Here is a 72089-nt window from a genome sequence, read left to right as displayed (position 1 = left end):
TCAATAAGACTTTTGAGCTTGAATGTGATGCTAGTGGAATTGGATTAGGAGGTGTGTTATTACAAGATGGAAAACCTGTTGCATACTTTTCTGAAAAATTGAGTGGGCCTAGTCTGAACTATTCTACTTATGATAAAGAATTATATGCTCTTGTTCGGACCTTAGAAACATGGCAACATTATTTATGGCCCAAGGAATTTGTTATACATTCTGATCATGAATCTTTGAAACACATTAAAAGTCAAGCAAAACTGAACCGTCGACATGCTAAATGGGTTGAATTCATTGAGACTTTCCCTTATGTGATTAAACACAAGAAGGGTAAAGAAAATGTTATTGCTGATGCCTTGTCTCGTCGTTATACTATGCTTTCACAACTTGACTTTAAAATATTTGGTTTGGAGACCATCAAGGATCAATATATTAATGATGCTGAATTTAAAGATGTATTGCAGAATTGTAAGGAAGGGAGAACTTGGAACAAGTTCGTTCTTAACGATGGATTTGTGTTTCGTGCTAACAAGCTATGCATTCCAGCTAGCTCCGTTCGTCTTTTGTTGTTGCAGGAGGCGCATGGAGGAGGATTAATGGGACACTTTGGCGTCAAGAAGACGGAGGATATACTTGCTACACATTTCTTTTGGCCAAAGATGAGACGGGATGTTGAGCGTTTTGTTGCTCGCTGCACTACATGTCAAAGAGCTAAGTCACGACTCAATCCTCATGGTTTATACATGCCTTTGCCTGTACCTAGTGTTCCTTGGGAGGATATATCTATGGACTTTGTTTTAGGTTTACCTAGAACAAAGAAGGGGAGGGATAGCATATTTGTTGTCGTGGATAGGTTCTCGAAAATGGCACACTTTATACCATGTCATAAAAGCGATGATGCTGTTAATGTTGCTGATTTGTTCTTTCGTGAAATTATTCGCTTACATGGTGTGCCAAATACTATTGTTTCAGATCGTGATACTAAATTTCTTAGCCACTTTTGGAGATGTTTATGGGCTAAGTTGGGGACTAAGCTGCTTTTTAGTACTACTTGTCACCCCCAAACTGATGGACAAACTGAAGTAGTCAATAGAACATTGTCTACTATGCTTAGGGCTGTTTTGAAGAATAACAAGAAAATGTGGGAAGAATGCTTGCCTCATATTGAATTTGCTTATAATCGTTCATTGCATTCTACTACTAAGATGTGCCCTTTTGAAATTGTGTATGGTTTCCTACCTCGTGCACCTATTGATTTGTTGCCTCTTCCATCTTCGGAGAAGGTTAATTTTGATGCTAAAGAACATTCTGAATTGATTTTAAAAATGCATGAGTTAACTAAGGAAAACATTGAGCGTATGAATGCTAAATATAAACTTGCTGGAGATAAGGGTAGAAAACATGTTGTGTTTGCACCTGGAGATCTTGTTTGGTTACATTTGCGTAAAGATAGATTTCCTAATCTGCGCAAATCAAAGCTAATGCCACGTGCTGATGGTCCTTTTAAGGTTTTAGAGAAAATAAATGATAATGCATATAAACTTGAGCTACCTGCAGATTTTGGGGTTAGTCCCACTGTTAATATTGCAGATTTGAAGCCTTATTTGGGTGAGGAAGATGAGCTTCCGTCGAGGACGACTTCATTTCAAGAAGGGGAGGATGATGAGGACATCAATACCATTGTTACACCCACAGCCCCTACTGTTACATATACTGGACCAATTACTAGAGCTCGCGCACGCCAATTAAATTACCAGGTACTTTCGTTTCTTGGTAATGATTCTAATGTTCATGAGATTATGATGCTGCCTAAGTTGGATACATTTGTTTTGCTTTCAAATGAAGGGCCTAGCTTGGAGAAGGGTGAACATTGGAGCAAGAACACGCATGAAGTTGATGGCATGCGCAAGGGGATCAAGAACGGAGTTACAAGTGATGATTTCAGGACTTTGAAGCCGCCATAAGGAGTGCATGAAGCCATGGACGAAATATACAAGATGCCACTTCATAATATTCGTCCATAGGCTATTCTAGGTGCTGCGTCACCTTATTAATGGGCCAAGCCCATGTAATTTCGAAATACTTAAGTATAGGCTATTTTTAGAGTCCGTATGTGTGGGGAAATAAGAGTTAGGGTTGGTTTCGGACCCCACCCTCAAGGGCCACGAAATTCCCCTCTCTTCCTCCATATATACAGCCCTTAGGGCGTCGTTTAGACTTTGGGTTTTGTTTAGATTAAAAGTTCGCCATAGCTGCAACTTCGCGTACTTCGTTTGTGTCCAACGACCAGACCAAGACGTCTCAGAACCCCACCTTGATCAATAAAGCTTTCATCTTATATTCGCAATATCCAGATTGCAATCTCAGTTTCTTGCTTGTTCTTCGTTTGCTCGCAGGAAACAGGCCCTCGTGGTCAGGTTGATCGTTCTCCGGCGTGGTCAATAACCCCTCGGAAGTTGGTTTAGCGATTGCTAAGGCGCGACGTCTCGCACGTTCGTAGTCGGATCGTCAAGGTCGACTCCCACAGAAAACGATAGCCACCATCTCATCGAAACATCGGGACACCTTTGCCTCTATCAAAATTTGTACTTGTTTTCTTTGATGACATCCTCATTTTTAGTAAAACTGTGGAAGAGCATATTGAACATTTGAAACAAGTTTTTGAGACCTGAGGAAGAACCTGTTGTATGCTAACTATAAGAAGTGCATCTTTGGCCAGTCTCAAGTTGAGTACCTTGGTCACATCATCAGTAAGGAGGGTGTTGCTACTGACCCAACAAAAATCACTTCTGTGGTTAATTGGCCAGTCCCTTCTTCAGTCACTGAACTAAGAAGCTTTTTGGGCCTCACTAGCTACTATCGAAGATTTGTTCAAGACTATGGTTACATTTGCAAGCCCTTGTTTCAAGCACTTAAGAAAGATGGCTTTGTGTGGGGAGAGGAGCAACAATCTGATTTCAACGATTTGAAACAGAAAATGACAACAGCTCATGTGCTTGCCCTCCTTGACTTTTCCCAGCCCTTTGTTTTAGAAGAAGATGCTTGCAACTATGGAATTGGAGATGTACTAATGCAAAAGGGGAGGCCTCTTTCATATTTCAGCAAAACTTTGGGACCTAGAGCTAAGACATTGTCTACTTACGACAAAGAAGCCGTTGCTATTTTGGAAGCTCTCAAGAAGTGGAAGCATTATTTTGTTGCCTCCTCATTGATCATCAGAACGGATCAAGAAAGTTTGAAGTACATTCAAGAGCAAAAATTAACTGAAGGAGTCCAACACAAATTGTTAATCCGACTCTTGGGCTACAACTTCTCTATAGAGTACAAAAAAGGAAAAACCAACAAAGTTGCTGATGCCTTATCCAGAGTGAAGTACCAACTTAATGCTATTACTGGAACTGTTGTTCACCCAGTATGGGCTACTAAAGTGATTGAGAGCTATAAAGATGACCCTAAATGCAAAGAGTTGTTAACCCAACTAGCTCTTTCTTCTGACAATTCCTCCAAATACGAACTCCAGCAAGGCCTTCTCAGATATAAAAGCAGAATTGTTGTGGGCAACTCCCCAGCACTCAAAACAAATTTGCTCACAGCTTTCCATAGCAGTGAATTGGGTGGTCATTCTGGACAGAGAGCTACATATCAAAGGTTGAAACTGCTGTTTTATTGTCCTGGTATGAAATCTGTTGTTAAACACTTTATTCAAGAGTGCCCTGTTTGCCAGATCAACAAACCAGAACATTGTAGGTATCCTGGATTGCTACAACCACTCCCTACACCATTATTTGCTTGGACACACATTTCCATGGATTTTGTGGAAGGCCTACCCCTGTCTAATGGCAAAGATCTGATCTTAGTAGTTGTTGACAGATTTACTAAGTACAGCCATTTCATTCCCTTAAAACACCCTATTACAGTCAAGTATGTGGCCACTGCATTCATTGATAACATCTTCAAGTTGCATGGTCTTCCCTGTGTCATTGTCATAGATAGAGACAAGATTTTTACCAGCCACTTATGGCAAGATCTCTTTAAAAGACTGGGAGTCAAACTTCACATGAGCACTTCATATCATCCTCAGACGGATGGGCAGACAGAGAGGGTGAACCAGTGCCTAGAAAATTATCTACGGTGCATGGTCTTCCATCAACCGAAGAAGTGGTGCTATTGGCTCTCACTAGCCGAGTGGTGGTATAACACTTCATTTCATACTGCACATAAGATGACTCCTTTCCAAGCTGTCTATGGCAGAAAGCCCACAATGGTTGCTAAAGTTGCCCTCTTTCCTGATATAGACTCTCCTGACAACCCCTTCTTTGTCTCACCAGAAGTTACTGCAGCTATCATCAAGGAACAATTGCTCAAAGCAAAGGAGAGAATGAAGTTCTTTGCTGATAAAAACAGATCTAATAGGTCCTTCCAACCTGGTGACATGGTTTACTTGAAAATCCAACCATACAGACACACTTCACTCAGCATTCATAGACATTTGAAGCTTCATTCCAAGTATTATGGGCCTTTCCGAGTTATGCAGAAGATTGCTCATGCTTCTTACAAGCTCCTTTTGCCAGAGGGATGTCAGCTTCATGATACATTTCATGTCAGCCATCTCAAACAACACCTGGGTCCTAAAGCAGTGCCAAATCCAAATTTACCACTGTTGAATTCCGATGGTTCAGTCCTCCTGGAACCAGAACAGTTACTGGAACGAAAATTGGTCCCTCACAAGCAAGGAGATATTGAAATTCCCATTGTTCGCTGGCTAATTAAGTGGAAGAATTTGCCGGTTGAAGAGGCAACCTGGGAAGACTCGGGATTCATTCAAAAAGTCTTTCCAGCCTTTCATCCGTGAGGACGTCTGATCTCAACCCGGGGGAATTGTCAGGCCCCTGACTGAAGTTCAGACAGTAAGATCAATTCTTCGTCGTCGGATCGTCATCCTACAGCCAGCCGCTCGCGTACCGTTTCGCGCCTGGAGGAGCTCATCCCCGTCGTCGATCGTGGATCCAACGGCTGTCGGCCTTCGTCTAGTCACTGTTACTTTTCCGACACCTTTGCCTGTCGCTTATCCCTTTCTGTTTTTACCTTCAGTAAATTGTAATGGCTTTAAGCCCAGGACTAGCCCGAGTTGGGGCAGAAAAGTTGTAGAGGGTTGAACCCTAGGCCGTCGTGTTTCGACTGGCTCGCTATCGTCCGCTGTGGCGGCGCAAACCCTAGCAATTGGCCCCTGCGATTTCCCTCTGAATTTCCTCTGTTCCACTCTGAATTCGACTAGTGACCTCGCACTGCAATTCGGGTCTAACACCACCGCAACAGTAATCGATGAGGTTCGCTGGTCACCGGTGCCCCTGCTTCCCCATCCTTGGCTTCCTCATGCGAACCAAACACAGAGCGAGCAAAGCCATCACAAAGGGCTGACAGAGGGACTCCGGAGGTGTATCAAGGACGTACATACCGCAAACTGCTTCCGATCCAGTTCCTCAGAGCATCTCCTACGGGCACCGAACGCACGCCGCGCAAAAAACTGGTTTGCCGCGCGCCCATCGTCTGGTTTGGCGCGGCGCGCAGCGCTGGCTCCAGCAGCCGCGCTAAAATGCAGCGCGCGCGACTCTCACACAAATAACATATGCATTCCAAAACAGAAGCAAAAAAGATCAAACACAAACAAAAATAAATCAAAATAAATAGTTCAATTTCATTATTACAACTCAAACAAACAGTTTATCGTTCAATACAACAAATAGTGCAATAAACACAACAAATAGTTCAACAATACAATAGGACCAGCGCGCGCGAGGGGCGGCGGGACTAGAGGGGGGGTGAAGAAGCCGCCGCGGGGCGGGAATAGGCCGGAGAAGCACCGGAACGGTCGCCGGCTGGCGCGGTCGGCAGCGGCGGCGCGGCTGGATGGGGGGTGGGAGGTGCGAGCGAGCGCGCGAGAGTACAGCGCGCGGGAGCAGGTGCAGCAAATAAGCGGCGCGCGATTGAGTTTCGGCCCGCACGCTAAACTACATATGCCGCGCGGGCTGTTTTCGCGTGCCCGCTGGAGCAACTATTTCGGTTGCGCGCGCGCTAAAACGGGGAATTTTGCGGCGCGGCGCTAGTTTGGCGCGGCTGTTGGAGATGCTCTCATGGACGGTCACTCATGTGAGGACGCCGTCTCCGTCGCCCACTTTCTTGGCCCGACAGCAAGAGCCTAGTGGCAAGTCAAAGGGTATACGAATAGGGAGGCCTTCGTGTAGTGGCATAGCGGGAAAGCCGGCGTCGGGCGACACGCCGCGGGAGGGGTTGTGGCGGCGAAGGCGGAGGGAGAGGGATAAGTTTTGTTTTTGAGGGATAAAGAGAGGGATAAGTGGGGAGGAAACGAGAGAGAGAGGTCGCGTGAGTGGGCTTCAATCCCCAAGCCCGCCAATCCGAGCGACAGTAAAAGCATCAATTGTAGTGACGCATCGATGGTAACTGCACACTCACCAATTGTAGTGACATACACTCAAAAAGAACAATCGTAGCAACAGTAAATGTGTCCCGACGTAGCACGCGCGAGCGACCGCCCTTAGCGCGACGGTTAACTGATAGAGGCTAAGGTGTCCCGATATTTCGATGAGATGGTGGCTATCGTTTTCTGTGGGAGTCGACCTTGACGATCCGACTACGAACGTGCGAGACGTCGCGCCTTAGCAATCGCTAAACCAACTTCCGAGGGTTATTGACCACGCTAGAGCACGATCAACCTGACCACGAGGGTCTGTTTCCTGCGAGCAAACGAAGAACAAGCAAGAAACTGAGATTGCAATCGGGATATTGCGAATATAAGATGAAAGCTTTATTGATCAAGGTGGGGTTCTGTGACGTCTTGGTCTGGTCGTTGGACACAAACGAAGTACGCGAAGTTGCAACTATGGCGAACTTTTAATCTAAACAAAACCCAAAGTCTAAACGACGCCCTAAGGGCTGTATATATGGAGGAAGAGGGGGGAATTTCGTGGCCCTTGAGGGTGGGGTCCGAAACCAACCCTAACTCTTGTTTCCCCACACATACGGACTCTAAAACTAGCCTATACTTAAGTATTTCGAAATTACATGGGCCTGGCCCATTAATAAGGTGACGCAACACCTAGAATAGCCTATGGACGAATATTCTGAAGTGGCATCTTGTATATTTCGTCCATGGCTTCATGCACTCCTTATGGCGGCTTCAAAGTCCTGAAATCATCACTTGTAACTCCGTTCTTGATCCCCTTGCGCATGCCATCAACTCCATGCGTGTTCTTGCTCCAATGTCCATCCCTCTCCAAGCTAGGCCCTTCATTTGTAAGCAAAACAAATGTATCCAATTTAGGCAGCATCATAATCTCATGAACATTAGAATCATTACCAAGAAACGAAAGTACATGATAATTTAATTGGCGTGCGCGAGCTCTAGTAATTGGTCCAGTATATGTAACAGTAGGGGCTGTGGGTGTAACAATGGTATTGATGTCCTCATCATCCTCCCCTTCTTGAAATGAAGTCGTCCTCGACGGAAGCGCATCTTCCTCACCCAAATAAGGCTTCAAATCTGCAATGTTAAAAGTGGGACTAACCCCAAAATCTACAGGTAGCTCAAGTTTATATGCATTATCATTTATTTTCTCTAACACCTAAAAAGGACCATCAGCACGTGGCATTAGCTTTGATTTGCGCAGATTAGGAAATCTATCTTTACGCAAATGTAACCAAACAAGATCTCCAGGCGCAAACACAACATGTTTTCTACCCTTATCTCCAGCAAGTTTATATTTAGCATTCATACGCTCAATGTTTTCCTTAGTTAACTCATGCATTTTTAAAATCAATTCAGAACGTTCTTTAGCATCAAAATTAACCTTCTTTGAAGATGGAAGAGGCAACAAATCAATAGGTGCACGAGGTAGGAAACCATACACAATTTCAAAAGGGCACATCTTAGTAGTAGAATGCAATGAGCGATTATAAGCAAATTCAATATGAGGCAAGCATTCTTCCCACATTTTCTTGTTATTCTTCAAAACAGCCCTAAGCATAGTAGACAATGTTCTATTGACTACTTCAGTTTGTCCATCAGTTTGGGGGTGACAAGTAGTACTAAAAAGCAGCTTAGTCCCCAACTTAGCCCATAAACATCTCCAAAAGTGGCTAAGAAATTTAGTATCACGATCTGAAACAATAGTATTTGGCACACCATGTAAGCGAATAATTTCACGAAAGAACAAATCAGCAACATTAACAGCATCATCGCTTTTATGACATGGTATAAAGTGTGCCATTTTTGAGAACCTATCCACGACAACAAATATGCTATCCCTCCCCTTCTTTGTTCGAGGTAAACCTAAAACAAAGTCCATAGATATATCCTCCCAAGGAACACTAGGTACTGGCAAAGGCATATATAAACCATGAGGATTGAGTCGTGACTTAGCTCTTTGACATGTAGTGCAGCGAGCAACAAAACGCTCAACATCCCGTCTCATCTTTGGCCAAAAGAAATGTGTAGCAAGTATATCCTCCGTCTTCTTGACGCCAAAGTGTCCCATTAATCCTCCTCCATGCACCTCCTGCAACAACAAAAGACAAACGGAGCTAGTTGGAATGCATAGCTTGTTAGCACGAAACACAAATCCATCGTTAAGAACGAACTCGTTCCAAGTTCTCCCTTCCTTACAATTCTGCAATACATCTTTAAATTCAGCATCATGAACATATTGATCTTTGATGGTCTCCAAACCAAATATTTTAAAGTCAAGTTGTGAAAGCATAGTATAACGACGAGACAAGGCATCAGCAATAACATTTTCTTTACCCTTCTTGTGTTTAATGACATAAGGGAAAGTCTCAATGAATTCAACCCATTTAGCATGTCTACGGTTCAGTTTTGCTTGACTTTTAATGTGTTTCAAAGATTCATGATCAGAATGTATAACAAATTCCTTCGGCCATAAATAATGTTGCCATGTTTCTAAGGTCCGAACAAGAGCATATAATTCTTTATCATAAGTAGAATAGTTCAGACTAGGCCCACTCAATTTTTCAGAAAAGTATGCAACAGGTTTTCCATCTTGTAATAACACACCTCCTAATCCAATTCCACTAGCATCACATTCAAGCTCAAAAGTCTTATTGAAATTAGGAAGTTGGAGTAAAGGAGCATGTGTCAACTTATCTTTCAATACCGTGAAGGCTTCTTCCTGTGCGGTACCCCAAACAAAAGGCACATCCTTCTTTGTAAGCTCGTTGAGAGGTGCAGCAATGGTGCTGAAATCTCTCACAAAACGCCTATAGAAACCAGCGAGGCCAAGGAAACTCCTCACTTGTGTGACCGTTTTGGGCTGCGGCCAACTCTCAATAGCTTCAATCTTGGCTTTATCAACTTCAATTCCCTGTGGAGTAACAACATAGCCAAGAAAAGATACTCGGTCGGTGCAAAAGGTGCACTTTCTAAGGTTTCCAAACAAACGTGCATCACGTAGAGCAATAAAAACAGCACGTAAATGATAGAGGCTAAGGTGTCCCGATGTTTCGATGAGATGGTGGCTATCGTTTTCTATGGGAGTCGACCTTGACGATCCGACTACGAACGTGCGAGACGTCGCGCCTTAGCAATCGCTAAACCAACTTCCGAGGGTTATTGACCACGCCGGAGCACGATCAACCTGACCACGAGGGTCTGTTTCCTGCGAGCAAACGAAGAACAAGCAAGAAACTGAGATTGCAATCGGGATATTGCGAATATAAGATGAAAGCTTTATTGATCAAGGTGGGGTTCTGTGACGTCTTGGTCTGGTCGTTGGACACAAACGAAGTACGCGAAGTTGCAGCTATGGCGAACTTTTAATCTAAACAAAACCCAAAGTCTAAACGACGCCCTAAGGGGTGTATATATGGAGGAAGAGGGGGGAATTTCGTGGCCCTTGAGGGTGGGGTCCGAAACCAACCCTAACTCTTGTTTCCCCACACATACGGACTCTAAAAATAGCCTATACTTAAGTATTTCGAAATTACATGGGCCTAGCCCATTAATAAGGTGACGCAGCACCTAGAATAGCCTATGGACAAATATTATGAAGTGGCATCTTGTATATTTCGTCCAAGGCTTCATGCACTCCTTATGGCGGCTTCAAAGTCCTGAAATCATCACTTGTAACTCCGTTCTTGATCCCCTTGCGCATGCCAGCAACTCCATGCGTGTTCTTGCTCCAATGTTCATCCTTCTCCAAGCTAGGCCCTTCATTTGTAAGCAAAACAAATGTATCCAATTTAGGCAGCATCATAATCTCATGAACATTAGAATCATTACCAAGAAACGAAAGTACCTGATAATTTAATTGGCGTGCGTGAGCTCTAGTAATTGGTCCAGTATATGTAACAGTAGGGGTTGTGGGTGTAACAATGGTATTGATGTCCTCATCATCCTCCCCTTCTTGAAATGAAGTCGTCCTCGACGGAAGCGCATCTTCCTGACCCAAATAAGGCTTCAAATCTGCAATGTTAAAAGTGGGACTAACCCCAAAATCTACAGGTAGCTCAAGTTTATATGCATTATCATTTATTTTCTCTAACACCTTAAAAGGACCATCAGCACGTGGCATTAGCTTTGATTTGCGCAGATTAGGAAATCTATCTTTACGCAAATGTAACCAAACAAGATCTCCAGGCGCAAACACAACATGTTTTCTACCCTTATCTCCAGCAAGTTTATATTTAGCATTCATACGCTCAATGTTTTCCTTAGTTAACTCATGCCATTTTAAAATCAATTCAGAACGTTCTTTAGCATCAAAATTAACCTTCTCTGAAGATGGAAGAGGCAACAAATCAATAGGTGCACGAGATAGGAAACCATACACAATTTCAAAAGGGCACATCTTAGTAGTAGAATGCAATGAGCGATTATAAGCAAATTCAATATGAGGCAAGCTTTCTTCCCACATTTTCTTGTTATTCTTCAAAACAGCCCTAAGCATAGTAGACAATGTTCTATTGACTACTTCAGTTTGTCCATCAGTTTGGGGGTGACAAGTAGTACTAAAAAGCAGCTTAGTCCCCAACTTAGCCCATAAACATCTTCAAAAGTGGCTAAGAAATTTAGTATCACGATCTGAAACAATAGTATTTGGCACACCATGTAAGCGAATAATTTCACGAAAGAACAAATCAGCAACATTAACGGCATCATCGCTTTTATGACATGGTATAAAGTGTGCCATTTTCGAGAACCTATCCACGACAACAAATATGCTATCCCTCCCCTTCTTTGCTCGAGGTAAACCTAAAACAAAGTCCATAGATATATCCTCCCAAGGAACACTAGGTACTGGCAAAGGCATATATAAACCATGAGGATTGAGTCGTGACTTAGCTCTTTGACATGTAGTGCAGCGAGCAACAAAACGCTCAACATCCCGTCTCATCTTTGGCCAAAAGAAATGTGTAGCAAGTATATCCTCCGTCTTCTTGACGCCAAAGTGTCCCATTAATCCTCCTCCATGCGCCTCCTGCAACAACAAAAGACGAACGGAGCTAGCTGGAATGCATAGCTTGTTAGTACGAAACATAAATCCATCGTTAAGAACGAACTTGTTCCAAGTTCTCCCTTCCTTACAATTATGCAATACATCTTTAAATTCAGCATCATGAACATATTGATCTTTGATGGTCTCCAAACCAAATATTTTAAAGTCAAGTTGTGAAAGCATAGTATAACGACGAGACAAGGCATCAGCAATAACATTTTCTTTACCCTTCTTGTGTTTAATGACATAAGGGAAAGTCTCAATGAATTCAACCCATTTAGCATGTCTACGGTTCAGTTTTGCTTGACTTTTAATGTGTTTCAAAGATTCATGATCAGAATGTATAACAAATTCCTTGGGCCATAAATAATGTTGCCATGTTTCTAAGGTCCGAACAAGAGCATATAATTCTTTATCATAAGTAGAATAGTTCAGACTAGGCCCACTCAATTTTTCAGAAAAGTATGCAACAGGTTTTCCATCTTGTAATGATAGAGGCGAGGGTGTCCCGATCTTTCAATGAGATGATAACTATCGATTTTGTGAAGCACGATCAGCCTGACCACGAAGGTCTATTCCTGCACGCAATCGAAGAATAAGCAAGAATATGATAATGCAATCTGAATATTGCAAATATAGATGAAGTATTGATAAAGGTGGGGATCCGGAAGCGGTCTTGGTCTGGTCGTTGGACACAAACGAAGTACACGAAGTTGCAATGGCTAACTTTTAACTAAACAAATCCCAAGGAAAAAGCTACTAGATGGATCTACTTATATAGGAGCAAGGGGTGGTGGCCAAGGAGGTGGGAGGACGTACCAAGGCAGCCTAAAACTAACCCTAGGTCGTACAAGGCTCATGGGCCCAAGTGGAGGTGATGCAACACCTTTGGGCTTGTAGTTTCACTCGGATTCTGCTGCAACGTCAGATTGTTTCGTCCGTAACTCAACGCTTCGGACGAATTTGAAGGTGAATCCAATTGGGTTGGAAAGAGCACGAAATCTAGTTTCCAAAAAAAAAAGAATCACCCAATTCCGAGTCCGTATGAAAAAGTTGTTGGCATTTTGAGTCAGGTATGTCTGTGCAGTCCGAATCTGAATCCAGAACGTGAAAGACTTGGACTCTATCTTCTCTTGGCCCAAAAGTGACGTGAGAGGACTTTTTGAACACAACATAAACTTCTCCTTTTCCCTTATCTTCATATGTGGATTGTACAAATGTCCCATACACCTGCAATTAGACAAAACACAAAAGTGTGTGAAGTATTTTTGTTCTGGATAACATAAATAGATTATTGAATAGTTTGCACTAGAAATCACCTGACAAATATGCATGTATGCAATATTTTTGGTCGTATCCAAGGTAGTCATGTCCTCATCATCCTCCCCTTTTGAAAACAAAGCCATCCTCGGCGTTGCTTAATCTGAAATGTGGCTAACAAAAGAGACAAGGTGTACATGTTGTATATGTATATGTCATCCAGTTTAACTTCCTTTGATTTTTGCACGTATGACACATGTATACATGAGTAACTTTCATAGTTCATAAAAACTAAAGCCAAAAAATTATCACAAGAAGTAGAAGGCATGAAAATATTACAACTCAGTTTGCACATATAAGTGAAGCTCTTATTCATTTCAAAAGATTCGCAATGTTCATCATTAAACCATCCCAACTTTGGTGAATAAACCTCACTTGCATCAAATTTACATGCTACAACATGCTTAAATAAGCAAACATGCAATAAGTCATTGGACACAGAATCATCACCAAGATTGGAGGCCATATCAAAATGATTAAACATTAGTTCTTTTGCATCAACAGTTAATTCAATGGGTGCACTCAAAATTGTTGATATTTCAGTTGTTTGATCACATGACGCATTCATGACAGTAACAAGATTCTCTAAAATAGGTGGTGTGCTCAAATCAACAGGTAACTCAGTACATGACGCATTCAAGTTAACTAGGCATGCATCATTCTCATGTGAAGTTATATCATCAATACCTTTACTGTTACCTTGTGGCAAAGATGTAGCTGATGTAGGTACGGACGTTGACAATGTACCATACCCTTGAGATGATGCTGCGCTCATAATCCGAGGTGCAATGATGGAGGAACCCACTGGCGGTGGTGAGCATGAACTGGAATAGTAGTTGTCGTAGTCACCTAATGCATCCTCCTGTATCTGTCTCTCAAAGGTACAGGCACGGACATACATACCAGTAATGCAACGAGGAATATACTGAAATCTTGCCTGAATATTATGGTTCAAACCACCAAAAAATCTATTCATTGTATCATTCTCAGATTCTTCTATGTCACAATGATGCATATAAGATTTGAACTCTTGGTAGTAAGCATGAACAGTGTTGTTGCCTTGTTTTAATTGCTCCAATTTGCAACGCAAATCACGACGATAGTAAGGAGGAAAAAATTGTTGTCTCATTACAGCTTTCAAAACTTTCCAAGTTGTGGGTTGGTTATCAATGTTTTTCTTACAATGTACACTCCACCAAACAGAAGCAAAACCAGTAAATGCTCTAATGGTAGCTCGTACTCTCTCAAGTTCAGAAAAATCATGGTGACTAAAAACTTGTTCTACTTCAAGCTCCCAAGCTAGATAAATAGCAGGATTAAATCTACCCTCAAATGATGGTAAAGAGATAACCTGACCATATGCTTGTGTGTGTTGTCCCAACTCTCGTGATGGTGAAGATGTGTCCGTCGTCCAAGAACTTCTATCTCTGGAACCTGTCATGATTAGTAGAAACAAGAACCAAAATTCGAGAATAATGTTCCTACGAACTACTAGGATGTGGTTGTAAAGTGCTCACAGTAAAGCAAATATCAATATCTTACAAGTTCTTACCATGCGGCAGGTGGTGACACGCAACCAGCGGTGTCAAATAACTCTGAAGATTGTGTAAAGCGATTGCCAGGGGAACGTACGTATACACGGTGTAGAAATATGTGGAGCTGGGTTGGCTATATATGGTAGGAAAAGATTAGCAATAATCAATTCAGAGATGCAATGTTGAATAAACGCTCAACGACGGTACTGTGCTGGTCCTAGGCTAGACCGTGCTAGAGACGCGAGCCTAGAACACTAACAAAATCACGGCGCTGCACGTAAATAAGGGAAAAGCACACTCTGGAACTTTTTTTTTCGCTTTTTGTTGCGCTCCTCTTTTTTTTGCGCTCTTTTTTTTGCGAAAAATTACTATAATGGCGAGTGTCTCAAAACTCTTCCCTCGTCAAACTGATAGGATGGGCACGAAAAAAAAAAAATTCACTTTTTTTTCGGAAATCAGGGCAGCGACGACGAAAAAGTGCGACAAAAAATCACTATGATGGCACGTGGCTCAAAAGACTCAGAAAAGCCTAAAAATAGGATAGGGAAAAAATATTTTTGCCCGTGAAAATTTTGGCCTAAAAACTGCCCGGGGGTCTCCAGACTTTTTTTTCCGAGACCTACGCAGGCAAGGAAACACGAATCGGAATTGAGATTGATCTCAAGAACAAACCTAATATGAGAAGAACTCGGATTGGTGGTGGATATATGGTTGTGGTATATGGCAGCGGTGGTGGTATATGGTAGCGGTGGTGGTATATGGATAGAGATTGATGGTGGTATATGGATACGGATTGGTAGTGGTATATGGATAAGGATTTAGAGCGGTGGCGGATAAGCAAAAGTGGTAGATGGGCGATGATGATGGTGCGGCGGCGGCGTGACAACTTATGACCAGAACTCGAAACTCTAAAAGACTAGACTCTAAGACCAGCAACTTGACACGACGATGCAACCGCAAATTCAACAAAGCAAAAACCCTAAAAAGATTATGCAAAGGCTCAGATTGGTTCGGATATGATGAACTAACCCTAATTTTTTTTGTGTGGCTTTTTCGTGGACTGTAGGTATGAAGAACAAACTCGATCTAATCTATGAAAAACTGTAAAATCTCACCGAGCAACCTGAAAATCTGATACCACTTGATAGAGGCGAGGGTGTCCCGATCTTTCGATGAGATGATAACTATCGATTTGGTGGAGACGACTTTGACGATCCGACTACAAACGTGCACGACGTTGCTCCTTAGCAATCGCTAAACCAATCTCCCGAGGTTACTGACGATGCTGGAAGCACGATCAGCCTGACCACGAAGGTCTATTCCCGCAAGCAAACGAAGAACAAGCAAGAAACTGAGATTGCAATCTGGATATTGCGAATATAAGATGAAAGCTTTATTGATCAAGGTGGGGTTCTGTGACGTCTTGGTCTGGTCGTTGGACACAAACGAAGTACGCGAAGTTGCAGCTATGGCGAACTTTTAATCTAAACAAAACCCAAAGTCTAAACGACGCCCTAAGGGCTGTATATATGGAGGAAGAGAGGGGAATTTCGTGGCCCTTGAGGGTGGGGTCCGAAACCAACCCTAACTCTTGTTTCCCCACACATACGGACTCTAAAAATAGCCTATACTTAAGTATTTCGAAATTACATGGGCCTGGCCCATTAATAAGGTGACGCAGCACCTTAGAATAGCCTATGGACGAATATTTATGAAGTGGCATCTTGTATATTTCGTCCATGGCTTCATGCACTCCTTATGGCGGCTTCAAAGTCCTGAAATCATCACTTGTAACTCCGTTCTTGATCCCCTTGCGCATGCCATCAACTTCATGCGTGTTCTTGCTCCAATGTTCATCCTTCTCCAAGCTAGGCCCTTCATTTGAAAGCAAAACAAATGTATCCAATTTAGGCAGCATCATAATCTCATGAACATTAGAATCATTACCAAGAAACAAAAGTACCTGGTAATTTAATTGGCGTGCACGAGCTCTAGTAATTGGTCCAGTATATGTAACAGTAGGGGCTGTGGGTGCAACAATGGTATTGATGTCCTCATCATGTAATAACACACCTCCTAATCCAATTCCACTAGCATCACATTCAAGCTCAAAAGTCTTATTGAAATTAGGAAGTTGGAGTAAAGGAGCATGTGTCAACTTATCTTTCAATACCGTGAAGGCTTCTTCCTGTGCGGTACCCCAAACAAAAGGCACATCCTTCTTTGTAAGCTCGTTGAGAGGTGCAGCAATGGTGCTGAAATCTCTCACAAAACGCCTATAAAAACCAGCGAGGCCAAGGAAACTCCTCACTTGTGTGACCGTTTTGGGCTGCGGCCAACTCTCAATAGCTTCAATCTTGGCTTTATCAACTTCAATTCCCTGTGGAGTAACAACATAGCCAAGAAAAGATACTCGGTCGGTGCAAAAGGTGCACTTTCCAAGGTTACCAAACAAACGTGCATCACGTAGAGCAATAAAAACAGCACGTAAATGTTCCAAATGTTCCTCCAAAGATTTGCTATAAATCAATATGTCATCAAAGTAAACTACCACAAATCGTCCAATGAAAGCACGTAAAACTTCGTTCATTAACCTCATGAAAGTACTAGGTGCATTAGTTAACCCAAAAGGCATGACTAACCACTCATATAATCCAAACTTAGTTTTAAATGTTGTTTTCCATTCATCTCCCAATTTCATACGAATTTGATGGTAACCACTACGCAAATCAACTTTGGAGAATATTGTAGAGCCACTCAATTCATCAAGCATATCATCTAGCCTAGGAATAGGATGACGATAACGAATAGTAATATTATTAATGCCTCTACAATCAACGCACATACGCGACGTACCATCCTTTTTCGGCACTAAAATGATAGGAACAGCACAAGGACTAAGGGATTCGCGTATATAACCTTTGTCGAGCAGTTCTTGTACTTGACGCATAATCTCCTTCATCTCCTCTGGATTGGTACGGTATGGTGCACGGTTGGGTAATGATGCACCGGGAATTAAGTCAATTTGATGCTCAATCCCGCGAATAGGTGGTAATCCCGGTGGCACGTCTTGTGGAAAGACGTCGGCGAACTCCTGCAAAATGTTAGTGACAGCAGGAGGCAAAGAGGAAGGCACGTCCTCGAATGAAAATAATGCCTCTTTGCACACAAAAGCATAGCAAACAGATTTGCTAAAATCTAGATCATCAATATCAGATTTGGTGGCAAGTAAACATGCACTTTTCAATTTAATTTCAGAAGCAACACTAGATTGTTTATTATTATTAGGCTGCATTTGTTGCTCAAATTCTTTTGCCACAATCTGATTTTCACTCTTAGTTTTCTCCTGTTTTGCTTTATTAGCTCTATTAATATCATCTTTCAAAATGGAATCAGGAGTCATAGGAAGCAAAGTAATATTTTTATCCTTATGAACAAGAGTATACTAATTGTTTCTACCATGGTGAATAGAATTTTTATCAAATTGCCATGGTCTACCAAGTAATAAGGAACATGCTTGCATAGGTACCACATCACAATCAACATAATCAGCATATGTAGAGATACTAAAATGCACACGAACAGTACGTGTTACCTTAACCTTGCCGCTGTTGTTGAACCATTGGATGTAGTAAGGATGTGGATGTGGTCTTGTGGTGAGAGATAGCTTCTCCACCATCTCGATGCTAGCCAAGTTATTGCAACTCCCTCCATCTATGATCACGCGAACAGAACGTTCCTTCACAACTCCCTTTGTATGGAACAAATTATGCCTCTGATTTTGCTCAACTTGTGTAACCTGCACACTCAAAACACGTTGAGCAACTAAACATTCATACCTGTCAGCATCTTCAGGAGCCATGTATTGCGTCTCATGATTAGAATCGTCTCCACCGTGTTCGTCACGTGTAATAAGAGCCAAAGTCTCCTCATCATAGTCACTAGCGGACTCATACCCACCATCCTCAGTAACAATCATCACACGCTTAGATGGGCATTCTCTCGCATAATGACCTCCACCCTTGCAACGTCGACAAATAATATCATGTGTTTGCCCTGTTGATGCCATGGATGAAGAAGAGCTCTTTGCAGGCCCAGAAGGTGTGCTCTTGGCAGATAGTGGTGATTGTGCCTGCTTTATTGTATCACGGTTGGAGGTGGCAGCCGACGGAGGCGACGGTGTAGCAGAACGTGTGGAAGTAGATGATGCACGTGGTGTCCATGAAGAAGGTCGACCTGCAAAAAAGTTAGTCCGCGCCAATGCCTGTCGATCCTGCACTTCACGTTCAGCTTTACAAGCAAGATGGAATAAACGAGTGATATTAGTATACTCCTTATACTCTAGAATCGTCTGAATCTCTCTATTTAATCCACCCATAAAACGTGCAAGCATAGCTTCATTCTCCTCAACAATACCACATCTAATCATGCCAGTTTGTAATTCCTGATGATATTCTTCTACAGAATTTTTTCCCTGTCTTAAGCGCTGCAATTTTTGAAGTAATTCACGTTGATAATATGGTGGAACCCAACGAGTACGCATAGCAGTTTTCAAAGCAGCCCAAGTAGTAGGAATGGGATATAATCTACAATGCTCAGACCACCAAACACATGCAAAACTAGTGAATGCACAAACAGCAGCAGGAACACGTCTCTCCTCGGGATATTGTAAACATGTAAATCGTTGTTCAGTTTCTAACTCCCAAGTAAGATATATATCAGGAACATATCTACCCTCAAATGGTGGAATATTCAATTTTAGTTTAGGGAGATGGTCATGATCTCGTACCTGAGGGTGAGCCCTACCATTGCCATTATTTGCATGTGGACGACCTGATGGTTGCTGTGCTGGTGGTGGCACGTAGTTCTGATTTTAATCAACCTCATCCTCGTAATCGCCAGCAAAATCATCCTCCTCCGCATCAGCAGCAGGAGCCACAGAAGTAGCAACAGCAGCACCAACAGTTTGGCCAGGTGCAAGAGGGAGACGGCTCGCTCGGCGGAGGGCTGTTTCACGATGTGTAGGTAGTCGTCGTTGTTGTTGTTGTTGTTGTAGAGGTGCGTTAGGTGCAGCCGGTGGTGGTGGTGGAAGACGCGCGAGCAATTCATTAAACCTGTTATCGAGATTTGTTTCGAACGTCTTCTCCATGTCATCTATCTTCTCCATGGCCTCTTCAAATCTGTTTAGCACATCCTGCACCTGTCCATTCATCATTTGCTGAAATTTATCATGCAACTCCTGATTCGTCATGTTCTCCCAGTCAGTCTCGTCGGCTTGTGATCCTGCCATGGTTAGCAACAATAGAAAACACACAAGAATATGATCCTACAGAATACTAGCAAGAGGTGGTGGTGGCGGGTGTCACAAATCCGTCAAGCAAATCTCAAATTCTTACCAGTTCTTACCCAGCAGCAGGCGGTGATCGGCAACCGTTGTAGTCAAAACTCTCAAAAGCTTAGATAGATCTATTGCCAGGGAGAGTCAAACGCACGACGTAGAGGTATGTGGAGCTGGGAAGGCTTATAGTATGGTAGCAAAAAGGGTCAGCAATAATCAATTCAGAGATGCAAAGTTGAATAAACGCTCAACGACGGTACTGTGCTGGTCCTAGGCTAGACCGTGCTAGAGACGCGAGCCTAGAACACTAACAAAATCACGGCGCTGCACGTAAATAAGGGAAAAGCACTCTGGAACTTTTTTTTTCGCTTTTTTTTGCGCTCCTCTTTTTTTTTGCGCTCCTCTTTTTTTTGCGAAAAATTACTATAATGGCGAGTGTCTCAAAACTCTTCCCTCGTCAAACTGATAGGATGGGCACGAAAAAAAAATTCACTTTTTTTCGGAAATCAGGGCAGCGACGACGAAAAAGTGCGACAAAAAATCACTATGATGGCACGTGGCTCAAAAGACTCAGAAAAGCCTAAAAATAGGATAGGGAAAAAATATTTTTGCTCGTGAAAATTTTGGCCTAAAAACTGCCCGGGGGTCTCCAGACTTTTTTTTCCAAGACCTACGCAGGCAAGGAAACACGAATCGGAATTGAGATTGATCTCAAGAACAAACCTAATATGAGAAGAACTCAGATTGGTGGTGGATATATGGTTACAGATTGGTGGTGGTATATGGATACGGATTGGTGGTGGTATATGGATACGGATTCAGAACGGTGGCGGATAAGCAATGGTGGTAGATGGGCGATGATGATGGTGCGGCGGCGGCGTGACAACTTATGACCAGAACACGAAACTCTAAAAGACTAGACTCTAAGACCAGCAACTTGACACGACGATGCAACCGCAAATTCAACAAAGCAAAAACCCTAAAAAGATTATGCAAAGGCTCAGATTGGTTCGGATATGATGAACTAACCCTAATTTTTTTTTGTGGCTTTTTCGTGGACTGTAGGTATGAAGAACAGACTCGATCTAATCTACGAAAAACTGTAAAAATCTCACCGAGCAATCTGGAAATCTGATACCACTTGATAGAGGCTAAGGTGTCCCGATGTTTCGATGAGATGGTGGCTATCGTTTTCTGTGGGAGTCGACCTTGACGATCCGACTACGAACGTGCGAGACGTCGCGCCTTAGCAATCGCTAAACCAACTTCCGAGGGTTATTGACCACGCCGGAGCACGATCAACCTGACCACGAGGGTCTGTTTCCTGCGAGCAAACGAAGAACAAGCAAGAAACTGAGATTGCAATCGGGATATTGCGAATATAAGATGAAAGCTTTATTGATCAAGGTGGGGTTCTGTGACGTCTTGGTCTGGTCGTTGGACACAAACGAAGTACGCAAAGTTGCAGCTATGGCGAACTTTTAATCTAAACAAAACCCAAAGTCTAAACGACGCCCTAAGGGGTGTATATATGGAGGAAGAGGGGGGAATTTCGTGGCCCTTGAGGGTGGGGTCCGAAACCAACCCTAACTCTTGTTTCCCCACACATACGGACTCTAAAAATAGCCTATACTTAAGTATTTCGAAATTACATGGGCCTAGCCCATTAATAAGGTGACGCAGCACCTAGAATAGCCTATGGACGAATATTATGAAGTGGCATCTTGTATATTTCGTCCAAGGCTTCATGCACTCCTTATAGCGGCTTCAAAGTCCTGAAATCATCACTTGTAACTCCGTTCTTGATCCCCTTGCGCATGCCATCAACTCCATGCGTGTTCTTGCTCCAATGTTCATCCTTCTCCAAGCTAGGCCCTTCATTTGTAAGCAAAACAAATGTATCCAATTTAGGCAGCATCATAATCTCATGAACATTAGAATCATTACCAAGAAACGAAAGTACCTGGTAATTTAATTAGCGTGCGCGAGCTCTAGTAATTGATCCAGTATATGTAACAGTAGGGGCTGTGGGTGTAACAATGGTATTGATGTCCTCATCAGTAAATGTTCCAAATGTTCCTCCAAAGATTTGCTATAAATCAATATGTCATCAAAGTAAACTACCACAAATCGTCCAATGAAAGCACGTAAAACTTCGTTCATTAACCTCATGAAAGTACTAGGTGCATTAGTTAACCCAAAAGGCATGACTAACCACTCATATAATCCAAACTTAGTTTTAAATGTTGTTTTCCATTCATCACCCAATTTCATACGAATTTGATGGTATCCACTACGCAAATCAACTTTGGAGAATATTGTAGAGCCACTCAATTCATCAAGCATATCATCTAGCCTAGGAATAGGATGACGATAACGAATAGTAATATTATTAATGCCTCTACAATCAACGCACATACGCGACGTACCATCCTTTTTCGGCACTAAAATGATAGGAACAGCACAAGGACTAAGGGATTCGCGTATATAACCTTTGTCGAGCAGTTCTTGTACTTGACGCATAATCTCTTTCGTCTCCTCTGGATTGGTACGGTATGGTGCACGGTTGGGTAGCGAAGCACAGGGAATTAAGTCAATTTGATGCTCAATCCCTCGAATAGGTGGTAATCCCGGTGGCACGTCTTGTGGAAAGACGTCAGCGAACTCCTGCAAAATGTTAGTGACAGCAGGAGGCAAAGAGGAAGGCATGTCCTCGAATGAAAATAATGCCTCTTTGCACACAAAAGCATAGCAAACAGATTTGCTGAAATCTAGCTCATCAATATCAGATTTGGTGGCAAGTAAACATGCACTTTTCAATTTAATTTCAGAAACAACAGTAGATGGTTTATTATTAGGCTTCATTTGGTGCTCAAATTCTTTTGCCACAATCTGATTTTCACTCTTATTTGTCTCCTGTTTTGCTTTATTAGCTCTATTAATATCATCTTTCAAAATGGAATCAGGAGTCATAGGAAGCAAAGTAATATTTTTATCGTTATGAACAAGAGTATACTGATTGTTTCTACCATGGTGTACGGAATTTTTATCAAATTGCCATGGTCTACCAAGTAATAAGGAACATGCTTGCATAGGTACCACATCACAATCAACATAATCAGCATATGTAGAGATACTAAAATGCACACGAACAGTACGTGTTACCTTAACCTTGCCGCTGTTGTTGAACCATTGGATGTAGTAAGGATGTGGATGTGGTCTTGTGGTGAGAGATAGCTTCTCCACCATCTCCATGCTAGCCAAGTTATTGCAGCTCCCTCCATCTATGATCACACGAACAGAACGTTCCTTCACAACTCCCTTTGTATGGAACAAATTATCCCTCTGATTTTGCTCAGCTTGTGTAACCTGCACACTCAAAATACGTTGAGCAACTAAACATTCATACCTATCAGCATCTTCAGGAGCCATGTATTGCGTCGCATGATCAGAATCGTCTCCACCGTGTTCGTCACGTGTAATAAGAGCCAAAGTCTCCTCATCATAGTCACTAGCGGACTCATACCCACCATCCTTAGTAACAATCATCACACGCTTAGATGGGCATTCTCTCGCATAATGACCTCCACCCTTGCAACATCGACAAATAATATCATGTGTTTGCCCTGTTGATGCCATGGATGAAGAAGAGCTCTTTGCAGGCCCAGAAGGTGTGCTCTTGGCAGATAGTGGTGATTGTGCCTGCTTTATTGTATCACGGTTGGAGGTGGCAGCCGACGGAGGCGCCGGTGTAGCAGAACGTGTGGAAGTAGATGATGCACGTGGTGTCCATGATGAAGGTCGACCTGCAGAAAAGTTAGTCCGCGCCAATGCCTGTCGATCCTGCACTTCACGTTCAGCTTTACAAGCAAGATGGAATAAACGAGTGATATTAGTATACTCCTTATACTCTAGAATCGTTTGAATCTCTCTATTTAATCCACCCATAAAACGTGCAAGCATAGCTTCATTCTCCTCAACAATACCACATCTAATCATGCCAGTTTGTAATTCCTGATAATATTCTTCTACAGAATTTTTTCCCTGTCTTAAGCGCTGCAATTTTTGAAGTAATTCACGTTGATAATATGGTGGAACCCAACGAGTACGCATAGCAGTTTTCAAAGCAGCCCAAGCAGCCGGAATAGGATATAATCTACAATGCTCAGACCACCAAACACATGCAAAACTAGTGAAAGCACAAACAGCAGCAGGAACACGTCTCTCCTCGGGATATTGTAAACATGTAAATCGTTGTTCAGTTTCTAACTCCCAAGTAAGATATATATTAGGAACATATCTACCCTCAAATGGTGGAATATTCAATTTTAGTTTAGGGAGATGGTCATGATCTCGTACCTGAGGGTGAGCCCTACCATTGCCATTATTTGCATGTGGACGACCTGGTGGTTGCTGTGCTGTTGGTGGCACGTAGTTCTGATTTTGATCAACCTCATCCTCATAATCTCCCACATAAGCATCCTCCTCCACATCAGCAGTAGGAGCCACAGAAGTATCAACAGCAGCACCAGCAGTTTGGCCCGACTGAAGAGGGACACGGCTCGCTCGGCGGAGGGCTGTTTCCCGACGTGGAGGTAGTCGGTGTTGTTGCTGTTGTTGCAGAGGTGCGGCAGGAGCAGCCGGTGGTGGTGGTGGAAAACGCGAAAGCAATTCAGCAAACTTGTTATCGAGCTTTGTTTCAAACGTCTTCTCCATGCCATCTATCTTCTCCATGGCCTCTTCAAATCTGTTTATCACATCTTGCACCTGTCCATTCATCATTTGCTGAAACGTATCATGAAGCTCCTTGTTCGTCAAGTTCTCCCAGTCAGTCTCGTCGGCTTGTGATCCTGGCATGGTTAGCAGCAATAGAAACACACAAGAATATGATCCTACAGACTACTAACAAGTGGTGGTGGTGGCGGGTGTCACAAATCCGTCAAGCAAATCTCAAATTCTTACCAGTTCTTACCCAGCAGCAGGCGGTGATCGGCAACCGTTGTAGTCAAAAACTCTCAAAAGCTTGAATAGAGCGATTGCCAAGGAGAGTCAAACGCACGACGTAGATGTATGTGGAGCTGGGAAGGCTTATAGTATGGTAGCAAAAAGGGTCAGCAATAATCAATTTAGAGATGCAAAGTTGAATAAACGCTCAACGACGGTAGTGTGCTGGTCCTAGGCTAGACCGTGCTAGAGACGCGAGCCTAGAACACTAACAAAATCACGGCGCTGCACGTAAATAAGGGAAAAGCACACTCTGTAACTCTCTCTTTTTTTTCGCTCTCTTTTTTTTTGCGCTCCTTTTTTTTGCGCTCTTTTTTTTTGCGAAAAATCACTATAATGGCGAGTGTCTCAAAACTCTTCCCTCGTCAAACTGATAGGATGGGCACGAAATTTTTTTTTTCACTTTTTTTTCGGAAATCAGGGGAGCGACGACGAAAAAGTGCGACAAAAAATCACTATGATGGCACGTGGCTCAAAAGACTCAGGAAAGTCTAAAAATAGGATAGGGAAAAAAAATTTGCCCGTGAAAATTTTGGCCTAAAAACTGCTCGGGGGTCTCCAGACTTTTTTTTTCTTTTTTTCTTTTTTTTTCCGAGACCTACGCAGGCAAGGAAACACGAATCGGAATTTAGATTGATCTCAAGAACAAACCTAATATGAGAAGAACTCGGATTGGTGGTGGATATATGGTTGTGGTATATGGCAGCGGTGGTGGTATATGGTAGCGGTGGTGGTATATGGATAGAGATTGATGGTGGTATATGGATACGGATTGGTAGTGGTATATGGATATGGATTCAGAGCGGTGGCGGATAAGCAAAAGTGGTAGATGGGCGATGATGATGGTGCGGCGGCAGCGTGACAACTTATGACCAGAACTCGAGACTCTAAAAGACTAGACTCTAAGACCAGCAACTTGACACGACGATGCAACCGCAAATTCAATAAAGCAAAAACCCTAAAAAGATTATGCAAAGGCTCAGATTGGTTCGGATATGATGAACTAACCCTAATTGTTTTTGTGTGGCTATTTCGTGGACTGTAGGTATGAAGAATAGACTCGATCTAATCTACGAAAAACTGTAAAATCTCACCGAGCAACCTGGAAATCTGATACCACTTGATAGAGGCTAAGGTGTCCCGATGTTTCGATGAGATGGTGGCTATCGTTTTCTGTGGGAGTCGACCTTGACGATCCGACTACGAACGTGCGAGACGTCGCGCCTTAGCAATCGCTAAACCAACTTCCGAGGGTTATTGACCACGCCGGAGCACGATCAACCTGACCACGAGGGTCTGTTTCCTGCGAGCAAACGAAGAACAAGCAAAAAACTGAGATTGCAATCGGGATATTGCGAATATAAGATGAAAGCTTTATTGATCAAGGTGGGGTTCTGTGACGTCGTGGTCTGGTCGTTGGATACAAGCGAAGTACGCGAAGTTGCAGCTATGGCGAACTTTTAATCTAAACAAAACCCAAAGTCTAAACGACGCCCTAAGGGCTGTATATATGGAGGAAGAGGGGGGAATTTCGTGGCCCTTGAGGGTGGGGTCCGAAACCAACCCTAACTCTTGTTTCCCCACACATACGGACTCTAAAACTAGCCTATACTTAAGTATTTCGAAATTACATGGGCCTGGCCCATTAATAAGGTGACGCAACACGTAGAATAGCCTATGGACGAATATTATGAAGTGGCATCTTGTATATTTCGTCCAAGGCTTCATGCACTCCTTATGGCGGCTTCAAAGTCCTGAAATCATCACTTGTAACTCCGTTCTTGATTCCCTTGCGCATGCCATCAACTCCATGCGTGTTCTTGCTTCAATGTCCATCCTTCTCCAAGCTAGGCCCTTCATTTGTAAGCAAAACAAATGTATCCAATTTAGGCAGCATCATAATCTCATGAATATCAGAATCATTACCAAGAAACGAAAGTACCTGGTAATTTAATTGGCGTGCGAGAGCTCTAGTAATTGGTCCAGTATATGTAACAGTAGGGGCTGTGGATGTAACAATGGTATTGATGTCCTCATCATTAACGGGTTTAATTAATGTTTAGGAACCTTTCTTCCGCCCAGTTTCTACCCATGCATGCAGACTGTCGTTTGGTTTTCTTTGTGTTCTCTTCTATAGTTTCTTGCTGAGGCAGTGGTTAGCTGTCCTCCGCGTGCTGGAATTGGTGTATGTGAGACGCTGGTTTTCTTTGCTATGCAAATGGAGCTGGGGCTTTTGTGCCCTTTTCCTCTAAAAACATTTATTGGCCAACTTGTAGTGTTTCATGGTTTCGTTATACACAATTACTACTTACTTTACAAGACATTTTACACCTCTAAAAATTGCCTCAAGCTCAAGGTAGTACCGCACTGGGACTCTCACTGGACTATCGAAACAAAGAGGACATGTCAGTGGATAAATAACAAGCCAGCCAGACAGCACAACCATTTTCATCGCTGGACGTTGCTCGCCTCAGCTACAAAGGTTGGGTATACAGGTTCCCTCCGGATTGGGCTGCTCTTTCCAGATCCGTCCAGTCACCCTCAGCTTCAGCTCCTTCCTGTCACCGCCGGAGAAGAACAGCGCCATGTTCCTCTGGATGATGAGGCCATCATGACTGTCCCGAACCTTCCGGTGACTGTCACGAATGCTTCTAGGGGTGCCCTCCCATACCATCTTCCTACCGTTACCACCAACCTCGAGGCTGTAGGTGTAGTTCCTTGCTTCGTTCTCGTCCCCCATGAAACGAAGGAAAGCCATGTATACTGGTGCCATGCCGAGCTGGAAGGCCTCAAAGTGCAGGCAGAAGTATTGTCCAAAACAATGGAACACCTGATTCAACGGAAACATCAAATCAGCAAGTTAAGGTTGTGAAAAGCATCCCAAACCTCGGATCGAAAAATAAAATGATTTCACAAAGATGTCTAAAAATGAGTACCACGAGACTTACTGTTAGCATCCAGGTGGCATTTTCAACCTCTCGTGGATTGGACTTGACATATCTATGGTTGAACGTGCAACCGCTGTGCATGTCGACTTTGTGATCATCCCTCAAATGTGCAACAAGGAAAGGTATATCACCAGCCACAGCACATTCAGAACCAGCATAGGGGCAGTTATATGGCCTGAAGCTGCACTGCCCTTCATGTTTTATCTTGCTGTAGTATGGGAAGATTTCTGGACAACCTAAAGAGCAGTACTTACAGGGAAGCTCTAGTGATTCTGCTACTTTTTCCAATGCCAAGCACCTGATGTCGCCAAGCTCTTGTCTGCACGTAGGGCAACGGTTGTGCACCCTAGCCTTGCATGTCGAACATAAAGTATGTCCATTTTGGCACTGTAGAAACATCAAAGTGCTAACAATCAAATTACAAAACTATACACATAATAGCCTTCAGATGATGAACAATATGTTTAGCACCGCCAAGAAAAATGGGTTTCGATAAAAACATGTGAGAAGGGTTTCCATGATTGTTAGTGACCCTGTAATAAATGCTTCGAGCACAACATAACGACATGCATGTTTTCTCTCACATATCCAACAACTCAAACTTCAAAGGATAGCCTTCACTAACTCAACAATAGAGTAACTACATTTTTTATCTGGCTAGGACCATAGACTAAAGATCATACAGAAGTTGAACTGAGAAATACCATACGGCTTTACTTTTTTTAGCAAATGGAAAAGATTCTCACTTGCTGCCACATAAACATTAGAGCATCTCCAACCGCGCCCCCAACAGGCCCCCCCAAGCCACTTTTTCGGCACCGGCGCCAAAAATAACGCCCCAGTCACGGCCCCCAGGACGCCGAAAAGTGCCGGTTCGGCCCGTTTTTGGGCCCGGCGGTCACAGGCCGAACCCGGAGCACTAGGGGGCGATCGGGGGCTCCGGCGCAAGGGAAAAGTGCAGCTGGGCCACACCGTCAGGCGAAAAGTCAAGTTTTCTTCCCCGCCTCGCCTCCCACCCCCCGCGCCCTCGGCCGCCACTAGCTGTATCCCGGCGCTGCCCGCCGCCCTTCACCGCTAGATAGCCAATCCCCACCGGAAAAATAGCAGAGATTCGCCGAGGCAACCCCTCCACCAGCAGCTGGGCGATTCCGGCTGCCGTTTCCGGCCGCGGAGGGGCAGTTTAGCGGCAGGGTACACGCCCACCGAGCGCAAGGTGTTCGGCGATTTGCCTGCCTCGGCGATGGACTCGGATGACGAGGAAGTGCTCGCCGCGCTGCTGGAGGAGGAAGCCGAGGCCGACGTCCAGGAAGAAGAGCATCTCATGGTGCTCGCCACCCTCGCCCAGCTGCTGGCGAGCAATGAAAAGCCGTGGCGAGGTGGCTCGGCACCGGGGCGGGTGAAAGCAAAGAACCAGCATCGTCTCAAAGCTACTGCATGCTCTACTCCGACTACTTCGCCGATGCTCCACTTCACGGCGACAAAACATTTCGGCGCCGTTATCGGATGAGCCGAAAGCTATTCTTCAGGATTGTGAATTCCATCCGGGAGTTCGACAGCTACTTCAAGTGCAAGAAGGATTGCACCGGCAAACTTGGATTCACCTCGATCCAGAAGTGCACGACGGTGATGAGGATGCTTGCATACGGAGCTCCCGGTGATTCACTCGACGACTATGGGCGCATGGCCGAGTCCACCAGCATTGAGTGTTTCTACAAATTCTGTCGGGCAGTGGTGGCAGTGTTTGGACCGCAATACTTGAGAACACCCAATGCGGAAGACATTGCTCGGATCCTAGCACAGAATGCAGCAAGAGGATTTCCTGGGATGCTTGGAAGCATCGACTGCATGCATTGGAAATGGAAGAACTGCCCATTTGCTTGGCAGGGGATGTACAAAGGCGCCAAAGGCGGTTGCAGTGTGGTACTTGAGGCAGTGGCCACACAGGACCTCTGGATTTGGCACTCCTTTGGTATGCCAGGAACTCACAATGACATCAACGTGTTGCAGTGCTCCCCTGTCTTTGCCAAGCTTGTTGAATGTCATTCTCCTCCGGTGAACTTCGAGGTCAATGGGCGGCACTACAACAATGGGTACTACCTAGCTGATGGCATCTATCCGAGATGGTCTACATTTGTGAAGACTATCTCAAACGCTGTGCCAGGAGGCAAGAAGTCCCACTTTGCCAAGGTGCAGGAGGCTTGCAGGAAGGATGTCGAGCGGGCTTTTGGTGTGCTCCAATCTCGATTTGTTGTTGTCCGCTATCCTGCTCAGACCTGGTCGAAAGATCAAATGTGGGAGATTATGACTTGCTGTGTCATCTTGCATAACATGACCATCGAGAGCGAGCAGGAAGAGCCAGTGTTTGACACTGAACCATACTACAGGCAGGGTCCTCTAGCCGAAGTTGATCACCAGCTACCGACAACCTGGACTGCCTACCTCAGTATGCGTCAGGAGATCTGAGACCCGCAGGTGCATCATCAACTGCAGCAGGATCTGGTGGAGCACCTATGGAGGCTCAAGGGCGACGCCGGGCTCGACGTGTGATGAAATATGAGTTTTTATTTGAACTATATAATTTGTATTGAACTATTTGTTGTTGCACTATTTTGTTGAACTATTTGATTTTTTGTGATGAACTATGTGATAAAAAAAATTGTGTTCATAATTGAACGCCGAGCCACAACGAACCACACCGAATATGGGCCAATTCTCGCCCATATGGGGCCTTTATTCGCCGAAAGTGGGCCGAAAACTGGGCCAATCTCGGCGCCTGGGGGTGACCTGGGGGCGACGACTGGACGCCCAACCGCCCCCAGCGCCGATTGTCCAGCTCGCCCCCAGGGGGCGATTTTTATGCCTCCTGGGGGGGTGAACGGCTGGAGATGCTCTTACATCTATCTACAGAAAAAGACTGTAACATTTAGAGTCTTCAAAATTGTCTGATTCCTAAAACTGAGTACAGCCAGTTCATATACAGCTAGATCAATGTGTGACATGAAAAACACAGAATTAAAAATTCCATGTTGAGAGTTAAAAAAATTAATTTGAAGATCCAACATAATGAACTTGTTACAATAGGTAAGAGAAAATAGTGGCCAACATTGCACATGTGCAAGGTTTTTAGATAATGGGTATGACAACTTCAATGGTAGAATGGAATAGAAATAGGGAAGCCAATCATAAGCACTAGCAATATTATTTCATGTAAAGGGATGATTCGTAATATTTCCTAAGTATCATTTTTGGATGAACCAATAAGGGTGATGGTTACTAGTGCAAGCAGCTACATTAGTCAGGACAGGCAAAAGAGTTATATTTCTGGCAGTGTTCAAGTCCACTAGGTTGTTCCAAAAAAAAAAGGAAGGCTCAATAGCAGGAACTAAGCAGGTGCACGCCTTGCTATCAAGAATTGAGATACAGGAAAAGGAACAGAGAAAACTCAGGCTGCGATAAAGAACAGATGAAAGGAGGAAAGTGAAAGTAGCTACCTTATCTGGCTCATTGTACTAGCCAAGGCCTAAAATGGCCAAGTCCCCCAACCCTAGCAGCCATTAAAAACAACTCCGGCAAGGAAATAAAACAGGGTAGGAGAGGCTGAGACCCACAGATGCTCCTTCAGTGACTCCGCGGAGATCCCCACAGGCACTTCTTCAACCTACCAGAGCATCAAGCTCGTCCTTCCCACCGGTACCCTCTCAAGTGGCAGGAGAAATCGTGGTCGATTACGGGGAGCTAGATTCATGGCGGACAGCCTCAATCCAGTGGGAGAGGACACCCCTCAGCCGCTGACAAGTTCCCCATCGCATCACCATGCTCTACCTCGCTTTGACTCGCCGATTAGCAGTGAACAACGGTAACAGGCTCAGCGCCGCTTAGCCAGCCATCTTTCAGAACAATGACAACTAGCAAAAATATGGTTGCCATATAGAAGTCACTCTTGACTTTCTGAAGTCTATGAAAATGTGGCTACCTAGCAAGCAAATTTAGCTCTCTTTACTAGACAATAAATTTCTCTCTGTTTCTGGACTTCTTATCACCTCTCTTCCGCCCAATCGATTTAAAGAAATCGAAATGTGAATATGTTACTACTCCCTCCGTTCCAAATTATAAGATGTTCTAACTTTTTTTCTGAATCAGATGTATAGACACGTTTTGGTGTGTTTGTTAGCTCATTTCAGTCCGTATGTATTCCCTCCGTTCCTAAATATAAGTCTTTTTAGAGATTTCAATAGGGATTACATACGGATGTATATAGACATATTTCAGAGTATAGATTCACTCATGTTGCTCCGTATGTAGTCCACATTGGAATCTCTAAAAAGACTTATATTTAGGAACGGAGGGAGTAGTTCATATTGAAATATTCAAAACATCTTATAATTCAGAACAGAGGTGATACATCATTACAGTGATGTTACTCATATTCTGTCAACATCACTAATTATTCCCTGATTTCAGTTTTGTCTCACAGAACTCATGTTCTTAAAAGATAATTCTCCCTGTTTCCCAACTATAAATTGCAACTGCATTCAGGAGTGATGTACATTCCATTCAAACAGAATACCTATGGAAATAGAGGTGATCGCATTGGTATAGGTAATTATGTTGAATATCTAATGTAAAGTCAGTCTCCTCTCTGTAGCTTTAAACAAAATGGCAAAGATAATGTCTCAACTAGATGCCACAGTAGTTCGCTCATGTCCAAACAGAGTTGATATGCCTGGATTATCAGTTTAGTAACAATCTGACTAACCGACAACGGAAGACACAGAATCATCAAAACAGCCAGTCTAATTACAATGTTCAAGCAGGAATTTATATCCAAGCTGAAATGGCATGTTAGCACTACAGTTGTTACAACTGAAGTTAGCACAGATGATACAGCTGAAGAGGTAACAACAATAAACTTCAATTTTCAAGATAACTCAAATAAGTGAAACAACTGTGATGAAATATAGGCGACACCTGGCTTTTCAAGTTTCCGATGTTAGAAATGTTCTTGGAAAATGGTCCTTAAGAAAAGAAAATTCAGCGTGTGGAAGCCGCAGCTCTCCATATGCTTCATTCATGTTAGCATGGAGAGTGCAGAAATGAGTCAACCAAAAAAGCAAACATGTTAGATTGCGCAACCATTATGTTTGTAAACTATCTCGTTGGAGAATATGAATCCCGGTCCCAAATCTGGATATATGAAAAAAACTGAGCAGAGAGCATTTGCATACCATTACTTCACTTCCATTGATATCTCTCATCGATTGTTGTGCTCTAAATTTTTCAAGTGCAACTAAAAAGCCAATCCTTGTTGCAGAGAATACCGACATAGAAGGTATGTCTAGTTGTGCATTGTCATATTGTTCTTACTATATCTCTACACAATGCACTCCCTCAGATTCCAACATATAGGGGAGTTCCTCACTCATTTCAACTGCTACCTTTTGTTGAAGCTTTAACTGTGATTGCCATCAAATCGTCCAAAACGGGGCGATGGTAAGTGCCTATAGTACCTCCTGAGGGTTTTGAATGATTAAATGACAAAACAGTTAAGGGACTAATGTGTTTGCGAGTTTACACAGGTGAAAGTCCCTGAGGATTTGGTTTAACCAAGAGTTATCTTTCCTACTTCTAAAGTTTTGAGTTGGTGGTCGTTCGTTCACGACCAATGTCACATGGGACATGCCCCTCTACCCTAAAGTGGACCATCCAACTGACAAAGCTTAAGAGACAAAACGTCAGGCAATCGATTCCTTCCCCACGATCCTTCTCGTGCATCTTGCCTTATCGTTAAAATTTCCTAATAAAAAAAGAAGTCATCCCTATCGAGACCCTTCTTGCCTCCACCACTTCTACCACCTGCCCATGGCTTCCACCAATGTTGTGCCTCGCCGCCGCCAATCTCCACCAATCCCGCATCTCGTCGCCGCCAATCTCCACCAATCTTTCTCCCCCCGTCCACCAGTATAGGCAATCCCAGTTCAAATTTCAAATCACTATGTACACTGGCCCACTCCCTGTTGCTCCTCCATCTTCACCTTTCCTCTTTCTTTCCTCCACACCCTGTTCGTCGCCCTGCTCGGCCGCTTTCGCCCGGCCACTCTCGCTGCCGGTGCCACTCGATCTCCGTCGTGGCCTCATGGGTACGCGGAAGCCGCACCCCCTGCTTGTGTTCTCGCTCGCCATCCTGGGACTGCATGGAGGCCGCGCAGCCTGACGGCACGCCTGCCCGCTGTCGCCGGAATCAAAAGCTCAGTGCCACCACGTCGACCAACATCTGGACCATCCATCCCGCTCTGCGCTGCCTGTGATTTTCCATCCAAGCACGTCGCTGGCTCTTCGGTTCTATTGATCTATTCACGTTTTCTGGGTCTCCAAGAGGTACACACCATAGCTCCTGATTGAGACACGAGTCAGTTGGTTTGTAGTTTTATGAACTGTAGTTTACTGTTGTTGAATGTATGCACGAGACATAACTGTGGATTGTAAATTTCTTTCATGATGCTTGTACTTCACGCATGTTCATGTCTTTCTGCTTGAAACTTTCTGTCTTCTATGTGTTCTAGAAAATATGATTCATCTCTGAACATGAGCAATGTGTACTTCTTAGTGCTTACTCAAACGATTACTCCTTGCAATTCAGATTAGACTTACAAGTCCGTGTGTACAGACATAATAAAAATAAGATGGGCAATTCAGATCAGATTTGAATACAAGAAATTCATTCCGCTTGAGATACTATTTGTTCTAGGTGAAGAGATTGCCAAATATAATCATGATATAGTATACAGCATGAGGTTAATGAGTGCAAAAGGAACTTTTAGGTGACTGAAAATCTGTGTCAGACTGTACAAAAGGTTCATATACAGCTAATTAGGTTAGATAGAAAGAAACGAAGGATATGCTCAAATTGGAGACGTGATCTGTTCCTAAAAACGTGAAGAAACCATGGTTGGATATTTGACGGTTTGATACTTAGATCATGTACCAGATCCAATTCCATCAATATTATAAAAGTACAGCTTCATATGAATGTATTCTTAAAGTGAAAACTCAACACTGCTCAGTATTTCATTTCTCCAGGGAATCGTCGGTAACTACTTTTAAAGTAAAGGCTTATTTGGGCAATGTCTTGCCGTCCAAATGATTCCACTGCTAAAGCAAAGCAAGGTCCTTATCTCAGCCCTTCAAATTATGTATTATCATAATTCTTGAATAATAAGATAGCTTACATAGTTCACTTTGGAATAATTGCAGCAGTGCTGGTTGAACATGATAAAGCAAAGAAATTGTGTCTCGGCGCTGTGCGCCATAGTTCAACAGGTTTGTCCATAAGGGCATCTACAATGGGGGCACTAAGGACAGGTGCTAGGATTTGATTCCCAGCCGTTTGAGCAAAATCCCGTTCGATCCCAGGAAATTGTCAAGCATCGGCGCAAAAACAGCCACCGGGCGCTAGCCTTTTTCTCTTCCGCGCCAGGACTCAAGCATGTGCCGTATAAGCATCTCTACCCTGTCGCTGGCGTTGGAGGACCGGACGCTAACGGCCGCTGCTACGCGTTATCCTTCTCTTAATTTCCTTAAGCGCCCGTCCAAGCACCCAGGCATTGGACATGTCCTAAGGGAGCCATTGAACACAGGAAACTTAAGTGATTTCTCCTCGGACGAAGAACCTGTACTTAACCAATTAGCTACAACATTTCCTGCCTTCAGTACAACATTAGTTCGTGTGTTGGAACAAGGAGAAAGCTCAAAGGGTATTGTTCTCTAACTACATGACGTTTTTATATGTCAATATATCAGTATATTTGCACAAGTACGCTGATTATGAAAACTATTTTCCTGGGATTATCTTAGGGAAAAAGCGCTCCTATGATTCTGCTCGCTATGCTAGCCTTACAGCAGAGCAAAGAACAGCCAGACAGGACCGTCATAGAGCCCGCAGGCAGTTTAACGCCAGAGGCTAGGGAAGAGGTCAATGCTCGCCGAAGAAGTCGCATGCAAAGTTTAACACATGAAGAAAGACAAGAAAAGAATGCACGTCGAAGAGCACGGCGGCAGAGTTTACCACCTGAGCAGAGGCAATCATTGCTAGATCGGCGCAAGGCAAACTATATTGTTGGGCGAGACACGATATGTGCTGAATCCATGATGCCCCGAGCTAGGTGCTTCATCGTCAAGAAACCCATCATTGAGCACACCGGCATCAACTGTTGGAGATGGTACTAAAGTTCCAATCTGTATTAACTTTCTTCTATTCAAAGATTTATTCTATCATATTTACTTGCTCACCCAAATACAGATGCTCGAGAAATGCTCCATAAGGATATCATGGATATGGACACCATCCTTGAGCCTGGTGCTTCACCGCCAGCCATTTCATTAATGAGCACACCAGCGTCCACCATTGGAAACGGTAGTAAAACTCACACCTGTGTTCACGCTTTTCTTCTAAAAGATTGTTCTGTTATTTACTTGCCCACCCACATGCAGGTTTGGTGGAAACCCTCACCGGCGATCTCATGGATGGCGAAGCCAGGCCTGAGTTGAATTCTTCATCAGAAACCAACCCAACATTGAGCATGCCGGCATTCACCATCAGAACTGATGGTATAATATCACAAGTTATTCATGTTTTCGGTCTAAAAATGTGTTTAGTTATTTACTTGCACAAACGAATTGTAGATGATCTTGATAACTTCCTCGAAGATGTTATGCATGAAGGAACAATCCCCGAAGAGGACATGGACGAGGAGCACTATATGTTTGCTGGTGAAGGTACATTTTGATGATGTTAAGATAGTAATGAGCAAATTCTGTTATATTAATTATATGTTTTCATATAAATTAAATTGCTTGAATTAAAATATAAAACAGGTGGGGACATTGGTGAGGTCTTAGAACCAGCTGAGCTAGCAGATGCCTCTATCCTCAGTTCTAATGTCCCCGATCCTTATGAACATGTCTGCTCAAATATCCCTGATAGCACACATGTGTTGAAGCCCATGGCAGATTGTAAACACTGTGGAGCAAAGAGGTTTGAGTACGAGCCAAAGTCATTTTGTTGTCGTGGTGGGCAAATCAGGTTGACACATGAGGAACCTCCCTTAGAACTCCGGAGGCTGTGGTCAAGCTCAGATGGCGACGCGAGGCATTTTCGCGACAACATTAGGTTCTTCAATGGACACTTTTCCTTCACCACCCTTGGTGTAAGCCTTGATAACAAATAAACCAATATGAGGTCGGGAGTGTACACGTTTCAGGCACACGAACAGATTTATCACAACATACATTCATTTGGCCCTAGCAAATCATGTGGGCCATTTGCAATTGTACTTTTACAATGACGATCCGGGCTTGCAGCATCAGTTTCGACACTCCTAGACTTGACCAGGTGGTCATTAGAAGGCTGGTTGACATTCTTAGGGACAACCCCTACTCGCAAACTTTTAGGAGTTTGGGCCAAGCTGAGGACATGGAGGAGTATCGTATCTCTGTAAACACCGACCCAAGGATGGACCAACAGACATATAATGTGCCGTTGTCTTCAAAGGTAGCTGTCGTTTGGATTGAGGAAAATGATCTTATCAAAAAGTTTAACCGCAGTATTGTCCTCTATGGGAACAACAATGTGAAAGTATGGTATAAAGCCATATTATGGATGCTATGACCCCTTGTCGTGTCGTACCCTCCCTTTTTCCCGCGGGAGGGGGGGGGGGCTCGGTTGGCATGCCCAAATCCCAAAGGTCAGTGTGTCCTTGGATGAGGTGCTTCGGCCCCATGATAATGAAAATGAGGGCCCAGGTTAGCCTTCTTAACTATTACCCCTCTTACTAAGAATTGCACCGCTTAACATTTTTTTCATCTTTACATTTCAATAGATATCAATACTCGGTTGTGTGTCTCCGTTTGAGACTACTACTGTTACAAAATCCAGATGCATCGTGGGATATTCAATCCCATATTATACGGCAAGCGTCTTTTCCAATAATTTGTGGTTGACATGTACATGAAGATTGAGGGTGCAAGGCTTGACTGCATCCAGGGTCACCAGAAGGAGATACGTGTCGATCTTTACAAGGGAGTTGTTGATAGCATAAATGCTGGCGAAAGTCGTGTTGATGCGGTAGGCAAAAGGACGGTACTCCCGGCAAAATTCATCGGGGGAAAGCAAGGCATGAAGCGACGGTTCATGGATGCAATGGCCCTGGTTCAGAAGTAAGGGAAGCCCGACATCTTCCTAACGATGACGCGCGACCCCAACTGCGAAGAGATAACACGTGAGCTTGAACCTGGATAGACGCCTCAAGATCGTCCTGATCTCATCGTTCAGGTCTTTCGAGCGAAGCTAGCAGATTTGAAGAAGCTACTATTTAAGAAGCACATCCTTGGTAAAGTGATTGCATTCCAAAAGAGGGGGCTTCCGCATGCTCACTTCCTCCTTATCATGGAGTCTGGGTACAAGCTTATAGTTCCAGAACAGTACGACCGTCTCATCTCAGCTGAGCTCCCGGACAAGCATAAGTATCCAGAGCTTTATGCGATGGTCGTTAAACACATGATGCATGGGCCATGTGGTGTCCTCAATCCCAAGAATGTGTGCATGCAAGACGGGCATGATGCTTGGGCCATGTGGTGTCCTCAATCCCAAGAATGTGTGCATGCAAGATGGGGGTTGTAAGAATTGATATCCACGTCCTTTTAACTCAAACAACCGTCCAAGGAAAGGATGCATATCCTATGTATCGAAGACGCAATGATGGTCGTCGGGCACAGGTTCGAGGGCGGACGCTGGATAATAGGTGGGTTGTGTACAACCCTTACCTTCTTAGGAGGTACAACTGTCACATCAATGTCGATGTGTGCTCGAGTATCAAGGCGGTGAAGTACCTATTTAAGTTTCCCTTGACGAGGCTGATAGCAATATAGGGATGTTGATAGCAATGGCAACATCGACGAGATCAAGCAGTATAGGGATGCAAGGTGGCTAACACCGCCAGAAGCGTTGTGGAGGATCTACAGCTTTAACCTTAGTGGGATCTTCTCATCTGTGAGACAATTGCAACTTCACCTCCCGAACATGCATATGATCTCATTCAATGCAAGAGAGGATCTAAGTGATGTCGTTACTCGGCATGGTGCCTCCAGAACAATGTTGACCGAGTATTTTGAGGCAAACAAGAAATAACCGGAGGCTCGGGCATTGTTGTATAGGGATTTCCCAAAGGCATTCGTATGGGATGCATGTAGAAAGATACGGAAAAGGAGGAATCAACGTTTCCAGGTAGGCAGAGTCGTGTCGGCCCATCCAGCCGAGGGAGAGCGGTACTATCTCCGAGTGCTCCTAAACCATGTCGTAGGCGCAACCTCCTTTGAAGAACTTAGGACAGTGGATGGATTTGTTTGCCCAAGCTTTCGTGAAGCCGCTGAAATGAGAGGCCTTGTCGAGGCCGACAACACAATCGACGAGTGCCTTGCGGAGCTGAGCTATCCCAGATGCCATCCTCACTTCGAAGGCATTTCGCGACAATCTTGGTATTCTGTGAGCCTAGCGACGTGCATGGGTTATGGGATAGGCACCTGGAGGCGATGTCGGATGACTATCGGTGTTCACAGATGTACCCACACACAATAGAGAAAATGGTGTTGCATGATATCAAGAACATGTTGGAATCAATGGGGAAAGATATAGCATCATTCCCTCTTCCCAAGATCGACGAGTCATATGATACTTCTGGTGGAGAGGTTAGAGAAATCATTGAAGAAGCCATGATTGAGGTAGACCATGAGCATACTTGTCTGGCATCCTCCCTCAACCCAGAGCAAAAAGGTCCGCCTTTGATGAGATTTTGGGACCTGTCGATAGTGGCAACGGAGGCATCTTCTTCGTCGACGGCCCAGGAGGCACAGGTAAGACTTTCTTGTATTTGCTCACGAGAATCCGAAGCAAGAGCAAGATAGTTGTGGCAACCGCAACATCTAGTGTTGCCTCTTCCATCATGCCTGGAGGCAGGACTGCTCATTCAAGGTTTAAAATCCCCCTTAACATTGAAGAAGGTGCGGTATGCAGATTTACGAAACAGAGTGGCACGGCCAAGCTACTTCGGATGACATCTCTCATAATATGGGACGAAGCGGCAAGCTGTTGAAGCACTAGACAATAGCATGCGTGATATCATGGGCCGATATGACATGCTTTGGAGGAAAGACTGTCGTGTTTGGAGGTGACTTTAGGCAAGTGCTTCCAGTTGTGCGGAAGGGGACAAGGCCGCAGATAACTGACGCGACCTTGCGTATGTCCTATCTATGGAAAGTATGCAACAACTACGCCTTGTTCGTAACATGAGAGCCGACAACGATCCATGGTTTGCGGAATTCCTCATGCGCATAGGAAATGGCACGAAGGAGACCGATGAAGAAAATAATGTACAACTTCCAGAGGATATTTGTGTGCCCTGCACAGGGAAGGACACTGACCTTGACATGATGATTGAACACGTCTACCATGATCTAGATGAGAACCAAACCGATCCTACTTATATTACCACAAGGGCGATACTGACGACTAGGAACGAGAATGTTGATAGGATAAACATGAGGATGATCGAACACTTCCCAGGTCAAGATGATATATCACAGCTTTGACCACGCGGAGGATGATCCATACTACTACCCCTCTGAGTTCTTGAACTCGCTTACTTCCAACGGGCTACCGCCACATATTATCAAGCTAAAGTTGAATTGTCCAGTTATACTACTGCGAAACATTGACCCAGCAAACGGACTATGCAATCGGACAAGGCTGGTGGTATGGGGGTTCCAAAGAAACGCTATCGACGCCGACATAGTGCTAGGACAACATGCTGGAAAGAGGGTGTTCTTGCCTCGGATACCCCTATGCCCCTCAGACGATGAGTTGTTCCCTTTCCGCTTCAAGAGAAAGCAGTCCCCAGTCAGGCTTAGCTTTGCCATGACAATCAACAAGGCACAAGGGCAAACTATTCCTAACATCGGCGTGTATCTACCTGATCCGGTGTTCTGTCACGGTCAGTTGTATGTGGCGCTTTCTAGAGCAACAGCAAGAAGAAACACCAAGATACTCGCTGTCATGGAGAGACAAGGGCGGGCAGTGCAAGTCTACTAGGAATCGAGAAACGAAGACAAGGAATATTGTCTACAAGAAGTCCTTAGCATGTAAACATGTTTGGCAGTTCTAAAGGGCTCGCCTAATGTCGCGTGGGTTGCATTGTTGTTATTCATCGAGGAAGTAGCAGTTGCTTAATCAATCTAGAAGTCTCAAATGTACAAAGTGTTTTCTTGAATATCTTCTGAGAAGACTTTGAATCTCCTTTCAGGCGAGCTATTTAGCCTTGATGTCTTCAGGACATCAGAGCCAAATGTCTTCATTGAGGAGTTGAATGTCTTGCCCCGCAAACCAGTTGAGGAGATGGATGTCTTGCCCCGCAAGCCGTCCACGTGTGTCTGACTTGAAATTCGATCAATAGCCACTTGTCGTGTCGTCGTTGTGAGTGTGCCTCCAACGGTCATATCAGCCCTTGGTTGCCACCCTCGGCTATAAATAGCCCCCTACCTCAACCATTGGTGGTTCGTTGCTCCGTGAGCAAATTAAAAAGTGATTGTTTGAGCAACCCATCTTCCTGAAGATTTGAGTGATAATCCTAAGTGAGGAAAACCCGAAGCCTAAGAACATAAAGTAATTGAGCATCACTGAAGAATTTGATCGAGGCCTAACTTGAGTTTTTTACTCTTGAGGATTGTGCATCCTCTAGATGGTTAAACGTCTATTCAAGAACATCCAAATTGTGTATTCGCCTAAGAACAAGTCTGTGAAGGTCCGGACTTCCCCTCAAGATCTACCTCAAGTGATTAGGCGAGTTCCAAGGAACTTAGCTCAGGAAGAATAAGACAAGGATTTAGTGTTCTCGGAGTTGTGGTGAAGCCTCTCCAGTCCAGACGTGGAACTGTGCCACCAGTTTGAACGGGGGTAACACATCTATGTGTCTTCGCCGAGCAATGGATTGTAATTGCCTCTGTCGAGGTTCTACCCTTTCTTCATTATCCGTGATTGTTGCGAAGACATTTGGAAGTACTTTCTGTTTATCCGCTACCCAGCTTCATGCTTAGCTTTGTACTCTGTTTCGCTATGCTAAAGTGTATTTGTCTATTTGTTAGACTTCTTTTCCTGTACTACTTAGTTATTCTTCTAGCTAGTATGTTTGTGTCTCTAGCTTACTAGTTTTGCCTCGCATACTTCTAAGTTATTGACTGTTTTTGTTCAGCTACTCCTCTATTCAGTACTTGCGAAGTTTTGTTTATGCTGTTATTCTTTGGAGAAGTTTGCTTTCCAAAGAAATTGTTAAAATCTTCCATTCACTCCCCCCCCCTGGTCGATAACCTGATCCTACAAGTTACCACTGTTGATGTTCAAGAATCAACTTTCCACTAGAGGCACTCTGAGCAACGTGGTTAGAGATTAGTAGGTGGGGTTGCATTCGGCCCTATAGCGAAGGTCGTTGTACACTCGACAAAGTGACACAGGGATGTTTTTTAAGTAGGTTCAGCCGCCTCATAGGAGCACGACCTACGTCCTATGGAAGGGTCATCAAGAGTGGTGCCCGACGCAAGGAACACTTAAGAGTGTCACCGCTTCAGGAGTCCCACGGCTCCCGACTAGTCCGGCCCTTTAAGGTCCCTCGGACTCCGAGTCCGACCCTTTAAGGACCTCTATTTATAGGGCTTTGAGAAGCCTTAACATACTTCTACTTATAGCTGGAACACTCTAAAAAACATTATTTAGGATTCACCATTCTACTCACAGCTACTTATAACTAGAGAACTCTAGAAACAGCAGGTAGGGTAGAAAGAAAAGAAAAGAAACACTACACTAGAGTGGAAGCATCTAGAAGTAGCCAAACAAATCTGACACACGATATTTTTTTTTCATCTAGTGTTGCTCATCATTCTCCTCTGGTTGTTTGGAACTCGCCCTCGAGTTATCTTCATAGAGCACTTCTTCAGGATGGTAGAGAGTCAAATCCGCAACAGTGAAAGTGTTGGATATGCCCATGTTGCTTGGAAGATCTATCACATAAGCATTATCATTTATCTTCCTCATGATAGAGAAGGGCCCATACCTTCGGTGCCTAAGCTTCCCCTTAACACCTAAAGGCAGCCTTTCTTTTCGGAGGTAGACCATCACCTTATCACCAACTTGAAATGATTTTGGCCTCCTTTTGCAATCAGCAAGTTGTTTATATTTCTGATTTTGTGCTTCCAGAACACCACGAATCTCTTCAAATAACTCAGTGCAATTATCAGCAAAGGACAATGCTGATTTTGAGTTTTCCCTTGATGGTAGCTTCACCAGGTCCACCACATGTGTTGGAACTTTAGTGTAGACAATGGAAAAAGGGCTCCTTCCTGTGGATATATGCTTGGAGTTATTGTAGGATAACTCTGCAAGAGATAGGGCCAAGTCCCATTCTCCCTTTCTTTCTCCACAACTACAACGGGTCAGATTACCCAAAACTTGTTCACTTCCGTTTGTCCATCTGTTTGTGGATGAGCAGTGCTAGAAAATTTCAATTCAGTGTTAAATTGCTTCCACAAAGTGAGCCAAAATGCAGCAAGAAACTTGCTATCACAGTCTGAGACGATGGACCTTGGTACTCCATGAAGTCTGACCACTTCTCGAAAGAATAGGTTTGCCACATGATGAGCATCCGTTGTCTTGCGGCATGGGATGAAATGAGCCATCTTAGAGAATCTATCCACGACCATAAATACAGCATCACTTCCTCGTCTTGTTCTTGGCAAGCCCAAGACAAAGTCCATAGAGATGTCCTCCCATGGAGCGACAGGAATAGGCAAAGGCATGTATAACCCTGTGTTCTGGACTTGGCCTTTGCAGGTTTGACATATAGGGCATCGCTGAACAAACTTTCCAGCATCTCTCTTTAGTTGTGGCCAAAAGTAGCGAGCTTCCAGGCTAGCGATAGTCTTGTCCCATCCAACATGGCCACTAAGATCACTTGAATGGAGCTCTCTAACCAGCTTGTCACGTAGAGAACCTCTTGGAATGCACAAACGATCATATTTTAAGAGATATCCATCTTGCATCAAATAGTCATCACCTAATGGTTGGCCCCTTGCATGCTTTACCCAAACATGGCTAAAGCCTTCGTCACCCTCATACAACTCCTTTATTTGATCCATGCCCGAAAGTTCAGCTTCAAAAGAAGTCAAGAGGCATGCATGACGACTCAAAGCATCGGCCACTCTGTTAGTTATTCCAGATTTATGCACGATGAGATAGTTAAACCTCTCCAGATATGCTACCCATCTTGCTAGGATGTGATCAACATGCTTTTGATTTCTAAAATGCTTCAAGGATTGATGGTCGCTATAAACAATGAACTCTTTAGACAGCAAATAGACTTCCCAAGTTTTCAACGCTCTGAAAACGGCATATAATTCTTGTTGATAGGTACTCCATTTATGCCTAGCTTCACTTAACTTCTCACTAAAGAAAGCAATGGGCTTCCTTTCTTGAGATAGGACAGCTCCAATGCCTACTCCACTTGCATCACACTCCAACTCAAAAGTCTTGTTGAAATCAGGTAGCACCAAGACAGGAGCTTGTGATAGTTTTTGTTTAATCTCATTGAAACTAGCTTCAGCTGCTTCTGTCCATTGGAACTTTCCTTTCTTCAAACACTCGGTAATTGGTGCCATGATAGTGCTGAAATTCTTCACAAATCGCCTATAGAAAGTTGCAAGGCCATGAAAACTTCTTACCTCAGAAATGGTCTTCGGAGTTGGCCATTCTCGGATTGCTTCAACCTTAGAATCATCAACATGAATGTCGTCACATGTTATGACGAATCCTAAGAAAAGAAGTTGTGTTTGCAGGAAAACACATTTCTTCAAGTTGACGTAGAGTTCATTTTCCCTTAGTACTTCTAGCACCTTCCGAATGTGATCAAAGTGTTCATCCTCATCCTTGTTATAGATCAAGATGTCATCGAAATAGAGCACAACAAAGTGGGATAAGAAGGGTCAAAGGACTTGATTCATTAAGTGCATAAAGGTACTTGGTGCATTTGAGAGTCCAAATGGCATGACTAGCCATTCAAACAACCCTTCCTTTGTCTTAAAGGCGGTTTTCCATTCATCCCCGGGTCTTATACGGATTTGATGATATCCACTTCTTAAATCTAGCTTTGTGAACACTCTTGCTCCACTAAGCTGGTCCAACATATCATCCAGACGGGGAATCGGGAATCTATACCTTACGGTGATCTTGTTAATGGCTCTACTGTCCGTACACATGCGCCAAGATCCATCTTTTTTTGGCGTGAGTAGGGCTGGTACAGCACATGGGCTAATATTTTCTCGAATGTGCCCCTTTTGCAGCAATTCCTCCACTTTCTCCTTCAATATATCATGCTCCTTTGGGCTCATTCGATAGTGTGGAAGATTAGGAAGACTTGCTCCCAGAATTAAGTCAATTATATGTTGAATTCCTCTCGTCGGTGGTAGGCCTTGTGGCTCGCCAAGTATGTTATGAAATTCTACTAATAAGCTACGTACCTTTGCTGGAATTTCAACAGTCGGGTGCTCTTCTCCTTTTATAATAAATGCAGCACATAAATCTGCCTCCTTCAAGTCTTCCATAAACTTATTAAAGGTGTGGGAGATAGTTAACATACTTTTCCCCTCGTCCTTAGATATATTACCATTAGTTTTGTTTGGTAGAATAATGATCTTTCTCTTGTTCCAAATGAAAAGAGTAAGAATTTTCCTTGCCCTTGTGTGTAGTATCCACATCAAATTGCCAAGGTCTCCCAAGAAGAACATGGCTGGCATCCATGTCAACCACATCACACAACACATTTGAGCGATAATGCTTACCCAAAGAAAGTAGCAGGTTGCATTGTTTGGTGATCCTCATATTCACTCCTTGATCCATCCAATAGTGTAGGGATTTAGATGATCATGGGTTTCGAGCTTTAAATGGTCCACCAACTTCTGGGAGATAAGATTCTCACAGCTGCAACTATCAATCACTAGTTTGCATACCCTGCCATTCACCGTGCATTTGCTCTCTAATATTTTCTTACGTTGTGTGTCATTGGGTTGTGGTGCGGAACATAGGAGACGCTGGATCACACATACCACCTCTTCACCTTCTTCTTGACAAATCTCTTGTCCGTCTACATCTTCAGATTCGTATTCTTCCTCATCGCCTTCACCATCATGGATAGTCGTGTTAACAAATTTCCTTAGTGGACAACTGCTGGATATGTGTCCCTCTTTACCACATTTATAGCATTTGGGCCTTCATTTGCCTTACCCTTGCCTCTAGTTTGCTTTGGGATGGGCTGTTTTATCTTTGGTGGAGTGGTCTTTTCTTCCACTATTAGGTTGGCTCCTAGATGAGCCTTCGGTATGAGGATATGGAGGATATGGAGCCTTAGTTGTCTTTCTCATCCTCACAAACCTCTTGGCCTTTAAGGCTAGAGCTTGTGCTTGATCAACGGACCAGATTTGTTGCATCATCAATCGATCTTGCATAGCATCACCATTGATGTACCTTGCAACTTGTTGATCTTCAGTTTCAACAAGGTTGCACCACACTTGTAGCCGTAGAAACTCCTCCGTGTAGTCTGAAACAGTCCTATTTCCTTGAGCACAATTTTGAAATTGGATAAATAGGATCTGGTCATAATCAGCGGGCAAAAATCTCCCTTTCAAGAGACTTTTCATTTGCCGCCAAGCTCTCACACGAGGTTCTCTTCTCAACCTACGCTCTTCTTGAACACGATGCCACCATGCACCGGCTCCTCCTTTCAGCTTGTATGCGACCAAAGAAACTCTACGATCTTCCGGAACCTCCATGACCTCAAAGAAAGTCTCCACTTCATATAACCAATCTAGGCACCCTTCAACATCAACATTTCCATTAAAAGTTGGAATCTCAGCTTTCACCTTTTGTGTATCCCTTGCATATGTAAGGTTGGGTACTCTCTGATATGTATAGAGATTAGCTTCTTCAAGGGCTTCATCATATTCTTCACCTTCAGAAGTTTCAACATAAATTGGCCTTCTTGAAGCACGTTGAACAGCACGTTGTTGTGGCGGTCTTGCTCCAAGATTACCTCTCCTTCTTCTTTGATGAACATCTTATTCTTCTTTAGATGAATCTCCTTCATTGGTAGCAGGGGGGACACCCTTTCTTATCATCTCAACCAGCTGATCAAATCTCCGATTAAGATCTTCATGCAGCTCTTTGATATGTTGTTCTGCAGCTCCATCCTCTTCTCCAATTGCTCCATTGCTTGCTGCAGCTTGCTCTCGAAGAGGACAGCAAGAACTAGTATGGATCAACGAGGCTCTAATACCACCTGAAGCACAAAGGTTGTGGAGGAGCAACTTCACTTCGCTGTTACAATGTGTACAGCACAAGTGTTGAAGGAACAACTTCAACGTGCTGCGCTAGATATCGCTTTAAAGCCAAATGTAGGCCGATATGGCAGCAAGAGTTCAATCCAGAACTCCTAGAGCACAAGATCTACTCCAAGATCTTAGATAAGAACAAGTTCTATTATAGGTAGTGGGTACATAGTCTGGGTTATAAAGTAGAGGTGAGGACCTCTATTTATAGGGCTTTGGGAAGCCTTCACATACTTCCACTTATAGCTAAAACACTCTAGAAAACATTAGTTAGGATTCACCATTCTACTCACCGGTGTTAGAGTTATATTATAAGTCATGTACCCCTTTGTATTAATCCCGTTATATAAGGGGTTTCCTGCATATGTTTCACATCTGTACATGTATATATATCGGCCTATGGCCTCATGGGAATACAAGTTGCATATTTCCTAACATGGTATTAGAGCTAGGTCAATTTTTTCGCACGCTGCAACTCGTGTTGTTGATCCTCCGTGGCCGGCGCCATGGCTTTTCTCTGTCGTAGCGCCGGTTCTCACGTCCACTCCTCTCTGATCGGTCCACCCAAGGCCGGCTCCTTCCTAACGCTCACGCCGCATCCTTTGGATCGAGCAAGCTGGTCGCCTCTTTGGATCGGATCTCCGTCGGGCTACTGCTCTTCCAACAACTAGACACCGGCCGCCGCCCCTCGTTGGATCTCCCTGCCAGCTGCCCGTTTCCGCTCTCTGTAGCTCCTTGCCGTTCTCGCCGCCAGCTGCTCTTCTCGCCGGATCTCTCCGCCAGACTGCTCCTCGTCCGGCGGTTGCCGTCTGCTGCCCGTCGGAAGCCTCTATTACTCCCGCGTGACTGCTGCTGCCTGTAAAAAAAAGAACAGGCACGATGTCCGCATCTTCCGGCTATGTTGCTGTCCCTCGCTGTCCGGTGATCTTTCATGGTACTAACTACACCGAGTTCACTGGCTTCATGCGCATTCACATGCGTGGCATCCGTCTCCGGGGTGTTCTTTCTGGCGAGGTCTGCTGTCCGCCACATCCAGTTCCTCCGGTGGCCCCTACTCCTTCGACTCCACTGGTTCTTGCTCCGGATGCTAATCAGGCCGCCAAGGATGCGGCTAAGCTTGCTGATGAGGCTGCTGATCGTGCTTATGATGAGAAGGTTTTGGCTTATGAGGAGGCTCTTCAGATTTATCATGGTGCTCTGTCTGCTTACACCCAGTGGCTTGATGATGATGCTCGTGCTGCTGCTGTTCTCACTGCTAGTGTTCTGCCTCAGTTTGCTTCTGAGTTTCTGGGTCTTCCTACTGTCTTTGAGATGTGGACCCGTCTTCGTCAGCGCTATCAGCCCTCTGGTGATGCCTTATACCTTTCTGTGGTCCGTCAGGAGCATGCTCTTCAGCAGGGTGACTCTATTGTTGATGACTTCTATGCACAGAGTTCTGCTATCTGGCGCCAGCTTGATTTTCTCCGCAGTGCTGGTTGTCGTACCTGCCCCTGTTGCCAGGCTGTCCAGGCCAATTTGGAGTTTCATCGCGTCTATGAGTTCCTGTCTCGGCTCCGTAAGGAGTTTGAGCCCTGGCGTGCTCAGTTGTTTGCTCGTGGCCGTATTTCTCTCATGGAGGCGCTTCCTGAGATTCGTGCTGAGGAGACTCGCTTACGTGGCGCTGGTTTGCTGGAGGTTCCCTCTGTGCTCGCTACTCGTGCTCCTATGCCACCTGCTGCACCGACCCCTTCTCGCTCGAGTGCTCCGCCGCTTTTGCCCACTCCTTCTGGAGGCTCAGGTCGCCCCCATCCACATTGCGACTACTGCAACAATGATGGTTATCTTGAGTCTCAGTGCTACACGAAGAAGAAACACCTGCGCAAGGCGCGATCATCATCTTCAGGGACTTCGTCATCTACCTCGACAGCTTCAGCCATTACTTTGACTGAGCAGGATATTCTGAGACTTAAGCGTCTGCTCACGGCTTCAGGTTCTTCCTCGACGGGTACTGCTGGTTCTGTGACTGATGCTTCCCTTACTGAGCAATCACCCTCTACACAGTCAGGTACATCCCCATGGGTTCTGGACTCTGGAGCTTCTTTTCATGTCTTCTCATTCTTCCATTTTGTCCTCTCTTCGCTCGCTGGATTCTCCTGTTCATGTCCTCACTGCTGATGGTACTCCACTTTCTGTCGTTAGTAGAGGCACTCTTATCACTCCTTCTTACTCTGTTCCTGATGTTGCTCATGTTCCTCGACTCACCATGAATCTGTTTTCTGCTGGTCAACTTACTGATTCTGGTTGTCGCGTCATCCTTGACGTTGACTCTTGTTCTGTCCAGGACCGTTGCACGCACACTCTGGTTGGGGCTGGCCCTCGCCGCCGTGATTCTCAGGGTCTTTGGGAGTTGGACTGGCTTCATGTTCCTTCTGCTGCCACCACTATCGCCAGTTCCTCCGCTTCAGTCGCATCTGTTACTGGTTCCTTCAAGCAGTGGCATCATCGACTTGGTCATCTGTGTGGTTCTCGGTTGTCGTCTTTAGTTCGTCGAGGCCTTCTGGGGTCTGTCTCAGGAGATGTCTCTTTAGAGTGTCAGGGTTGTCGTCTTGGCCAGCAGATTCAGTTACCATATTCACATAGTGAGTCAGTGTCTAAGCGTCCTTTTGATTTAGTCCATTCTGATGTATGGGGTCCGACTCCTTTCGCTTCCAAAGGTGGTCATAAATACTATATTATTTTCATAGATGACTTCTCTCGTTACACATGGCTTTATTTCATGACTTCTCGTAGTGAGGTGTTGTCTATTTATAAGCGTTTTGCTGCCATGGTTCATACTCAGTTCTCTTCACCCATTCGTGTTCTTCGTGCTGACTCTGCTGGCGAGTATATCTCTAAGATGTTGCATGGTGTTCTTGCTGAGGAAGGCACTCTCTCTCAATTCTCTTGTCCTGGTGCTCATGCTCAGAATGGTGTGGCTGAGCGAAAGCATCGTCATCTTCTTGAGACGGCTCGTGCATTGCTGATTACTGCCTCTCTCCCGCCTCATTTTTGGGCTGAGGCCATCTCCACCTCCACCTATCTTATCAATCTCCAGCCTTCCGCTGCTCTACAGGGTGGTGTTCCTTTCGAGCGTCTTTTTGATCGTTCTCCCGATTATTCGATAGTTCGCTTGTTTGGTTGTGTTTGCTATGTTCTTCTTGCCCCTCGCGAACGCACCAAACTGACCGCTCAGTCTGTTGAGTGTGTCTTTTTAGGCTACAGTGATGAGCATAAGGGCTATCGTTGTTGGGATCCTATCGGTCGTCGGATGCGTATCTCCCGAGATGTGACTTTTGATGAGTCTCGTCCCTTCTACCCACGCCCATCTTCCTCGACCTTTTCAGTGGAGGATATCTCTTTCCTCACTTTTCCTGACTCACCTATCACCCCCGTCGAGCCTGTGCCTATTCGTTCCGCTCCCTCTGCTTCTCCACCTCTAGTCGATTTGATGCCACCATCTTCCACGGTCTCCTCGTCTAGCATGTCACCGGATTCTACACCTTCATCTCCGGTGACTTCTTCGTCGCCACCCCTCGATTCTACCTTGGCGATTCCTCCTTCTATTGTTCCATCTCTTCCTCAGTATTACACTCGTCGTTCACGTCCTGTGGATGCCTCCGTGGATGTGTCGTCATCTTCCTCTCAGCCTACTTATGGCTTGCGTTCTCGTCCTCGTCCGCCTGTTGATCGCTTTGGATTTCCCACCGCTGGTGCTGCTGTTCTTGAGCCGACTTCTTATCGTCAGGCTGTTGTTCATCATGAATGGCAGTTTGCGATGGCAGAGGAGATTGCTGCTCTTGAACGCACTGGTACCTGGGATCTTGTTTCCCTTCCTCCCGGAGTCCGTCCCATCACTTGTAAGTGGGTCTACAAGGTTAAGACTCGCTCCGATGGTTCTCTTGAGCGTCACAAAGCTCGTCTTGTGGCTCGTGGTTTTCAGCAGGAGCATGGTCGTGATTATGACGAGACTTTTGCTCCTGTGGCACATATGACCACTGTTCCTACACTTCTTGTCGTTGCCTCTGCACGCCACTGGTCTAGATCTCAGCTTGATGTTAAGAATGCTTTTCTTAATGGTGAGCTGCGTGAGGAGGTGTACATGCAGCCACCACCTGGGTATTCTGTTCCTGATGGCATGGTCTGTCGTCTTCGTCGCTCTCTCTATGGCCTTAAGCAAGCCCCCCGTGCCTGGTTTGAGCGTTTTGCCTCTGTGGTCACTGCTGCTGGTTTTTCAGCAAGTGCTCATGATCCAGCATTGTTTATTCACCTTTCTCCTCGTGGTCGGACTCTTCTTCTTCTCTATGTTGATGACATGGTCATCACTGGGGATGACCCCGAGTATATTGCCTTTGTAAAGGCCCGTCTTAGTGAGCAGTTTCTTATGTCTGATCTTGGCCCTCTTCGCTACTTTCTTGGGATTGAAGTCTCTTCTACCTCTGATGGCTTTTTTATATCCCAGGAAAAGTATATCCAGGATCTTCTTGCTCGTGCTGCTCTTACTGACGAACGCATTGTTGAGACTCCTATGGAGCTCAATGTTCACCTCCGTGCTACTGATGGTGATCCCCTCCCTGACCCGACGCGTTATCGTCATCTTGTTGGCAGTCTTGTCTATCTAGCTGTCACTCGTCCGGATATCTCTTATCCGGTTCATATTCTGAGTCAGTTCGTCTCTGCTCCCACATCGGTCCACTATAGTCATCTCCTTCGTGTTCTCCGATATCTTCGGGGCACAATCTCTCACCGTCTATTCTTTCCTCGCTCCAGTTCTTTACAGCTTCAGGCTTATTCGGATGCTACGTGGGCTAGTGATCCTTCAGATCGCCGTTCACTTTCTGCTTACTGTGTTTTTCTTGGTGGTTCTCTCATTGCCTGGAAGACCAAGAAACAGATTGCAGTTTCCCGTTCGAGTGCCGAGGCTGAGTTGCGAGCAATGGCTCTTTTGACGGCAGAGGTGACTTGGTTACGGTGGTTACTTCAGGATTTTGGTGTTTCTGTCACTACACCGACTCCGCTCTTATCTGACAGTACAGGTGCTATTAGCATTGCGCGTGATCCTGTGAAGCATGAGCTCACCAAGCATATTGGTGTTGATGCTTTCTATGTACGCGCTGGTGTGCAGGATCAAGTTATTGCTCTTCAGTATGTGCCTTCCGAGTTACAATTGGTGGATTTCCTGACGAAGGCCCAGACTAGAGCACAACATGGCTTTTGTCTCTCCAAACTCAGTGTTGTTCATCCACCATGAGTTATTATAAGTCATGTACCCCTTTGTATTAATCCCGTTATATAAGGGGTTTCCTGCATATGTTTCACATCTGTACATGTATATATATCGGCCTATGGCCTCATGAGAATACAAGTTGCATATTTCCTAACAACAGGTACTTATAACTAGAGAACTCTAGAAACAGCGGATAGGGTAGAAAGAAAAGAAAAGAAAAGAAACACTACACTAGAGTGGAAGCATCTAGAAGTAGCCAAACAAATCTGACACTCGATATTTTTTTTTCATCTGGTGTTCCTCATCATACTACCTAAGCGACTGGATCAACAATTTCTCACTGGATCAACAATTGCTCTCAGTTGCATACAGTCCAAGAAACTAAAAGTACCAAAGGTTACTAAAAGCAGCAACAAGACAAATGATCGGCAACAAGCTAAACAGTAAATTAAAAGAAAAAACAAGCTAAGCGGTAAATAAAACCAAAAAAATTGCTCCACTATTCCAAAGTAGTATTTGGAGCTTGCGAAAGCAACAAAAAGATAAATTACCCCCTAAATAATACAATTAATTCGTAGATAGGGAAAGACTCCACACACTAATAGCTCGACTCAGATCCAAAACAGAAGATATGTGTCAATTCAATATGTGCATGGGAGGGAGCAAATCAACGCAAAACCTAACAAAAATCCGTATATGTGCCCATTTCGAATCACAACCACCCAATCCCTACAGGGAGCAAAAATCCCCATTCCAGCTAAACGATTCCGCTAGAATACGCGAGTCTAATTCGATCCCATAAAAATTAGCATAAAGACCAACCTTTGTGCACCTGAATACCCTAATCACAGCCACCGGATCCAGTTCTAGACTCAAACCCACACGCATACTCATCTCAAATCGAGAAGCGTAGACAAGCCACCCCGAAATCAGGGAACGCGGAGTGCCACGAAGAGCACCTACCTGGTGGATGGGCGGGAACATGGAGTTGGTGCAGACAGGACACTCGAGCAATTCGTGTACGCTGGTCGCCGGTGGCCCGCCGGTGGCGCCCGCGGTAGCACCCACTCCCCCGGCCCCGGCCGCGCCCCCGGCGTTCATCTTCGCGAACGCGCGTCCTCCGACGCCCCCGTTAGCGGCGAGGTGCACGGGATGGATCGGGATGCTGTGGTGGTGGTGCTGGTGCTGGTGGCTGTCGACGTCGTCTACGTCCATGGAGGCGTCCGGGAGGGAGAGGCACTCCACGCTGTCCATGTCCATGGTGGCCTCCCCGGCGAGCGTGCCCCGGCGTCCGCTTCCGTGTTTCTCTCGGTTGTGCTGGGAATTGAGGACGGAGGCGCCTGGCCGCCGCGGTGGGTTCGTTGCGTTTGGGTAATCGGGATTGGTTTGGTTTGGGGACGGGACGACGGGGCAACGACGCTCGGCTGTCTCATTTTGCGTCCGAAACTACGCGGTGATAGCCACGACGTCGTCTCGTGAGGTAGGCCTACCGGGCCTCTCAAACCAGCGAATTCTTTTTTTCTTTCACAGAAAACGGCACTATCTAGTCTTCTCTACTCTTTATATATATATATATAGTGATACTATTTATCACCCAGAGTGAAGAACAAGTTATTTTTCAACCGAGGTAATCTTACGACCGCTTCATGAATAAATTACGTTTGGAATACTCCCTCCGTCCGGAAATACTTGTCGTAGAAATAGATACAAATTGTTTTATCTAGAACTAAAATACATCTAGATACATTCATTCCTCGGACAAGTATTTCCGGACGGAGGGAGTATAAAATAGGGATTGACTATTTGTGATAGAGGCAAAGGTGTCCCGATGTTTCGATGAGATGGTGGCTATCGTTTTCTGTGGGAGTCGACCTTGACGATCCGACTACGAACGTGCGAGACGTCGCGCCTTAGCAATCGCTAAACCAACTTCCGAGGGGTTATTGACCACGCCGGAGCACGATCAACCTGACCACGAGGGCCTGTTTCCTGCGAGCAAACGAAGAACAAGCAAGAAACTGAGATTGCAATCTGGATATTGCGAATATAAGATGAAAACTTTACTGATCAAGGTGGGGTTCTGTGACGTCTTGGTCTGGTCGTTGGACACAAACAAAGTACGCGAAGTTGCAGCTATGGCGAACTTTTAATCTAAACAAAACCTAAAGTCCAAACGACGCCCTAAGGGTTGTATATATGGAGGAAGAGAGGGGAATTTCGTGGCCCTTGAGGGTGGGATCCGAAACCAACCCTAACTCTTATTTCCCCACACATACGGACTCTAAAAATAGCCTATACTTAAGTATTTCGAAATTACATGGGCCTGGCCCATTAATAAGGTGACGCAGCACCTAGAATAGCCTATGGACGAATATTATGAAGTGGCATCTTGTATATTTCGTCCATGGCTTCATGCACTCCTTATGGCGGCTTCAAAGTCCTGAAATCATCACTTGTAACTCCGTTCTTGATCCCCTTGCGCATGCCATCAACTTCATGCGTGTTCTTGCTCCAATGTTCATCCTTCTCAAGCTAGGCCCTTCATTTGAAAGCAAAACAAATGTATCCAATTTAGGCAGCATCATAATCTCATGAACATTAGAATCATTACCAAGAAACGAAAGTACCTGGTAATTTAATTGGCGTGCGCGAGCTCTAGTAATTGGTCCAGTATATGTAACAATAGGGGCTGTGGGTGTAACAATGGTATTGATGTCCTCATCATCCTCCCCTTCTTGAAATGAAGTCGTCCTCGACGGAAGCTCATCTTCCTCACCCAAATAAGGCTTCAAATCTGCAATATTAAAAGTGGGACTAACCCCAAAATCTGCAAGTAGCTCAAGTTTATATGCATTATCATTTATTTTCTCTAAAACCTTAAAAGGACCATCAGCACGTGGCATTAGTTTTGATTTGCGCAGATTAGGAAATCTATCTTTACGCAAATGTAACCAAACAAGATCTCCAGATGCAAACACAACATGTTTTCTACCCTTATCTCCAGCAAGTTTATATTTAGCATTCATACGCTCAATGTTTTCCTTAGTTAACTCATGCATTTTTAAAATCAATTCAGAACATTCGTTAGTATCAAAATTAACCTTCTCCGAAGATGGAAGAGGCAACAAATCAATAGGTGCACGAGGTAGAAAACCATACACAATTTCAAAAAGGCACATCTTAGTAGTAGAATGCAATGAACGATTATAAGCAAATTCAATATGAGGCAAGCATTCTTCCCACATTTTCTTGTTATTCTTCAAAACAGCCCTAAGCATAGTAGACAATGTTCTATTGACTACTTCAGTTTGTCCATCAGTTTGGGGGTGACAAGTAGTACTAAAAAGCAGCTTAGTCCCCAACTTAGCCCATAAACATCTCCAAAAGTGGCTAAGAAATTTAGTATCACGATCTGAAACAATAGTATTTGGCACACCATGTAAGCGAATAATTTCACGAAAGAACAAATCAGCAACATTAACAGCATCATCGCTTTTATGACATGGTATAAAGTGTGCCATTTTCGAGAACCTATCCACGACAACAAATATGCTATCCCTCCCCTTCTTTGTTCTAGGCAAAACCTAAAACAAAGTCCATACATATATCCTCCCAAGGAACACTAGGTACAGGCAAAGGCATATATAAACCATGAGGATTGAGTCGTGACTTAGCTCTTTGACATGTAGTGCAGCGAGCAACAAAACGCTCAACATCCCGTCTCATCTTTGGCCAAAAAAAATGTGTAGCAAGTATATCCTCCGTCTTCTTGATGCCAAAGTGTCCCATTAATCCTCCTCCATGCGCCTCCTGCAACAACAAAAGACGAATGGAGCTAGCTGGAATGCATAGCTTGTTAGCACGAAACACAAATCCATCGTTAAGAACGAACTTGTTCCAAGTTCTCCCTTCCTTACAATTATGCAATACATCTTTAAATTCAGCATCATTAACATATTGATCCTTGATGGTCTCCAAACCAAATATTTTAAAGTCAAGTTGTGAAAGCATAGTATAACGACGAGACAAGGCATCAGCAATAACATTTTCTTTACCCTTCTTGTGTTTAATCACATAAGGGAAAGTCTCAATGAATTCAACCCATTTAGCATGTCGACGGTTCAGTTTTGCTTGACTTTTAATGTGTTTCAAAGATTCATGATCAGAATGTATAACAAATTCCTTGGGCCATAAATAATGTTGCCATGTTTCTAAGGTCCGAACAAGAGCATATAATTCTTTATCATAAGTAGAATAGTTCAGACTAGGCCCACTCAATTTTTCAGAAAAGTATGCAACAGGTTTTCCATCTTGTAATAACACACCTCCTAATCCAATTCCACTAGCATCACATTCAAGCTCAAAAGTCTTATTGAAATTAGGAAGTTGGAGTAAAGGAGCATGTGTCAACTTATCTTTCAATACCGTGAAGGCTTCTTCCTGTGCGGTACCCCAAACAAAAGGTACATCCTTCTTTGTAAGCTCGTTGAGAGGTGCAGCAATGGTGCTGAAATCTCTCACAAAACGCCTATAGAAACCAGCGAGGCCAAGGAAACTCCTCACTTGTGTGACCGTTTTGGGCTGCGGCCAACTCTCACTAGCTTCAATCTTGGCTTTATCAACTTCAATGCCCTGTGGAGTAACAACATAGCCAAGAAAAGATACTCGGTCGGTGCAAAAGGTGCACTTTCCAAGGTTACCAAACAAACGTGCATCACGTAGAGCAATAAAAACAGCACGTAAATGTTCCAAATGTTCCTCCAAAGATTTGCTATAAATCAATATGTCATCAAAGTAAACTACCACAAATCGTCCAATGAAAGCACGTAAAACTTCGTTCATTAACCTCATGAAAGTACTAGGTGCATTAGTTAACCCAAAAGGCATGACTAACCACTCATATAATCCAAACTTAGTTTTAAATGCTGTTTTCCATTCATCACCCAATTTCATACGAATTTGATGGTATCCACTACGCAAATCAACTTTGGAGAATATTGTAGAGCCACTCAATTCATCAAGCATATCATCTAGCCTAGGAATAGGATGACGATAACGAATAGTAATATTATTAGTGCCTCTACAATCAACGCACATACGCGACGTACCATCCTTTTTCGGCACTAAAATGATAGGAACAGCACAAGGACTAAGGGATTCGCGTATATAACCTTTGTCGAGCAGTTCTTGTACTTGACGCATAATCTCCTTCGTCTCCTCTGGATTGGTACGGTATGGTGCACGGTTGGGTAGCGAAGCACCGGGAATTAAGTCAATTTGATGCTCAATCCCTCGAATAGGTGGTAATCCCGGTGGCACGTCTTGTGGAAAGACGTCAGCGAACTCCTGCAAAATGTTAGTGACAGCAGGGGGCAAAGAGGAAGGCACGTCCTCGAATGAAAATAATGCCTCTTTGCACACAAAAGCATAGCAAACAGATTTGCTGAAATCTAGCTCATCAATATCAGATTTGGTGGCAAGTAAACATGCACTTTTCAATTTAATTTCAGAAGCAACACTAGATTGTTTATTATTATTAGGCTGCATTTGTTGCTCAAATTCTTTTGCCACAATCTGATTTTCACTCTTAGTTTTCTCCTGTTTTGCTTTATTAGCTCTATTAATATCATCTTTCAAAATGGAATCAGGAGTCATAGGAAGCAAAGTAATATTTTTATCCTTATGAACAAGAGTATACTGATTGTTTCTACCATGGTGAATAGAATTTTTATCAAATTGCCATGGTCTACCAAGTAATAAGGAACATGCTTGCATCGGTACCACATCACAATCAACATAATCAGCATATGTAGAGATACTAAAATGCACACGAACAGTACGTGTTACCTTAACCTTGCCGCTGTTGTTGAACCATTGGATGTAGTAAGGATGTGAATGTGGTCTTGTGGTGAGAGATAGCTTCTCCACCATCTCGATGCTAGCCAAGTTGTTGCAACTCCCTCCATCTATGATCACGCGAACAGAACGTTCCTTCACAACTTCCTTTGTATGGAAAAAATTATGCCTCTGATTTTGCTCAGCTTGTGTAACCTGCACACTCAAAACACGTTGAGCAACTAAATATTCATACCTGTCAGCATCTTCAGGAGCCATGTATTGCGTCTCATGATCAGAATTGTCTCCACCGTGTTCGTCACGTGTAATAAGAGCCAAAGTCTCCTCATCATAGTCACTAGCGGACTCATACCCACCATCCTCAGTAACAATCATCACACGCTTAGATGGGCATTCTCTCGCATAATGACCTCCACCCTTGCAACGTCGACAAATAATATCATGTGTTTGCCCTGTTGATGCCATGGATGAAGAAGAGCTCTTTGCAGGCCCAGAAGGTGTGCTCTTGGCAGATAGTGGTGATTGTGCCTGCTTTATTGTATCACGGTTGGAGGTGGCAGCCGACGGAGGCGCCGGTGAAGCAGAACGTGTGGAAGTAGATGATGCACGTGGTGTCCATGAAGAAGGTCGACCTGCAGAAAAGTTAGTCCGTGCCAATGCCTGTCGATCCTGCACTTCACGTTCAGCTTTACAAGCAAGATGGAATAAACGAGTGATATTAGTATACTCCTTATACTCTAGAATCGTCTGAATCTCTTTATTTAATCCACCCATAAAACGTGCAAGCATAGCTTCATTCTCCTCAACAATACCACATCTAATCATGCCAGTTTGTAATTCCTGATAATATTCTTCTACAGAATTTTTTCCCTGTCTTAAGCGCTGCAATTTTTGAAGTAATTCACGTTGATAATATGGTGGAACCCAACGAGTACGCATAGCAGTTTTCAAAGCAGCCCAAGTAGCAGGAATGGGATATAATCTACAATGCTCAGACCACCAAACACATGCAAAACTAGTGAATGCACAAACAGCAGCAGGAACACGTCTCTCCTCGGGATATTGTAAACATGTAAATCGTTGTTCAGTTTCTAACTCCCAAGTAAGATATATATCAAGAACATATCTACCCTCAAATGGTGGAATATTCAATTTTAGTTTAGGGAGATGGTCATGATCTCGTACCTGAGGGTGAGCCCTACCATTGCCATTATTTGCATGTGGACGACCTGATGGTTGCTGTGCTGGTGGTGGCACGTAGTTCTGATTTTGATCAACCTCATCCTCGTAATCGCCAGCAAAATCATCCTCCTCCGCATCAGCAGCAGGAGCCACAGAAGTAGCAACAGCAGCACCAACAGTTTGGCCAGGTGCAAGAGGGAGACGGCTCGCTCGGCGGAGGGCTGTTTCACGATGTGTAGGTAGTCGTCGTTGTTGTTGTTGTAGAGGTGCGTTAGGTGCAGCCGGTGGTGGTGGTGGAAGACGCGCGAGCAATTCATTAAACCTGTCATCGAGCTTTGTTTCGAACGTCTTCTCCATGTCATCTATCTTCTCCATGGCCTCTTCAAATCTGTTTAGCACATCCTGCACCTGTCCATTCATCATTTGCTGAAATTTATCATGCAACTCCTGATTCGTCATGTTCTCCCAGTCAGTCTCGTCGGCTTGTGATCCTGCCATGGTTAGCAACAATAGAAAACACACAAGAATATGATCCTACAGAATACTAACAAGAGGTGGTGGTGGCGGGTGTCACAAATCCGTCAAGCAAATCTCAAATTCTTACCAGTTCTTACCCAGCAGCAGGCGGTGATCGGCAACCGTTGTAGTCAAAACTCTCAAAAGCTTGGATAGAGCGATTGCCAGGGAGAGTCGAACGCACGACGTAGAGGTATGTGGAGCTGGGAAGGTTTATAGTATGGTAGCAAAAAGGGTCAGCAATAATCAATTCAGAGATGCAAAGTTGAATAAACGCTCAACGACGGTACTGTGCTGGTCCTAGGCTAGACCGTGCTAGAGACGCGAGCCTAGAACACTAACAAAATCACGGCGCTGCACGTAAATAAGGGAAAAGCACACTCTGGAACTTTTTTTTTCGCTTTTTTTGCGCTCCTCTTTTTTTTTGCAAAAAATTACTATAATGGCGAGTGTCTCAAAACTCTTCCCTCGTCAAACTGATAGGATGGGCACGAAATTTTTTTTTTCACTTTTTTTTTCGGAAATCAGGGCAGCGGCGACGAAAAAGTGCGACAAAAAAATCACTATGATGGCACGTGGCTCAAAAGACTCAGAAAAGCCTAAAAATAGGATAGGGAAAAATATTTTTGCCCGTGAAAAATTTGGCCTAAAAACTGCCCGGGGGTCTCCAGACTTTTTTTTCCAAGACCTACGCAGGCAAGGAAACACGAATCGGAATTGAGATTGATCTCAAGAACAAACCTAATATGAGAAGAACTCGGATTGGTGGTGGATATATGGATAGGGATTCAGAGCGGTGGCGGATAAGCAAAAGTGGTAGATGGGCGATGATGATGGTGCGGCGGCGGCGTGACAACTTATGACCAGAACTCGAAACTCTAAAAGACTAGACTCTAAGACCAGCAACTTGACACGACGATGCAACCGCAAATTCAACAAAGCAAAAACCCTAAAAAGATTATGCAAAGGCTCAGATTGGTTCGGATATGATGAACTAACCCTAATTTTTTTGTGTGGCTTTTTCGTGGACTGTAGGTATGAAGAACAGACTCGATCTAATCTACGAAAAACTGTAAAATCTCACCGAGCAACCTGGAAATCTGATACCACTTGATAGAGGCAAAGGTGTCCCGATGTTTCGATGAGATGGTGGCTATCGTTTTCTGTGGGAGTCGACCTTGACGATCCGACTACGAACGTGCGAGACGTCGCGCCTTAGCAATCGCTAAACCAACTTCCGAGGGGTTATTGACCACGCCGGAGCACGATCAACCTGATCACGAGGGCCTGTTTCCTGCGAGCAAACGAAGAACAAGCAAGAAACTGAGATTGCAATCTGGATATTGCGAATATAAGATGAAAGCTTTACTGATCAAGGTGGGGTTCTGTGACGTCTTGGTCTGGTCGTTGGACACAAACGAAGTACGCGAAGTTGCAGCTATGGCGAACTTTTAATCTAAACAAAACCCAAAGTCTAAACGACGCCCTAAGGGCTGTATATATGGAGGAAGAGAGGGGAATTTCGTGGCCCTTGAGGGTGGGGTCCGAAACCAACCCTAACTCTTGTTTCCCCACACATACGGACTCTAAAAATAGCATATACTTAAGTATTTCGAAATTACATGGGCCTGGCCCATTAATAAGGTGACGCAGCACCTAGAATAGCCTATGGACGAATATTATGAAGTGGCATCTTGTATATTTCGTCCATGGCTTCATGCACTCCTTATGGCGGCTTCAAAGTCCTGAAATCATCACTTGTAACTCCGTTCTTGATCCCCTTGCGCATGCCATCAACTTCATGCGTGTTCTTGCTCCAATGTTCATCCTTCTCCAAGCTAGGCCCTTCATTTGAAAGCAAAACAAATGTATCCAATTTAGGCAGCATCATAATCTCATGAACATTAGAATCATTACCAAGAAACGAAAGTACCTGGTAATTTAATTGGCGTGCGCGAGCTCTAGTAATTGGTCCAGTATATGTAACAGTAGGGGCTGTGGGTGTAACAATGGTATTGATGTCCTCATCAATTTGTCACCCTGGATGAGAAATAATTATTCTTTGTTAGAAGGGAGAGAGGGGTTGGTGGAATAATCGTTCATTGTATTGCTTGAGCCTCATGGGCATATATATAGGAATACATGATCATCTTGGAGTACAAGGCAAGGTAGAATAATATCCTACGCTATCCTAGCTTTCCTAATAATCACGATACTCAACATTCCCCCGCAATCACAACGGCAGCGACGCAGACGGTGAGACTGGAGAAGAATCCGAAGGCAAGCCGATGGACACCCCCCCACACATAGTCGTAACGGTCGACGCATCACGGAGTCGTGGCTGGAGTGGAAACCAACGAGGTTGCTCAAGCAGGCGATAGCCCTTTGTGCCGTTTGTCGATATAGCCGAGAGCCGAGGGTGGTGTAGCCGTGGTCGAGGTAGCCATGCATAGAATGTCGTGGTCGATGTCGAGTCGGGAAGCCGGTGTCGAGGATGTCGTCGTGGAGCCGCGGGCGCAAGAGCGCGCCGAGTTAGCATGGGCGCAGTGGTGTCGAAGTAGTGGTGCGCCGGGAACAAGACGTTGTTGACGACGCGTCGCGACGGGTTAGCCAAGCCCGGGGACACATCGTAGACGAAGGCACGCACCGGTGTTGCCAGCACCGGGCATGCGTAGATGGACAAAGACGAAGTTGACGAAGCGCCACACCAGGCTTGCCATGCCCGGGGAAACATCGTGGACGAAGGCATGCATCGGTGTTGCTAGCACCGGGCATGCATAGACGAGGACCTGCACAAGTTGTACGCCATGTCGGAGGAGTTGGAGAGGCCAGCAAAGAAGGACTCGACGACGGTTGCGGCGTCAATCAACGCGGAGCCGATGTCGCCTGCGGTTGTCGGAGTAGACGAGGGGGTCGGGGTAGATGACGGCGACGCTGGCGACGGGCCGGTGCTGGACGAAGACGAAGGAGGTGGACGGGCGGCGGCTACATGGGTAGCGGTGGCGGCCAAAGAAGAGCGGCGGCGGCTAGGTTAGGAGCGCGGCGGCGGTGCTCGAAGTAGGCGAAGAACCCGACAGCATGACGAAGACCGCCGCGGACGGTGGCGTTCCCGCGCCATGGGAGGTGGCGCGACGCATACCACGGAAAGTCAACGCGCGTGGATGACGAAGTGGACGGTGGGCCGCCGTGCTACGGCCCGAAGGGGCGACGCAGCGGCGGCGGGCAGGTCGGGGTGACGGCGGGAAGACCTCGGGGCGGCGGCAGGGACCGCTGGCCGCGGCGCGACAACCCGAAGGGGCGGCGCGGCGGAGGAGCACGGGTCGGTGCAACCGCGGGGGCGGCCTCTGGACGGCAGCGTGGACCACGTGCCACGCTTGCTACGGCCCGACGGGGCGACGCAGTGGCAGCGCGAGGGTCGGTGCTGCCACAGGGACGACCTGGAGCGGACGGCCTCTGGGCGGCGGTGGACCGCGGGCCGCGGTACTATGGCCCGAAGGGGCGACGCAACGGTGACGCGGGTCGGTGCAGCTGGAAGAAGAACCACGGGGCGACGGGGCGACGCAGCGGCAGCCCGATGCTCGATCGGTGGAGAGGCGCGCTGAACTCGGAGACGATCTTCACGGGACCTGCAGAGGCACGCGTAACTGATGGGCCAGGTCGGTCGCGCGGCGTAGATGAGGCGGATCGCGGCGGCGTGCGGGTGATCAAGCCGATCGCGTGCGAGGTCGGGGACGCCGCTCGATGGAGGCGCAGTGACGGCGGAGTCCGAGATGAAGCCGGCGGTGGCGGGCGGCAGGGCAGTTATGATTGGCCGCAACATGGCGCGAGGCCGCCGGGTCGGGGTGATGCAGGAGTCCCGGTCAGAGCAGGGCGGTGACGGCCGGCATAGATCGACGCGCGGGCCGTCGCACGAACGGCGGCGGTGAAGGGCCGCCGCGCGAGGCCGCCTGGTCGGGGCGACCGGCGGGCCAACACGCGAGGCTGCCGGGTCGGGGCGACCGACGGACCGACACGCGAGGCCACCGGGTCGGTGAAGAAGCCGGCCAATCATGCCGGTGTTGGAGTAGAGGCGCACAGGGTCAACGGCGGCGGTGGGCGACGCAAACCGGATCACATAGACCGGAAAACCAAAAAATAGACGCCGATTAAAGTGACCGGCAAAAAAGAGAAAACCCGAATCAAAGGATCGGAAAAAAGACTTTCTAGGGCAGCCGGCCAACACGGCCGGCGGACGAACCCTAGGTACGGGTGACGCGGCCCCCGACGGCGGTCATGGAGGCCGACCGCCCCGGGGGCAGCGCGCAGGTGCGGAAGCGGCGGCGGCTAGGGTTTAGGATCGACTTGCCTCTGATACCACGTTAGAAGGGAGAGAGGGATTGGTGGAATAATTGTTCATTGTATTGCTTGAGCCTCATGGGCATATATATAGGAGTACATGATCATCTTGGAGTACAAGGCAAGGTAGAATAATATCCTACGCTATCCTAGCTTTCCTAATAATTACCATACTCAACATTCTTCACCCCTTTTTTTACTCCCTCCATCACAGTTTATTGGGCGCTTCTTCAAAACCAGATTTTTTCACAACCCTACGAAAATAGGGCGTAGCTCCTTAACTATCCTATTAATTGGGGCGCATTAGGCTGCTTCTGTTTCTCTTCCTCAACCGCATGCAAGTGGGAACATGAATGGTTTGTGCAACGTATGCAAGTGTGAACATGAGTGCAAGTGAGAATCGGTTTCTTATTTGCTCCGCATGGCCTCCCGCATACAAGTGTGAACATGAGTGCATGCGAGGCCTCCTCTCCCTCTCTCTCCTTGGGCTCCCTTTTTCATGTTGTGTTTGCATTCACAAGTGTAGACAGCAGGGTACTGTTGCTGCATGCATAAGGACATTGTAATGCTACTGTACAGGAAGAAAACTGCGGATGGAGGAGTGTGCATGCAAGGGAGAAAACTATAATTTTTTTAGTTCAAAACAGTCCACTACACGCCACTCAAATGCACCCTCAAAAACCAAACACACAAGGGAGAAAAGCATAAATTTTCAGTTCAAAATAGTCCATAATTTTTTTGATAAGGTTAATGAAACTAATACTCGAATAGTAGCACCATCATATGAGGCAATACAAAACAGGCCACAAAATGTTTGATAAGGTTAATGAAACTAATACTCCAACAGTAGCACCATCACCCGAGGCAGTTCAAATCATGTTGAGTTCAAGAACTCAATTGCCTGCTCAACATATTCTCGATCAATCGTCAAGCCCTTTAGCCTCCTGCCATACCCTTTGCACTATCCTCCTAGGACAACGACAAGCTAGTGCAACAGCTTTAGAAACTCCATGCTTCAACCTTTTACTCGTACCGTTACGAGCAATGATCTCAACATATATGTGACGCTTGTCATCGGTACGGTACTGTCTTCTTGTCTCCTTGTTCGACAAAACATCTAGATGCATTGGAGAAATAATTAGACAAATAAAAATATGGAATATTAGTGAAAGACAAATATGTTCTAAATGTGCTTACTCAAATTGATAGGTTGTCTTTGGGTTTGAACAGCCTCTTAACTAGGAGGGTATACGTCGGCATGGGAAATATTTGGGTTGTATTGTAACACCCCGGATATGATTTCCCTAATATGTAATCCAACTCTTGCTGTTTCCGGCCTTAAGTTATTTTATTTTCTCGGGTTCGGGTTTTTGTCTCCGTGTGTTGTTGTCATTGTCATGCATCTCATATCATGTCATCATGTGCATTGCATTTGCATACGTGTTCATCTCATGCATTCGAGCATTTTCCCCGTTGTCCGTTTTGCATTCCGGCGCTTCGTTCTCCTCCGGTGGTCATTTCTACCTTTCTTTCGTGTGTGGGGATTAAACATTTCCGGATTGGATCGAGACTTGCCAAGCGGCCTTGGTTTACTACTGGTAGACCGCCTGTCAAGTTTCGTACCATTTGGACTTCGTTTGATGCTCCAAAGGTTAACCGAGGGACCGAAAAGGCCTCGTGTGTGTTGCAGCCCAACACCCCTCCAAGTTGGCCCAAAACCCACCAAAACCCTCTCCATCATCTAGAGCGTTCGATCACGATCGCGTGGCGAAAACCATTTGGACTCTCCTAGCTCCCTCTATGTCTATATATACCTCCCCCTTTCCAAATCTCGGATCCCCTCCTCGAAACCCTAGTCCCCCCTCCATCCACGCGCCGGACACGTCCGGGCCGCGCCGGACGTTTTGCGCCGCCGCCCCGCAGCCACTGGCGTCGCGCCACGTGGCCGGCCGCCTCCTCCCACCGCCGCGGCCCGCCTGGGCCCGAGGAGGGCCCCCGAGGCCCATCCGACGCCTTGCGCCGCCCGGTCGTCTCCCCGCCGCCCGACCGACCCGCGCCGCCCTCCGCCTTGCCGCCGTTCGCCTCCACCGCTGCCGCTCCGCCGTCCTCCGGCGACGCGCGCCCCGCCGTTGCAAGCTCCGGTGGCCGGAGCACCGTGCCGCAGCGAGCGCCCAGCCGCGCCACTCGTCGCCGGCGTCCCGCGCCTCCTCCTCGCCTACTCGTCGCCGGCGACCGGCTCCTCCTCCGCCAGAAAACCTCGCCGGCGACCTCGGACCCTTCGTGGGTGAACACTGGATCTCGCCGGGTGAATAGTAAACCCTAGATCCGCGAGGTGATTTTTTTCCTAAGTCCCCGATTCCCAGATCCATGCGCCCATGTTCATCGTGCCGTAACTTTGCATCCGTAGCTCCGTTTTGGGCATATAGCATATCAAAATGTTCGTCTCAGAGAGTACATCATTTCATCTCATTGCATCATTTTCCTTTGAGTTCATCTTGATGCCCAAAATGCTGTTAGAAGAGTGCTACTTGAGATAATTGTCAGATCTGCTGCTCCATTTAGATATTTGTCATTTTTGCCAGGATTAATGTGTGCATGATATGCCCTTGAGCTCTACATATGTTTTGTTAAGGGTTTTGCCATCTTTCCAGAGGTGCAAGCCATGTATTTTTGTGATGTGTGTGGTGACTAGCACAAGCTTGCAAAGTGAGGCACTTGGTAATGCTGATTTCAGGGACTTAGCGTTTCCACTAAGTCCTTGACCTGTTTATCTCATATTGCCATATGTTCATGTCGTTTCCTAGTGATCTGTGCCTCTTTTGAGGATGATCAGTAAGGATGTTTTATTAATCTTGTAGTGCTCTATCCATCCATGTCTTCGTTTGCAATTATGGAGAACCCTAGCTTGAGTCAATCGAGCTCTTCTTTTGCTATTTCGTGAATCTGGGCAGATTGTCTACTTGTTAGCAATTTTGCCGAGGATGTTGTAGTTGATCCGTGCATGCTATGTTATTGTTCTTGCCATGTCTAGCTTGTATTTTGTGTATTCTTGATGGATGTATGCTTAGGTTTCCATGACTTGCTCCGTAGTGAGTGCATCGAGCTCGTAAACATGCCTACTTGATATCTGTTTCAGCATGCTCCAGTTTTCACTAAGTCTGTGATCTGATTATGTTTTTGCCATGTTCACATGCTTGCAAATGTATTTTCTGATCCCTTTTGGCTCAAGGTCACTAAGGGATTTTTGTTAAGCTCTTTGAGTAGCTCCATGCCATGCTTTACTTTGCTATGTTCAGGTCCTGTAGCATATAGTTTTCATGCTCCGAAGAGTGCTATCTAATCTGAAATTCCAGACAAGTGTTAATTTTACTAAGTCTGAGATCTGTTTACCATATGCATTTTTGCCATGTTTGTTTGAACCTGTTAATGGATGATTTGGCCGTAGCTCAGTGCTAGACTTTTGTTAAGCATCATGAATTCATTCCAGCCATGTATTTTGATGCCATGTTTGAGTGTTGTAGCTTGTTCATCTCATTGCATTTAGATGGCTACTTGCTGTGAATCGCGGACCGGTGTCATATTTGAATCGCTTGCCATTTCCAAACCGTAGCTCCGATTCCGGCGTTCTTTATATCGTTTTCAAGCGATAACATCTCATCTTTCCAGTGGCACACTTGGATTTCCATGTTGGGGCCAGGTTCATGCATCCCTTGTCAAATCTTGCATATGCATCCCGCATCGCATCCCGCATAGCATACCATCATTGCATCATATTGTTTGAGCTTTGCACGTGGTTGATTGTGTTCCATTTGCTTGTTTGTCTTGTTTGGGTAGAGCCGGGAGACGAGTTCACTAACGAGGAGCCCGTTAAGTTTGCTTTCGAGGATCTAGTCAACTCTGACAACTTTGCAGGCAAGATGATCATACCCTCGAAATCACTACTATCTTTGCTTTGCTAGATGCTCGCTCTTTTGCTATGCCAATGCTACGATGCCTACCACTTGCTTTCAAGCCTCCCAAATTGCCATGTCAAACCTCTAACCCACCATGTCCTAGCAAACCGTTGATTGGCTATGTTACCGCTTTGCTCAGCCCCTCTTATAGCGTTGCTAGTTGCAGGTGAAGATTGGAGACCGTTCCTTGTTGGAACATTATTTACTTGTTGGGATATCATTATATTGCCATGTTATCTTAATGCATCTATATACTTGGTAAAGGGTGGAAGGCTCGGCCTCTCGCCTAGTGTTTTGTTCCACTCTTGCCGCCCTAGTTTCCGTCATATCGGTGTTATGTTCCTGGATTTTGCGTTCCTTACGCGGTTGGGTTATAATGGGAACCCCTTGATAGTTCGCCTTGATTAAAGCTTTTCCAGCAATGCCCAACCTTGGTTTTACCATTTGCCACCTAGCCTCTTTTTCCCTTGGGTTTCTGGAGCCCGAGGGTCATCTTATTTTAAACCCCCCGGGCCAGTGCTCCTCTGAGTGTTGGTCCACCTGTCAGCTGCCGGTGGCCACCAGGGGCAACTCTGGGCTGGCCTACCCGTACCTAAGACAATCTGAGTGTGCCCTGAGAAAGAGATATGTGCAGCTCCTATCGGGATTTGTCGGCACATTCGGGCGGTGTTGCTGGTCTTGTGTTAACCTGTCGAAGTGTCTTGAAGAACCGAGGTACCGAGTCTGATCGAAACGTCTCGGGAGGAGGTCTATTCCTTCGTTGACCGTGAGAGCTTGTCATGGGCTAAGTTGGGACTCCCCTGCATGGATTTGAACTTTCGAAAGCCGTGCCCGCGGTTATGGGCAGATGGGAATTTGTTAATGTCCGGTTGTAGATAACTTGAACCTTAACTTAATTAAAATGAATCAACTAAGTGTGTTACCGTGATGGTCTCTTCTCGGCGGAGTCCGGGAAGTGAACACGGTGTTGGAGTAATGCTTGCGCAGGTTGTCCTCTAGTTGCTCGTTCGCGCTTTGCCTCCTCTTCTCGCTCTCTTTTGCGAACAGGATAGCCACCATATATGCTAGTCGCTTGCTGCAGCTCCACATATTTACCTTGCCTTTCCTATTAAGCTTAAATAGTCTTGATCGCGAGGGTGCGAGATTGCTGAGTCCCTGTGGCTCACAGATTACTTCCAAACCAGATGCAGGGCCTGATGATTCCGCTCCAGGTGGCGCGCTTGAGCTCAAGTGGGAGTTCAACGAGGACTCTCAACGATACTACGTGTCTTTCCCTGATGATCAGTAGTGGTGCCCAGTTGGGGGTGATCGGGACCGTGTCGCATGTTGGGTTATCTTTTATTTTGGCGCCGTAGTCGGGCCATGAGTGTTTGAATGTTGTAATGCTATTTATGTACTTTGATTGACGTGGCGAGTGTAAGCCAACTATGTATCTCCCCTTTATTATTTATATTACATGGGATGTTGTGAAGATTGCCTAACTTGCGACATTGCTTTCAATGCGGTTATGTCTCTAAGTCGTGCCTTGACACGTGGGAGCTATAGCCGCATCGAGGGCGTTACATGTATCCAGTACCTCGGTAGCCAATGGTACCCTCATTTCCACCAATACCTTGTAGTAACAGAAAAGGAAGCATATTAACCATGAGATTTTAGTTGATAATGTACATGAAAATTACTGTTTATGTTTACAAGGCCGAACCTATTGTGTTCTCTCCGTTCATCATGTTGAGTTCAAGACCGAACCCAGTTCCTTGGATCATGCACACGTGACAAGAGAACACATATTACAACTAGGTTTTTATCATGATTCAAAGTGACACACAAAAATTGCATGATCTACAAGACTAGAGGGTTTATGGTTTACCTTGTGTGCTTCCACCATGGGAGGATCCTTCTCTACTCTGATTGCCACCGGCGCCGGTACTGAATGTGAAGCCTAGGGACTCGCTGCCGCCGCCAAACGAGATCCTGCCGCTGCCATTGATGAGGTTAAACCCCACGAACATAGAACTGCCGATCCCTCCGCTGCCCGTACCGGCCTCGTCGATGGAGGCACTCCAGTTCGAGGAACCGGCCTCGTTAGGTGCCGGAGCGCGAGATGGGCGTGTGAGGCCGACACGCTGTTGAGGCAAAGTAGTCGGAGGAGGAAGACGCTCGAAACCAGCCGTGCCGATGGAGAAGGAAGGAGCACCCGCACGTTCGGTGAGACCAAGAGGAGGAAGACCTCCGGGCGGCGGTGCTCTCGGCTGGAAAGCGACCCTAGAAAGCCCACGGAGTCCAAGAGGAGGAGGCCGGCGATCTTCTGCACCTTGCTGCAGCGACGCCATTGGAGAGAGAGGAGAGAAGATGGAGCCGTCTGTTCGTGTCCCTCCATCACCGCATCTACTTATAGAGCGGAACACCGGCGGGAACATAGGCGGGAGCTTTCAACTCCGGAATTTTCGTTTTAGATTTGGCAGCACAGATCAGCGGGAGATTTTGATGGAAATTTTGCTGGCAATTTGGATGGAAACTGAGCAGGGGAGAAAGGAAAGTGCGCGGGGAGAAAGGAGGGCGCGGGAGGAAGAAGGAAACTCGCTAAAATTTCGCTCTAAACCGTCTCCATCAATGCATGCGACCGGTTCCTTCTTTTAATGGACGGGGAGGTTACAAAGCGTTGGTTTAGCGATTCATTAGGCGCATTTCCTTCAATAACGCAGCTCCAGTGCCTCCTTATTTCCTGCCAATCACACCGCACCTTGGGCACAGAGCGACGCGAGATACGCCCAACAAACTGTGATGGAGGGATTAACATTAACGCACTGTAATTTTATGTTCCGTAAATTTTGTCTTATTTCAGACATAAAAGAGGATGTAAGAAAATATATGTTCGCGGTAAAAATTATTTTATGTCATGTAAAATTACAAACGTCAAAATATAGTGTAAAATATGCATAAAATAGTTATTCTAATAATACTTCTGCACTGCACTCTCAACGCGAGAGAAATACACTTTCTGTAGCAAGGGTACTGCAAAACAGAGACTAGTGAACTTCGTGTCGAAAAAAACTGCATGCAGTGTTTTTATGGTACCTTTTTTGCTCTAGTTTTTTAACCGTTTATCGAAACGAGACGTGTAATATATTGTCGAAAAGCTATGGATTAGGTGCAACTTCGCCATGTTGAACACTTTCGAAGATTCCTCACGGTTTAAGAGCAGTTTTGAAAACAGTGTGGCGCACGACGAGTGGTGACAAGCATTTTTTTCGCGTTTTTAACCGCTTGTCGGAATGAAGCAAACGATACACCGTTGGAAAGATATCGTCGAGGCGCATCTTTTTCATATCTATTATTTTCTCTATTTCGTTACGGTTTAAGAGCAGTTATAAATTTAGTAAATCGTGAAATTGTGTTTTTTGAATTTTTTGCAATTTCTGGTGCTGTTTTCGCTTCAGTTTTTGAACTGTTTGTCGAAACGAGGCGTATGATACGCGGTTGGAAAGCTATGGACGAGGCGCAATTTTCATATGTTGAAATGTTTTTGAGATTCCTTACGGTTTATAGTTAATTTTGAAAATCGTGCGGCTGATGATGAGAGCTAGTGGCCGTTTTTCACGATTTTTTACAAACTACTGGTTGGAATGATTCAAATTATATGCCATTTGAGAGACATCGACGAGGTGTAACTTTTTCATGTAGAACACTCTCTCTCTGATTTCTTACGATTTAAGAGTAATTTTGATTTTAACGAATATATTGTCGAAAAGCTATGGATTAGGCGCAACTTCGCCATGTTGAACACTTTCGAAGATTCCTCACGGTTTAAGAGCAGTTTTGAAAACAGTGTGGCGCACGACGAGTGGTGACGAGCATTTTTTCGCGTTTTTAA

General features: G+C 45.2%; 2 protein-coding genes and 1 pseudogene across 2 annotated transcripts; 2 read left to right on the top strand and 1 right to left on the bottom strand.

The window, feature by feature from the left end:
* Positions 1-26935: 26935 nt before the first annotated feature.
* Positions 26936-53828, bottom strand: LOC125555088 (E3 ubiquitin-protein ligase SINAT5). Its single transcript, XM_048718352.2, has 3 exons — positions 53340-53828; positions 27665-28051; positions 26936-27546 (listed from the first exon to the last, which is right to left on the bottom strand). Exons 1-3 carry the CDS (start codon positions 53634-53636, stop codon positions 27187-27189), a joined length of 1044 nt encoding a protein of 347 aa, XP_048574309.1. The 5' UTR covers positions 53637-53828; the 3' UTR covers positions 26936-27186.
* On the top strand, positions 35148-36965 carry LOC147990654 (uncharacterized). The gene is made up of 7 exons (XM_087542853.1): positions 35148-35415; positions 35516-35620; positions 35809-36031; positions 36117-36268; positions 36344-36436; positions 36536-36867; positions 36900-36965. The coding sequence occupies exons 1-7, from the start codon at positions 35148-35150 to the stop codon at positions 36963-36965; spliced, it is 1239 nt and encodes a 412-aa protein (XP_087398979.1).
* LOC147990653 (uncharacterized) lies at positions 47142-49058 on the top strand (annotated as a pseudogene).
* Positions 53829-72089: the final 18261 nt, after the last annotated feature.

The sequence above is a fragment of the Triticum urartu genome, chromosome 1A, assembly GCF_056163025.1.
Source record: "Triticum urartu cultivar PI428250 chromosome 1A, HENAU_Tu73, whole genome shotgun sequence".
Lineage (NCBI taxonomy): Eukaryota > Viridiplantae > Streptophyta > Magnoliopsida > Poales > Poaceae > Triticum > Triticum urartu.
Note: the sequence above shows the minus strand (reverse complement) of the source record. Positions and strands in the feature narration are given on the sequence as shown.

Coding starts and splice junctions, on each gene's coding strand:
- LOC147990654 (XM_087542853.1), top strand. CDS start 35,148: ATGTGCCGTATAAGCATCTCTACCCTGTCGCTGGCGTTGGAGGACCGG. Junction 35,621..35,808: donor CAGGCAGTTTAACGCCAGAG/GCTAGGGAAGAG, acceptor TGCTGAATCCAT/GATGCCCCGAGCTAGGTGCT. Junction 36,032..36,116: donor AGCCTGGTGCTTCACCGCCA/GCCATTTCATTA, acceptor TTCTTCTAAAAG/ATTGTTCTGTTATTTACTTG.
- LOC125555088 (XM_048718352.2), bottom strand. CDS start 53,636: ATGGACATGGACAGCGTGGAGTGCCTCTCCCTCCCGGACGCCTCCATG. Junction 28,052..53,339: donor TGTTCCCGCCCATCCACCAG/GTAGGTGCTCTT, acceptor ATGTTTCTACAG/TGCCAAAATGGACATACTTT. Junction 27,547..27,664: donor ATGCCACCTGGATGCTAACA/GTAAGTCTCGTG, acceptor CCGTTGAATCAG/GTGTTCCATTGTTTTGGACA.